General features: G+C 36.8%; 4 protein-coding genes across 6 annotated transcripts; 1 reads left to right on the top strand and 3 right to left on the bottom strand.

Annotated features, from left to right (window-relative positions):
• Positions 1–2695: 2695 nt before the first annotated feature.
• Positions 2696–7986, bottom strand: LOC131152370 (protein ECERIFERUM 26-like). Of its 2 annotated transcripts, XM_058104217.1 has the most exons (3): positions 7877–7986; positions 4150–4568; positions 2696–3844 (listed from the first exon to the last, which is right to left on the bottom strand). In XM_058104217.1, exons 2-3 carry the CDS (start codon positions 4564–4566, stop codon positions 2903–2905), a joined length of 1359 nt encoding a protein of 452 aa, XP_057960200.1. In that variant the 5' UTR covers positions 4567–4568; positions 7877–7986; the 3' UTR covers positions 2696–2902. The 2 variants fall into 2 exon arrangements, with proteins under 2 accessions (XP_057960200.1, XP_057960199.1); XM_058104216.1 differs by lacking the exon at positions 7877–7986 and having other exon boundaries at positions 4150–4623.
• On the bottom strand, positions 4778–8161 carry LOC131152372 (GDP-fucose transporter 1-like). Of its 2 annotated transcripts, XM_058104218.1 has the most exons (3): positions 7877–7983; positions 6424–7692; positions 4778–4965 (listed from the first exon to the last, which is right to left on the bottom strand). In XM_058104218.1, exons 2-3 carry the CDS (start codon positions 7462–7464, stop codon positions 4900–4902), a joined length of 1107 nt encoding a protein of 368 aa, XP_057960201.1. In that variant the 5' UTR covers positions 7465–7692; positions 7877–7983; the 3' UTR covers positions 4778–4899. The 2 variants fall into 2 exon arrangements, with proteins under 2 accessions (XP_057960201.1, XP_057960202.1); XM_058104219.1 differs by lacking the exon at positions 4778–4965 and having other exon boundaries at positions 6215–7772; positions 7877–8161.
• Positions 8162–42957: 34796 nt separating this feature from the next.
• Positions 42958–58038, top strand: LOC131152369 (V-type proton ATPase subunit c''1). Its single transcript, XM_058104215.1, has 4 exons — positions 42958–43298; positions 43584–43661; positions 57381–57551; positions 57649–58038. The coding sequence occupies exons 1-4, from the start codon at positions 43165–43167 to the stop codon at positions 57815–57817; spliced, it is 552 nt and encodes a 183-aa protein (XP_057960198.1). The 5' UTR covers positions 42958–43164; the 3' UTR covers positions 57818–58038.
• An 80-nt stretch (positions 58039–58118) lies between these two features.
• LOC131152368 (uncharacterized) lies at positions 58119–61112 on the bottom strand. The gene is made up of 4 exons (XM_058104214.1): positions 60830–61112; positions 60083–60387; positions 59314–59524; positions 58119–58801 (listed from the first exon to the last, which is right to left on the bottom strand). Exons 1-4 carry the CDS (start codon positions 61064–61066, stop codon positions 58325–58327), a joined length of 1230 nt encoding a protein of 409 aa, XP_057960197.1. The 5' UTR covers positions 61067–61112; the 3' UTR covers positions 58119–58324.
• Positions 61113–72089: the final 10977 nt, after the last annotated feature.

Genomic DNA, 72089 nt, shown 5'->3' with positions numbered 1-72089 from the left:
CAATAAAGAATCGAATTGAAGCTCAAAAAATTTATCACCGGGATTTTCTTTCTTTGATTGAAAAACTCAATATATGTGCGCAAAGATCGGGGAGAATAGATCAACAAAACTCAGTAAAACTTCAGCAAAGAGTGTGAGGAAGAAAGCTTTTGAAAAGTATTGGCAATAAGGTTTGATTGCTGAATGTAGTTCTTGATTGTATGTAGTTGTATAAAATCTTTTGGTTTTCCATGTATTTATAGAGTTAAAAAGGTGTTATTTCATGTTCCTCAAGTTTCTTTGAGTGTTTCCCAAGTTTTAACAAAGATTGAGGTCCAAAAAATCTAATTTGGAAACTTTTCTTCATTGTTTGAAAATAGCTGTTACGAAATTCAGTCGATTGGACTTATCAGGGTCAGTCGCCTGGACTTTGAATTTCAGCTAAATATCAAAGTCAAAATGGGGTCAGTCGCCTGGACTCACAGGGGTCAGTCGACTGGGCCTATTCTGTCTTCTCAAATTAATTCAGTATAAATGTGAGTCGCTTGACCATAATGGGTCAGTCGCCTTGACAGGAAAAAATTCATGCTTTTATATTGTTTATTTCCAAAAACTTTTATGAGCTTTTACTTGCTAAATTACTTTGAGTCTTTTGAAGATATTTTCCGGGGTTTTCTTAAATTTGGTCTCTAAGTCAATAATTAATCATAATGAGCTTCAAAGAATCCATATTAACTTTTAATTGAAGTACTTACATAAGACTTTCTTAAAACTTAAAACCAAAGCATATTAAATTCCCTTGATTTGTTATCATTAAAATAAGATTTGTACGCCTTGTAAGACCAACAGTCATTACTATGAAATTTTATGATAACTTTTTGTGCTTTATAAAACTTATAGATGGTGTATTCATCTTCTTCTTCTTTTTTTGTGCAATTCATCTAGAAATTTCAAGAACATTTGTTTGGAGTTGTTTGGGGTTTCTTGAGTAAAAGAAAATCTTTTGTGAGAGTTTTCTTCGTAATTTATGAGTATAATAGACTTTGGATCATGTGATTGTTATGTAATCTCCTTCGTATTTTTATTTTTCATCATAAAATTCTACCCAACGTTATGCTTTTGGATACATCATCTACAATTGAACCACATAAAATCTACATATGCAATATGTGTCTCTTTACTTTCTTTACTATACTACTGTATTTTCTTATAATTGACTCAAGGACATTGTGTGAATATTTTTGTACTATTCTACAACAAATTTATTTAGTTGGGTTAGGATGCCTGATCAAGGTATGAAAAAGTATTTTCCTTTCCTTGTGTTGGTCTCCAATATGGTGAATGTCCAAATATGTGGTGCTGCAAAGTCCTACAATTTCAATATGCAAGTGGAGAAAAGGAAGTCATTGATTGTATCTTGTCCAAATATGTGGTGCTGCAAAATCCTACAATGTCAATATGCAAGTGGAAAAAAGGAAGTCATTGATTGTAAGCATCTTTTTTTTTAATAAGGCATAAATTACTAAAAATCCCATATCTTAACTCTACACTTACTCCATGTTGAAAGGTTGGAATTCGAATTTTGAATTCATGTTCCAAACACAAGCTCAAGTTTACAACTCACCAGACAAGACCTGTTGTTATTAGGGATGGCGGGCTAGGTTCGGATGGGTCATCAACGGACCGGGTCATAAATGGGTCGAATCATAAATGGATCGATGTTAAACGGGTCACACACATGCCAACCATAACTTGCACATTTAATAAACGGACGGGTAACGGGTCACACGTTTAAAAAATATAATTTGTTTATTTTAATATTTTTTAAAAATTCTATATAAAATGACATTTTTTAAAAATATATATATATTGCATTATATTTATTAATGCCAAATCACGGACAACCACCACCACCACTAGCACAACCACCACCAACCGCAACACCATCAGGACCAACTTCAGCCGCCGGTTCAAGACTCCCCTCACTTCCCTCTCCCTCCAATCTCCGAATTTGTGCTCTTCCGCAACAACGAAGATGACGACATGGGCAGCCCCTCCTCCTCCGACCAAATGCACGTGACACGGTTGCTGGCTCTGCAGCGCACCATAGCCCAAAGGAGAGGAGATGATTGAGAGAGTGAGAGCTGAGAGGAGAGTCGCGGCATGGCTGCACGGGTTAGGGTTTTTTTGTGTGGGACGGTGGACGGACGATGGGATTGTTAATTTGGGATGCATATAATTTTTATAAAGGAATAGGATCCAAATTAAGGGTGACCCGCCCGAACCCGGTTGAACCCGTTTATAAACGGGTCAATCTGTGACCCACCCAATGATTAAATAGGTCGACTTCTTTAAATCCGAACCCATTACGAGCAGGTCCAAGTGACCCGACGGGTCATAACCCGTATTGTTATCCTGTGAGGGTTTATTGTCAATTGATCCAGGTGAAAAAAATATTTACACCCGATGGCTGTTGAGCCTGCTTAATTATAGGCGGCTAAAATAAGAATGCAGATTGACAGTGGAAACTTCAATGTTCTCTACGTTTGCCATTACACCACCTGTTCTTGGCAATTCTATTTCTACACCACAAAATTTCATTAAACTACTTTTAACTCATTGGTTTCCATTTAGTTATATATATATTTTCAGTCTGTTTTCTCAATTTTTTTTCTTACACTGTTTATCTCCCCTTCATCTTACTATGTTCTTCATTTCCACAAAGTACACTGCAACATTTTCTTTAAACAAATGCGTCCATGCTGCCAGAATTTTATATCACAAAGATGCAAATGCTTTGGGGCTATCAAAGATTTGGATCCCACAAACTATCGTTTGAATATGAAAATAAAACAGTAAAAGCAATAAATGTGCTTTGGGGGTGAATGAAATACTCCTATGTTATGTGCTTGTAAATGATACATCAAGCATTGTTTCTGCTCACACCCATCAATATAGTTGGAGAGAAGTGAAGGATAAAATCATCTTCACAGAGCCTGAGAGCCTCGTCCTCCGGAAGGGTAACCATAACCACCCTGCTCAAGGGACCCTCCCCAGGCGAGGGAAGGATGAAAACATGCCCTTCTCTGCACATTGGCTCGATGTAGTAAGAAACTCGTAGCGGAGCTACCCCTTCCTCAAACATGGCAGAATAAGGATCAATGGTCTCTAGGTTAGTACAAACAAGATCATGATTGCTCATCGATGGAGCACACTGATCATTACTGTCATGCTCCCACATCCACTCAAGTAAATCCATTATTCCCTCGGTGTCCATCTTGCTTACCACTTTTCCTATGGCCTTGGCAGCTTCTGGTAAACCTTCTTTATCCAACGGGCACTTCCTACCATGAACCTTGTTATAGATCATGCAGTTTCCAAAGAACCCTTTGTCCAAACCCAACATGTTTCTCATGTCTAAACCGACCGACATATTTATGAGCCCTTCTCCCATTCCTTTTCCTTTGCTTAAACAAACCCAAAAGAGTCCAGCTAGAGCCTCGAAGGGCGACGGAATTGACCCATCATTGGCATTGCCTGCTCGAGCCATGGCCATGCAGGCTTGCACCATGTTTTCTGCAAATGCTAAAGTTACGGTAGTACATTTTGAAGCTGGGACTGGAACCGGTTTCTGTTCCATGGATGATTTGTAGTAATTTATCAGCTGGATGTAAGGCTTGTGGTTGATGTTCTTGTTGCCAGGTCTTCGCGGTGGCAAAGGGTGGAAGAGAGGAGGACTGAGCATTTTTGCAGCTAAATTTGTGTCAGCCCAAGCCTTAATGAACATGGTTGCACAAACAGGATCAGCAAGGAGATGGGAGCAGCTCAGCCCAACAGCTAGTCCACCTTCTTCAAATTCAGTTAGCTGCAACCAAAAAACCAAGCTACAAAAAACCTCTAGAAAAATTGAGTACATTGGTAATAAAGCACACTTTGCTGATCAACATGCTTCAGAAACAAAGTTACCAAAGCGAAAGTGCTTCAATAAAAAGAGATTTGGCAGCCATACATGGTTTTTATTTTGCAAATTTTCAGCTCATTTTTTTCTTTCTCAAACCCCATTTTAGCTGGCATACCAAAAATTTCAGAGTTACCTATGGCAAAGAATCCCTTTCAATAATCTTATTTTTAATACCATATCAAGATGAAAGTGCCAAGGATTTTTGTTACCTGAACGTAAAAGGTAGACCAAAAATATGGCTTATCATACATGTCCTCCCAATGAACAAGCTTAAGCTCCTTCTCCCTGTCCACACGCTGCAACCACTCTTCCACAGTCCCTTTCACTCTGGCTTCCACCATTCGCACGCCAGCATCATTACACTTGATCATCCAATGCCCTTCAAAGTTCTTCTGCAGCCTTCCAGTCACCACTGGAAAACATGAAAGCATTACAGAGATAGATTCCCTTAGCGTCTTTGTGAGTTCTCCACGCTCCCTGTGTTGTAGAGATTGAAAGTAGCAGACAATTCGGAGATGACTGGTTTCCATCGAGCGGTCAAGAACTGATAGGGAGTAGGACTTTCCGGGTTGCACCGGCTTGGTGCTAACCACGGTTCGTTTGCAAATAAATGAAATCTCGGCCATTACTAGAATGTTAAGAGAAACCCGTGTCACTGTTTGCGGTGCATGTATCAAAGACATGTTTTATACTGAGAACATAACTTGTGTTTAATGGTACCACATTTTATGGTTTCCAGTAAACAACCCCTTGTTTGTAGGGAAAATGCAGTTCTCATGATCTATGAGACAGTTAGCTGGAGTGATGGGACATGTATGCCATTTTGAATAAAAGAGAAGGATATTTGAGGCATGAGAGAACTGCATTCAAAATTCCAAAATATATGCACATGGTTAAGGACAACTGGATATCAGAAATTCAGCAGCTTAAGAGAACACTCTTGATGCAGTCTTTGAAATCTACGTACAATTGGGCCTATTCACATTGATGCATTGCTGTGGTACCATTATGAGCCTGGCTTTGACCTGCCACAATGGTCCAGCTCATTAGTCCATTACTGAACAATCTGATGCCTGTCCTTGTGGCTGCCACACAATGTGTCCTCTTAAGTAAAGCAACAATAATAGTTCCTGAACTCAACCACATGTACTAGAAGCAAATGAAAATAATTTAACACTTAATGCTGTCAAATAAACCAATAATATTAAGCACCTCACAATATTTAAAATTCAATCCTCTCAACGGTTAAATATTTATATATATATATATATATATATATATTTTGTTGGCCAATAAGCTAATAGCTTAAGTTTTTAGGTAAAATGGTTGTTTAACATAGTATCAAAGATGGTTACTAGAAGGTTGTGGATCTATTCTCGTTGCCCTCAGTTTATTATATGGTGTTTAAAATATTATTTATTCCCTATAATGGGTGTTATCTATTGTGTGTTTATCTCTTCACATGCTGTTAGGCTGAACGTGCATTATATTCCCTAGATGTTTTCTATTGTGTGTTTATCTTTCCATGTACTGCCGGGCTGCGCGTGACAGGCAGTGTTAAAGCTTGACACCCCCAAGGGTAAGACTTAATCAGGTAATTTATCTCCTTGATCTAGAAGCATCAAGCTCAACTAGAGAACATCTTTGATAATACCATTGCTAAAAAAAAATAAAAGATTATTCAAAATCTAAAAGTGCGTAACTAAATGCAAATAAATAAATAAATAAATAGTCATTGAATGGGTCCACAACTAGTTCACCTTTTACATGGTTTACCACAAATAATTGAAATATAAAGAAAATACCTAAATTCAACAGTACCATCAATATATTAAAACTAAGAACTAGTTTGATCAAGAAATTTTATAAATTATGTGATTTTGTGAAGGTCATCCATTCTACCCTTCACTTAAGGCCAGATTTATAAATTACACCTACAAAGGTGAGATTTGATGAAGGAATTTTGGATGTTAAAATTCCATCTTAGAATCCTTAGAGAATTTTCCAAATTCTAGATTTTATTACCCAAAAATTAAAAAACCCAAGTTTTAGTTGACCATATGAGTAAGACTAATATTCTTGGATTTTAATTTATAAAAGAAAAGAGAGTGTAGATTCAGTGTAATACAACTTGGTTTATAGTAAATAATTCATTTACTATAGTGACAAAGAAAAGGAGAAGGAAAAGAAGAAGGAAAGAGAAAGTACAAAATGTGTGTGCAGTGCATCTACAAAATGGAAACTACATACCCATACTTGAAGCACCCACCAGAGAAGGAAAAGCATCATTTGTTAACATTATGAAACAGCCCAAGTAATGATTGCATGTCAAACAAATTTCTCTAATAAGCTTTACACTACAGAAAAAACTCAGAAAGGATATTTAACAATCATCTACTGTAGTATTAAGAATACAGCTTCAAAAAATTCTGTCTAGCCACCAGAGCAATGAATAAAATAGTAGGATTCAACTAGCATCATACACTAGACGATTTAGCAGAAGCTCCCTTTACTTGATTCTCCTCGTTAAAACTATTGCCATCTTTCTCACCATCCATTTGCTTAGTCGATAATGTTTTCACATGCTTTAAAGGAGGGCTGCCCCCTCCAGTAACCGACCGCTGATAAAGAACACCACCCAGAATTGTGAAAAGCAAACAAACAAGACCAGATGGACTAGCATGCTTATCCCAAATTAATACATTGATCGCAACTGTGAGAAATTTATTCACAACACCAGTCACTGTAAATGCAGTGGCAGAGATTGCCTTTCTAGCAGCAAATCCAAAGAAACTAATAAGCAAGCCAAACACACAAGACAGTGCTACGGCAACAAATGCATCAAAATCCACCCAACCGCCAGTTCTTGATCTCACAGCGAGAAAAACATCAGCATACTCTCCAGTCAGAAACCAAAACACCGGCGCCATCATCAAAGACAACAAATTGTTATACATCACAAAACCCCATGTGCTCAACCCAAGATTGGTCACCATGTGTTTAATATAAACCATTTCAGTTGTAATGGTCACCAAATACACAACTGCCCAAGAATAAGCAGTAAGACCAAATGCAGAATCCGTAGCCACGTACCCAATCGCACCACCCAATATAGTCAATAGTGACATGAATGTGAGCTTTGATGGACACGGTTGTTTTCTAAAAGCAGCGTCAGCAATAGCAACCAAAAGAGGGGTCAGAGACCGAAACACTATAAATGTATCAACATTGGCATGTCGAAGAAGGTTGGTGTTTGTGAATATAGCAAGATAGAAAACAAATGCAGCAGGCAAGAACTTCTTGGCAATATCCAATGTGAAGGGATCATTATATAGAAAACCCAATTTTCCAAGAATCCAAACACCAAGGACTGAAGTTAAGTACTGCAGTGCAGTGAGAAGACCCGGATAATTAAATTTAGTAATGGCATACTTGTTAATGACTGCAAGCAAGCTTGAACACAGAGCATAGCCTACAACAAGACTGCTAGTAGCATAGTACTGTTTTGAAGTAGCAAAAGCCATTGCTTCCCCGAATTTCCTCACTAAGCAGACGCGGCTGGTAATAAAAGACCCTGGGATCGCTTCAAAGCATAAAATCTAAAGGTTTTCCTAAATTCAAAGCTACATTGGCATATGACCGTCAATAAATACCTCCATTGCAGCCAATTAAAGGGTGGGTATACGCAGAGAAATTAGCAATTTGAGACCACACAAGGATAAACCCGTCGTCTTGAAACTAGGTACCTCGATCTGCTAGTGACGAAGGGTAAAAAAAAAAACAGCCAGATTATCAGAATTATAGCACTGGAATAGAATTATAGCACTGGAATCTGAGAATGAGCAGGGAACATACAACGATGGCTCATCAGCTTGCTAAATAAAATTAAAAATTAAAAATGAAGTAAAGCATTGGTTTATGACTAGAAGAAGGTACCTTGATCCGCCGAAGCCGCTAAACCTGGAGGAAGTTCGATCCACTTAGAATACCATGAGGAAGTGAGAGAGTTTTTCGGTAGATCCAGAAGGTGGGATACATTTGGCTGAGGGCTTTGGAGGAGAAGATGCTGAATCCAGAGGTAAGGGAAATACCGTTGCGCATTGATGAGCTCTTAAATGGACTGGAAAAGCCGGAGGACTGAAATTGCTCAGGCGCCAGATCAGTTATCAGCTTGAATGCGCTTGGGACTTGTTTGGCTGTTGGATCATTTTGTCCATTTCTAGAGCAAGATTCTTCTACGTTTTAAGTCTTTAAGAGAAGCACTTTTTAGCTTTTAAGCCCAATGGCTCATGATATGCACGGCATATAAACTTGACAAATATGAGAAAAATGAAAGGATAATATAAAGAAATATAATTTTTTATGTTTGATTATAAAGAAAATTTTAAAATATATATATATATACGAACAAAAATTGATTTTATACATCATCACTTTTCTGTACTTTCATCAAAATCTTTGATTCAAACAGTATAAGAGAAAACACTTTTAACTTTTAAACTTAATAGCAGTTTGAAACGTAATCGTGTTATGTAATACGAGTTATAATGACACGGATTTATGTGATAGCATCTGATTAGATTTTGCAGTATGGACTCCACGCTACAAAATCCAGTCAGATACTACCACATTGGTTCATGTTGTCACAGACTTGTGTTATTGAATATTTTCCTTTGAAACGTCCTAAAATAATTATTTATTTTTTAAAAAAATACTTAAATTGAGCATTTGTATTAATTAGGAGTCTTTTTTATATATATTTAACTAGTACTTTTTTAAAAAAAAAAATCCAAACAAATTTTATAAGTATCTTTGAAAAAAACACTTATCCAAAAAAATACTTATAATAAATAATTTCAAACTATTTTAGATAAATATTTTTTAAAAAATAATTTTTTATAAGTAGTTCCAACCTATTCCTAAAATTACCTTCACAGCTCACCAAAACCAACTACATAGACTATTTTTTATGGCCTAGACTAGAATTTTTAGTTTTTTAAATAATTGTAAAAAAAAAAATACAACAATTCATTAGGTTCTACTAAAACAAAATAGCATCATCTTCTAAAGAAAATATGGAAATCCTCTTAATATTTTGGTTTGTTTTGATTCTTCATGTGTGAATAAGAAAACTACGTTTGATAGCGTATCCTTGTCTTAAAAGTCTGAAAAATTATGGACATATTTTCGATTCATTTGTTGTTCGGAAGGAAGCACTCTTTGTCCTTACTTTTTACATATAAAAAAAGTCATTGTATACTACGTATAGGGTAAAAGCAGGCAAGGTAAGAGTAAATGGGAGCTATAGAACATAAAGGGGATTTGAAGAAAAAAAGGAGAACAATGCCGAGGAAAGGGGAAAGGCGGGTATAATTGTGTAGGGAGGAGAAGCAAAAGAGGGAAAAAAAATCCATAGAAAAGGGAGCTAGGTGGGGAGAAAGAGGGAAAGGTAAGTAGGCTGGAAAGAGAAGAGGGGGGGGGGGGGCGGAGAAGAGAAAAACAACGGGGGGATGACAAGCTAGGGACGGGGAGAGACGGAAAGGCGAAACAGGGAAAGGGAAGGAAAAAGATTGATAAAAGAGGGGAGAGGAAACTCGGCGAAAAGGGGTGGAGGACCGAAAAGGGAGCGCGGAAGCAAATCCAGAGAAAAAAGAGGAGGAAAGGGAAGGGATGGCAGGGAAAAAGGAGATTAATTAAAAGGGGGGGGGGAGAGCGGTAAGGAAGAGGGGGGATTGATAGAAGGCAAGACGGAGGTAGAGGGAAATGAAGGAGAAGGGGAAGGGGGATATTTTTATCATTTAGGTGGGTAAAGTACTTTGATGGTTGTTAATTGAGACTTTTAAAATACTTTTAAAAGTGTGTTTAGTTCATGTTTTTATTAGATGAATTTCTACTTTTAAAATGTACAAAAACTTCTTTGGAAGCTTTTAGCAATTATGTGTGGAAACTTTTAAGAGACTAGAATAAAGCATGTGCAGTGCATGTGATATCACATCTTGTTATAAATAGTATTAATCTATTTAACTTAAATTTAATAAATTTATGTTAATCTTTCTTCTGTAATAAAAAATCAAATTGTTTTTAAATTAAGTCCGAAACTTTAAATCATTAGGATTTGTGTATTCTACACTTAATTTAAAGTAAAGGTTAAATTAGTATAAATAAATCATTAAGAAATGAAAAAATAATTTTTAAAAATTCTATATTGTAAAAATTAGATTTTATTATTGCATCAAATTTTTGCCAACTTATCGTATTTAAAAATGGTTATAGTGGTTCAAAAATCCAATGGATATTTGCACTGTAATATTATATTCATTTTGGTTAAAGGATCAAAATGTTATATGGTCATAAAGGTAATAGGTCATATAGACATACTCTCTTAGTGCATTTATTGTAGTGAGAAAAAAATAAAAATATAAATTTCTGTAAAATCAAATTGTCAATCCAATAAATAACAATGACTATAACATTGTTTTGTTCATATGATATCACTCCTTCATTTTTTACTTAGCAACTATAATTTTTATTGTTATATACATTTGTTGTACAATATAATGAAATATAAATTCATTCATGACATTGCTTTTAAAGAAATTCTTTAACTACCTCCTATGGAACAAAGACAAATATCCAAAAATACAAACTTTAACTTGATTTTGCAAAACTACTAAAAATAATAACTAGAAAACATTCTAAAAAAGCAACTTTGGTTGTCTGACTTCATCTTTAACTTTACTTTTCCAATTCTACATTGCTCCCCCAACTCTAGAAAAATTTTAAAACGTCAAACTAAGAAATGAATACAAACATATCTGCTATATGCTTTATAATGTTTTAGGAATTTGATTAATCGAACGAGAGAGAGAGAGAGAGAGAGAGAGAGAGAGAGAGAGAGAGAGAGAGAGAGAGAGAGAGAGAGAGAGAGAGAGAGAGAGAGAGAGAGAGAGAGAGAGAGAGAGAGAGTATGCAAGTTGCTTACTTGAAAATGGATCATCCCTTTAGGATGATCATCAAGAGTTTGGACCATGTTGGTGTACATGATGATTAACATATCAAATATGTCATAACAAAGGAAGCAGAGTTAGGAGAATTGTTTTTCCTTGAATTAAGTAAAGATAATTTTTTGAAATCCCAATGAAGAAGAAACACACGGGGGTTGAATCATTGAAAGCTGAAGCCTAAAAAGGAAGATATGAAGTTTAAACACAATGTATCCAAAAAGGAAAGCAAATTACGCCTTTGAAAATTTACAATTCAAAATCTTTTATGGCCTTTCAAGATAGCTTGCATTAGACATGCCCAATGTGGATTGCTTTATTTACCTACTTCTAAAATACTAAAGCAAAGCGGTTGGTAGTCCTCCATGTGACAAAATTTATTGTTAGGACCCTATGAGCAACTAGAAATTTATGAACACCAGAAATTTACGTGGTTCGGTCAAAATCGACCTACGTCCACAGAGCACATCACAAATTCACTAAAATCGTCGGAAAAATACAACTCTCTTCTTCCTTTCATTCTCTTCCTCCTCTATTTCTTCTCTCTGCTCTATGTACATCTTTTCTGTGCATTTCACAACTCTCCACAACTCTCTATTTATAGGGCTGATAATTACTTACAATTTAATACAATAAATCAGAAAAAAGAAGTTTCATCCATTTAAATTAAATGGTGGATAATAGCTCCAACTTGCAACGCGTCTCTAGCTCCTCACACGTCTCCAGCTCAGCGTCTTCTAGCTCCAGCATAATAATCTCCCACTTGGAGACTGAGACGCCTCCTCAACCAGTATCATGAATAAATGATGTGTTCAAAATATGTCTCCAGGCATGAAGACCAACTAAAGTTGAACACAACTTCAGCTTCTCTATAGTCACCACCTTAGTTAACATATTTACTTGATTTCTGCTACCTTGGATTTTTTTCAAGTGTCAAGATGTCGTCCTCTATCAAAGATCTGACGAAGTGATAACGCAATCCAATATGCTTAGTTCTGGAATGAAATGCGGAGTTTTTTGTCAGATGTATCGCATTCTAACTGTCACTGTACAAAACATTCATCTCCTCCTTTAATCTAAGCTTCGTTAACAAACCCTGAAGTCAAATCATCTCTTTACTAGCTTCTGTCACTGCTATATACTCAGCTTCTATAGTAGATAAAACAACAATCTTTTGTATCTATGACATCCAACTAATAGTTGTTGTACCAACAGTAAAATATATACCCAGTGGTGCTTTTGCGATGATCAATTTCACCTGCAAAATCAGCATCTACAAATCCTTGGATTTTCAAATCACTTTTGCCAAAACATAAGCACTTATCAATAGTGCCACGTAGATATCTTAAAATCCACTTCACTGCTTCCCAGTGTGTCTTCCCTAGATTTGACATATACTTGCTGACAGCTCCCATTGCTTGGCCAATATCCGGTCTGGTACCAACCATAGCATACATTAGACTTCCAACAGCTGAGGCATATGGTACCTTAGCCATGAAGTCTTTCTCTTCATCTGTCTGAAGAGACTAGTCCTTTGAGAGATGGAAATGACCTGCCAATGGTGTATTTACAGACTTGGCGCTGTTTATGTTGAACCTCTGTAAAACATGACTGATGTACTCTAACTGAGATAACTGTAACATTCCTTATTGCTTATCTCTAGAGATTCGCATCCCAAGAATCTGCTTTGCAGGACCCAAGTCTTTCATATCAAATTCCTTTAACAATTGCTGCTTCAATTTTCTGATTTCTTCTATATCTGATCCTGCAATTAGCATATCATCAATATATAACACTAGGATAATATAGCTAGTACGATACCTTTTGAAATAGCAACAGTGGTCGACATTCCACTTCTGAAAATTGTTCCTCTGCATACAGCTGTCAAATTTCTTGTACCATTGTCTAGGAACTTATTTGAGACCATACAAAATCTTTTTCAATTTGCATACAAGATTCTCTTTACCTTTTACTAAGAAACCTTATGGTTGTTGCATATAAATTTCCTCATCAAGATCACCGTGAAGATATGTCCTCTTCATGTCCAAATGCTTAAGATGTAAACCCTCTAAGGCAACAATACTTAGAATAGATCTGATGGTTGTCAACTTGACAACTGGTACAAAAATATCAGTGTAGTCAATTCCTTCCTTCTGTTCAAAACCTTTGGTTACTAACCGAGTTTTATACCTCTTGGATCCATCATGCTCTTCTTTGATCCTGTAAACCCATTTTTTGTGAAGAACCTTCTTACCATTGGGCAACTTAACTAGTTCCCATGTTTTGTTGGAGTTAAAACACTTCATCTCGTCATTCATTGCAAGTTCTTACTTGCTCAAATCTCCTGCCTAACATGCTTCAACATAGCATTCAGGTTTTTCTCCATCTGTAAGAAGTAAATGGTTCACATACCTCTTGTTTGGTACATGTTGCCGAGAAGATCTCCTAAGCTCTGGTGCTAGAGTAGGAGGTGGTGGTGCAACAATCTGCTCCACATGTTTCTCTACCTGAGGAATCTCGGTATTTTGCTGAGGATTCTTGGTGTTCTTCTGACGTGTCCTTACACCTCCTAAAACATCATCCACATGTACAAAGGTTGTTTCAGACTCTGTAGATTCTATTGTATGTCTATCTTTGTACATCACCTTTTCATCAAAAATTACATCTCTACTTCTGATCACCTTTTTGTTTCCATTATCTCAAATGCGATATCCATATTCATCTCCACCATAACCGATGAAAGTGTATTTCCAGGATTTCGGATCCAGCTTATTCCTGACATGATCATTGATATGTACATATACAACACAACCAAAAACTTTCAAATGTGAAAGTCTTACCTCTTTGTTACTCCAAACTTCTTCTACTAGACTACAGTCCAATAGTATTGATGGACTCCTATTAATCAAATAAGCTGTTGTGTTAACTACTTCTGCCCAAAACATCTTTGGCAAGCCTGACTGCATATGCATGCTTTTGACTTTTTTCGTCAACGTTCCATTCATCCGCTCAGCTACGCCATTGTGTTGAGGCGTACCTGGAATAGTTCTTTCCATTCCGATACCATGCTCACAGCTGAATTTCTTGAACTCGGTGTCAACATATTCACCACCGTTATCTGTTCTCAGCTTCTTGATTTTCAAACCAATTTCGTTTTTCTACTAATGCTTTCCAAATTTTAAAAGCACCAAAAACATCAGATTTATACTTTAGGAAGTAAACCCATACCTTCCGTGAATGATCATCGATAAATGTAACGAAGTAATTCTTTCCACCTGTGGACAAAATGGTTGTTGATCCCCATACATCTGAATGGACTAGTTCAAGTCTCTCCTTCTTTAGGGTACTGATGTTTGTTTGGAAACTGACTCTCTTTTGTTTCCTAAATATGCAATCCTCACATGTTTCAATCCTCACTGACTGTAAATCGTTCAACTTACCCTTCGAGTGCATCACCTGAGTCCCTTCTCACTCACGTGTCCGAGTCATTGATGCCATAAGTTGCTATCATCATTTTCTGTAGCAACTATAATAGACATGCATGCATCAGGAGTTACATAAAGAGTACCACTTTTCTTACATCGAGCAATTGTCAATGCACCCCTCAAAATCTTCCATTCATCACCAATGAAAGATGTGTTATATCCTTCATCTGCCAATTGACCGACTGAGATCAAATTCTTTCTCAGGTCTGGAATATACCCGCCATCTCTCAGTTTCCATACTGACCCATTCATTTTGATTTTCATTGTCCCCTTACCAGCAATGTCGCAAGGTTGATCATTTCCAAGATATACTTTACCAAAATTACCTGATATATACTCCTCTAGGCAATCTCTGTGCAAGTGGCATGGAAAGAAGCTCTAGAGTCTTAACACCCAAGACTCCTTTTTGCTCTCTAAAGAACAGATAAACAAATCATCTTTTTCTAAAGCAACATTTACTTTTGTCTTTGCCCTCGTCTCGTATTCTTTCTTCAGACTTCTACACTAGTTCTTGTAATGACCAATTTTTTCACAGTTCCAGCACTCAATAATTTTTGTGCTCTGAGAACTTGTGTCTTGAGAACCTTTGGGATTTCTGGATTTAGACCGCCAGGGCCTAGATTTGCCGCAGTTGTTTGATCATCCATGCCTGTTTTCTCTGCCTCGACTTTCCATGTTTAAGGCTGAACTCGAAGTGCAGCCATGGTTTGACGCATTCTGATTTCCTCTATCAAAATCATGTTAATGACCTCATCATATACAAACTTTGATTTTCCTGCAAAACTACTGATTGCAGTAACAACACCATTCCAACTTTCAAGCAACTGACTGAGAATCAGTAGGACCCGAATCTCATTATCAAATGTTATCCCAACTAAGGTGAGTTAATCTGACAACTTGTTGAAATTATTCAAATGCCTGCTAAAACTTTCACCTGCAGACATGCTTATAGTAAATAATCTTTTCATAAGATGTACCTTGTTAGCGGCTGATGGCTGCTCGTACATATTCAAAAGTGCATCCATCAAAGACTTGGTGGATGATATATGCTTGATATTGAATGCCACTGACTTTGACAATGTCATTTTGATGGCTCCGAGAGCTTTTCGATCAAACAACTCCCACTCGTCCTCATTCATAGATTCTAGCTTACACTTCAATGACAAGTGTAACTCCTTCCCAAACAAATAATCTTCTATCTGCATCTTCTAGAAATCAAAATTGTTGTCATTGAATATTTCGATTTTTGAGCTCTTTTTTTTCTAACATCTCTATTTGCTAATTTAGAGATGAAATTAGCTCAAATGGATAGCATGGTTGGATCCGAAACGATCGAAAACCTTAGAAATGGTTCAAGTCGTTCGAAAAATAGACCCAAAACGACCTCGAAAAGCTTGATCAAAGATCAGGTCAAACCTGGCCAAACTAGTCAACGCTAACGTAGCAATGTTGATGTGGCACTCGGCCCACCTATTGATGTGTCAGAGCTGACGTGGTAGTGGGGTCCTTCTGACATGACATATGACATGGCGGTTGACTTAGCACTGATGTGGCGCTAACAGGGCGCCGCTGGCATAACTGAGTCTAGAGCGGGCCGGGTCGGATACTAATTCGGGTCGGGTGCGGACCAAGTCTCAGGTTGGTCTGGTCTGAGTGAGTATCCCAGTTGGATCGGCAGGTCGAAGTCGGGTTTCTAGGTCGGGCTGAGGCAGTCAGGGCGAGGAAGACACGTGGGGCACGTTTGGCGGGTGAGCAACAAGTCACCGGCGCGTGGGGAGGCATCCTACTCCGACGTGGCACGTGTAGCTTCATTTGAGCTCCTTTTGAGCTCTGATTTGCACTGTCGGCTTCGTCTCAGCGAGGTGAAGATGATGGTAGCCTCAAAATTTAATTTCAAGCCACAGAACATAGCTCTGATTTCGGTGTACAACTCCAATCTGGTCTTTCTACTTCAATCAGGCTCTAATACCACTTGTTAGGACCCTGTGAGCAACAAGAAATTTATGTGGTTCAGTCAAGATCGACCTACATCCATGGAGCACACCACAAATTCACTAAAACTTCCGTAAAAATACAACTCTCTTCTTCCTCTCACTCTCTTCCTCCTCTCTTTCTTCTCTCTGCTCTCTATACATATTTTCTGTGCATCTCACAACTCTCCACAGCTCTCTATTTATGGGCTGACAATTAATTACAATTTAATACAATAAATCAAAAAAGAGAAATTTCATCCATTTAAATTAAATGGTGGATAATAGCTCCAACTTGCAACATGTCTCCAGCTCCTCACGCATCTCCAGCTCAGCGTCTCCTAGCTCTAGCACAACATTTATAATACCCACTTTACCCTTCACCATGTATTCATATAACTTGTAAATTCCTCATATGTCCCAAAACCAAAATAAAGCTCATTCAGTTCTTCCCACCACTATTTGTCAGTTTCTCTTATATTTTTACCTATTCAAATTCCACCGACCTATGCAACCACATAATGACAATGTATATCTTTTATCAATTCTAACTAGATTGTTTATCTTCCATCTTCTAAAATCATGTTTGTGAGTGGTGGCAGCCTAAAGATTGCCACCAATTTATTCTCACATTTATTGTTGGCAACCCAATCATTCTTTCATGCTTTTTGCATTGGCTGCATAAAATATTGGTCATACCACATGTCTATATATAAATGGATTCCTAAGGCTTAAATTATAGAGAATGCGTATTCAGATTTTTACTTGAAACATTTCTTTCCTATCATCAATACAATTTTTGTCTGTTTCATGTTTGTCTTTGGAACCTTTATCTATTAGGTTCTCTCATATTCTCTCCCAAAACAATTGCAATTTTAATTGTTCTACAATGCAACCTAGATACAAATTTTAATGTGTACTGTGGGCATGTTGATTTTTTAATTCTTTGCAATGGCCACTTTCTTTTTATATATGTGTAAACATATATTTCTTTGAATGTTGCACACAGATCTATTAAACATCATGCCTTCTAGATGTTTGAATAAAAGGTAAAGTTAAAATGCACGTCAAATGTTTCTTAGAGAATGGCAAATGATTCAAAAAATAGATGTGAGTTTTGTTCTAACATGAATTTTATGGAGCCACTTTTTGGTTCAATGATGAAAGTCATAGGTTGTATGTATTGTTGTCCTAATTGATTTATTGAAAGTTGCTACATTATGTAAATATACTTTAAACTCCACTTGGAATGCTGGTGATGTGCTACCATTGACTCTTCTTTCGCTCACTAGCTAGGAATGCCACCTAAAACATTCATGTTAAAATTTCATTCCTTGCAAATCCATGAAGTAGTAGCACTAGGTTTGTTTATTGAGTGTTCTTATTTTCAGTTAACCGATTTACTCAGTTGAGTTTTAGTTCATCTTTTCTATGGCTTTAGGTTTTCAATTTGGTTTTCGTTTATAATATTTATGATTGTGGGTTACCTGAATGGAACCAATATATATGTACTTACTAGTAATAGTCAATATATATGATTCATATTACATCTTATTACATAACAATATATATAATATATATTAAAAGTTACAAAATACTATATTTCTACAAATATTTTTGAGTGATTGATTTATACAAATAAAGTATGATTGCACACACTAAATCAAAACCTAAGCAAAAGATCTAATTTTTTAAAAAAATAATGATGTTGTGAGTGTTGAGTAGCTGGAGCCAGAGATGCAATGCCATGTGTGAGCTGGTGCTGCGTGTGAGCTGGTGCAAGTTGGAGCCACGTTGAGCTCTGTCCGCGACTATTGATTGCCGATTTATTGTAATTCCTCCATCACCATTTAATGTAATTCCTCCAACCATCTATAAATAGAGAAGTGTGTGCAAGTGAAAACATGTGTGTGTGTGTGTGTGTGTGCGTGTGTAGACAAGAGCGTGAGGAAGAGTGCAGAGAGAGCAGAGAGAGAGTTTGTATTTTCTCCCGATTTCATAGTGGATTGTGGTGTGCTCCCTGGATGTAGGTCAATCTAGACCGAACCACGTAAATTCTAGTGTCTCTTATTTTTTCGGCGTGTGTTTATTGCTCACAGATTCTTGACAAGTGGTATCATAGATTGGTTAGGAGCATAAACGCCAAATTGGAGAAATTCATCGAAAATAAAGCCCTGTCTAGTGTCTCAAAATTGAATTTTGAGGCAACCATCACGTTCATCTTGTCAACACAAAGCCAACAGTGCAAATCAGAGCTCGAAAGGAGCCCAGACGGCACCACACGCGCCAACACGCGCCATGCTCGAGTCATCCGTGTTTTCACACGCCGGCACCCTGCCGGCAATGCGCTCCACACGTCTTCCTTACTAGGCCGCTTTGACCCGACTCGGTAACCCTCTCTAGATCCGAACCGTACTCGACCCTCCATACCAGTTGATCTAGACCCGACACATGGCATCCCCATCAGTCACCACGTGGCAACTACAGCAACCGACACGTTAGCACTACCATGTTATCTATCATGTCATCCAATGGGACCCACAGAATCTGCCAACAGATGGGCCCCACAGTGCCACATCAACAATGGACTCCATATCCTACCACATCAGCAGACGGTGTTTGTTAACAGCGTCAGTGATGCCATCAGAAATATTCCGTCAGTCCGAGGTATATTCCGTTAAGTTTGCCTGTGTTTGACAAAATTTGACCGAGGGTTTGACTGAGTTTTTTGAAGCAGTTTTAGAGCTTTTTCGGAAGACTTAAACCATTTTTAAGGTTTTCGACTGTTCTAGATCCAACTGTGCTGTCCATTTAAGCTAATTCCATCTCTAGATTAGTGAATCGATATGTCAAACGAAAAGAGCTCAAAGATCAAGATGTTTAATGGTAACAATTTCGATTTCTGGAAGATGCAGATTGAAGATTACTTATTTGGGAAGGAGTTGCACTTACCATTGAAGGGAAAGCCAGGATCTATGAGCAAGGATGAGTGGGAGTTACTTGGCTGAAAAGCTCTTGGAACTATCAGAATTGTAGTAACAGGGAAAAAAATAATAATAATAATAAATTTTAATTTAAAAAAAAAAATAATAATAATAAAATAATAAAATAAAATTAATTAATTAAATTAACAAGTAAAATGAATAGTATGATAAGGAAAATATATATATATATATATATATATTGAAGCATGTATATATATATGTGTGTGTGTGTGTGTGGTGTTATATATATATATATATATATAAGTAAGTTAGTTATGATATGTATTTAATATAAAGGTTAAAGGTATATATATATATATTATATATATATATATAATATAGAAAGTGGAAAGCTTCTCAAGAAGCTTACTTGGATATTTTTGGAAGTGCTCTCTCTCTCTCTTCTCTCTCTCTCTCCTACGACCTCTCTCTTCCATTCCGGGCTAGTTTTACTCTGGATCGACAAACCGAAGCCACCACGACGCTCCGGCGAAGTTCTCTACAAGTCTGCCGGAGCGGATTGTCAGGGAAACGAAGTTAGATTTCATCCCCAAATCCAAGGTAAGGCTTTTATATTCACTATTTGGATTTGACAGTTGAAGAAGAAATGATATACGCGTGAAAAATACTAAACTTTTACTACTGGAAATTTTCAGTTCCAGGGTATTGATTGGGAACGTTGGGAATCATCCCTAAGTTGAGGTAAGACTTTTTAAGTCGAATTTGACTTAGTGGTAGTTATAGAAAATGTTGTACGTACGAAAATACTAAACTTTAATTCTGCGAGTTTTCATTTTCAGGATATTGAGTTGAGAACCCTGTGGGTACGGGGAAGATTTTCTTAGGGGCTTTTTAGGAATCAGGTAAGGGGATAAACTAAGCTAGTTTTGTTTTGAGAAAATGTATGTATATATATATAGCATCTGGTTTCAAGAAAAATAAATATATTTATATATTTGATTTATATTTGGAAAATACTGTTTAAATGATGATATGTTGAATACGTAGAAAATTTGTTTAGTGTGGCATGAGTATAAAAATGTTGTGAAATACTGTTTTTTTTTTTAATGGGGACAATATGGATTTCTATGATGGAAAACCGGCGTACGGGCCAAGATATTTTTATATGTATATGTGATTTGCCGGCGTATGGGCCGTGCTATGTGGATGAGATTTGCCGGCGTACGGGCCGTGCTATGTGATTTGCCAGCGTACGGGCTGTGCTATGTGATTTGCCAGCGTATGGGCTGTGCTATGTGATTTGCCAGCGTACAGGCTGTGCTATGTGATTTGCCGGCGTACGGGCCGTGCTATGTTAAAATGTGTAATACCGGCGTATGGGCCGATGATTTTTATGATACACGTATATATGTGAAATGATATGATTGATGTGAAAATAAATGATATGAGATATTTATGTATCACGGTTTTAGTATATGTATATGATATCAGAACCCGGTTGGCTTGGTCTAGGCTAGCACTTGCATGGTACCGTTGCTATGTGTCCATGGTCCTCGTGATCATGATATCTGTGTTAACGCCGCTGTACGGAGTGGTGTGAGATTGGATGGTCGATGTGGTTATTTTCAAGAAGTGTGCTGTTATCGCCCCTGGTGTACGAACCAGTCTGGGTAGACCCATCGGACCTACAGACTACTGTTTAACTTAGCAGTAGTCGGCCAACCATTGTCAGGTCCCGCCTTCGGGCCACACAACCAAGTCATGTGGGGGTAATACATGACAACAGCCAGCTAACCTACCAGGATTGTTTTTATGTTATTATTATTATGATATGAGATGAGAAATGTTTATGAAAATGCAATATGTTCTGCCATGTTTTGATATGCATATGTTTTCCCAGATTTGATAAACAGTATTGAACATGTTATGTATGGTATATGTAGAACACAGAATACTCATGTTGCCACACACTGGTATTAGTTTATTTCCCTTACTGAGAGGTGTCTCACCCCTAAATCTTATACATTTTTCAGGAGCCCCTGATAGGAGAGCGGGAAAAGCCCCGCTGATCTAGATCAATTGTTTGCCCTCTTTGGAAGGGTAAGTTTTTGGTAGGGACAGTTAGATTTTGTAGGGATTGTCCCTAGATTTCATTTTTGAGATGTATATACTGTGAGATCGTAATTGTAGTAACTCTGGTATGTGTTATGCACATTATGATGAAATGTATATGATTTTATACTTTCTGCTGCGTAGGCTTCTGCTGTATGTTTTGTTATATCCCTGGTGCCCACGGGCCCAGGTGGATTGTGACCTGCTGAGTTGGAATGTATGATGTGATGATAATTTATTTATATAAAAAAAAATATATGTGAAAAAGGAGTAGGTCGTTATAGTTGGTATCAGAGCATAGGTTGTTAGGTTCTGTAGACTTTAGAGTGCAGCAGGAACAATACCAGAGTTTAGGAAAAGATTTGAGATTTTGTTCTACAGTCTAGAGGCAGGACTTCCGTGGTAGTTTCTGTGTTTTTCCTGGGGTGACGATTTCAGGAAAACCATAGTAAGCTATTGTCGGGTTGTGTTCCTAGAATGTAGGACTGGGGATTAACAATGAGTTAGAAATGTTGAAATGAGTGGTGAGGATAGGTGGGTAAATTATGAGGATAGGATTACTGAATTGCAACTGCTATTTTCCAAGATGGATCCAGAAGGACATAGTGCCCATGCGAGTGGCAGTGATGGAGCAGGACCATCAGGTGCAGTTAGGACCGACTCTGATGCGATATTATGTAGTGTGGCTCAGCAAGTTATGGCTGAGATTGCTAGGAGCTCGAGGGAGCAAAGTGGTCCATCTACAGGCCATGGGTGCACTATAGAGAAATTTACGAAGATGAATCCTCCGGCGTTCTCAGGTGGAGTTGATCCTGTAGCCGCTGAGAACTGGATGCAGGAGATTGAGAAAATCTTGGCTGTGCTGCAATGTACTGAGGAACAGAGGATCCTCTTTGCCACCTATAAATTGACATGAGAGGCTGAGAGGTGGTGGACTGCGGTGAGACTATTAGAGCAGCAGAGGGTGACTCCAATAGCTATGACATGGGACCGGTTTAAAGATCTGTTCTTTGACAGATATTTTCCAGCTACTGTGAGGGAGGCTAAGGTAGAAGAGTTCCTGAGTCTGAAGCAGGGGCAGCTATCCGTCCAGCAGTATGCAGCACGTTTTATCAAGCTCTCTCGATTTGCCCCATACATTGTTCCTGATAAGGTGAAGAAGGCGAGGCAGTTTGAGAGAGGCTTGAGGCGGAGTATATTTAGGCAGGTGGTGGTGCTGCAGATCCAGGACTTCGCTGAGTTGGTCGACAGGGCGGCCTTGGCAGAGATTGGTGAACGTCTTGATGCGGATGAGCAGGGACAGAGGAAGAGATCTGTATCTACGAGCTACCAGCAGGGTCACAGGTCGGGTCAGTGGAGGAGAGGTAATCATGGTAGAGGGCGGAGACAGGAGACGGGAGGACGCGAGGTGCAGACAGGGCAGGGTCCTCCAGTTTGTCAGAGTTGTGGTAGGAGGCAGTGGGGAGAGTGTCGAGCTGGTGGTGTAGTGTGCTACCGCTGCGGTAGATCGGGACATATAGTGCGAGATTGTCCTACCCCGCCAGATGCAGCTCCGGTGTGCTATCGCTGCTGTAGATCGGGGCACATGGTACGAGACTGCCCTACTCCACCAGATGCAGTTCCAGCTCCTAGACCATATCGGGAAGGTTATCAGGCACCACGGGGAGGCCAGCAGAGGAATACGGCTCCAGCCAAGGTGTTTACTCTGACGCCGGGTGAGGCTGAGGCATCAGGTGACGTGGTGATAGGTATGGTCATTATGCTTTCTTTTAAAGTTATTGCATTATTTGATTCAGGCGCTACACACTCATTTGTGTCCTTGGGGTGTATTAAATTATGTGAGGCTGAAACACAATCATTAGATGTTGAACTGTTGGTATCTACACCGATTGGGTCGGTAGTGAGGTGTGGTAAGGTACTCCGCAACTGCCCAGTAGAGATTTAGGGGAAAACATTGTCTGTTGATTTGATAGTGTTAGACATGCATGGGTTTGACGTTATATTTGGCATGGATTAGCTAGCGGCTAGTTTTGTTAGCATAGATTATCGTGCACGAGAGGTGATATTTAGACCCCCCGGGGGAAGCAGAATTTAAGTTTGTAGGGTCGCATGTACAATCCCCGCCTCAGCTAGTTTCAGCTATTTAGGTTAGGAGATTACTGCTAAGTGGTTGTCAGGGGTTTGTAGCGGTTGTGAGAGAGATGTTAGAGAATGAGTCGAAACTTGCTAGCACGCCTGTAGTGAAGGAGTTTGTGGATGTTTTTCCAAATGAGTTATCAGGCTTGCCACCCGACCGTGAGGTGGATTTCTCTATTGATCTACCTCCCGGTACAGCGCTGATTTCTAAAGTACCTTATCGAATGGCGCCAATGGAGTTAGCAGAATTGAAGAATCAGTTGCAAGATATGCTAGATAAGGGCTTCATACGGCCCAGTGTATCTCCGTGGGGAGCTCCAGTTTTATTTGTGAAAAAGAAAGACGGGACTATGAGGATGTGTATAGACTATAGGGAGATAAATAAAGTGACAATCAAGAATAGGTATCCTCTACCCCGTATCGATGATTTGTTTAACCAGCTCCAAGGTACACGGGTGTATTCAAAGATTGACCTCAGATCTGGCTACCATCAGGTGAAGGTGAAAGCAGAAGACGTCTCAAAGACAGCCTTCAGGACTAGGTATGGGCATTACGAGTTTCCAGTGATGCCGTTTGGTTTGACGAATGCTCCTGCGGTATTTATGGACTTGATGAATAGAGTCTTCCACCAATACCTAGACCAATTTGTTGTTGTTTTTATTGATGATGTATTGGTCTATTCTAGGAACTATGAGGAGCATGAGACGCACTTGAGGCAGGTTTTGCAGACACTTTGGGAAAAGAAGTTGTACGCCAAGTTCAGTAAATGTGAATTTTGGCTGGAGAAGGTTGTGTTCTTCGGGCATGTTGTATCTGGAGGCGATATTTCTTTGGATCCTAGCAAGATTGAGACTGTAGTGAATTGGGCTAGACCGAGAAATGTCCAGGAGATCAGGAGTTTCTTGGGGCTAGTAGGCTATTACCGTCGTTTTGTTGAGGGATTCTCAGCTTTGTCAGGGCCCTTAACACGACTGACGAGGAAGAATGTTAGATTTGAGTGGGACGATAGTTGTGAGCAGAGTTTTCAGGAGCTGAAGCAGAGACTAGTCACAGCACCAGTGTTGATCATCCCATGTGGGGGTGAAGGGTATACCATTTACAGTGATGCGTCCTTGAAGGGACTTGGCTGTGTATTAATGCAGCATGGCAGGGTAGTGGCGTATGCATCCATACAGTTGAAAGAATATGAGAAGAACTACCCTACTCATGATCTTGAGTTGGCTACAGTGGTACACGCACTGAAGATTTGGAGGCATTACCTGTACGGTGAGTAGTGTGAGATCTTCTCCGACCATAAAAGTTTGAAATATTTCTTTACGCAGAAAGAACTGAATATGAGGCAGAGAAGGTGGTTGGAGCTGATTAAGGATTTTGATTGTACCATCAGTTATCACCCAGGGAAAGCAAACGTGGTAGCTGATGCGTTGAGTAGGAAATCCAGGCAGCCAGTGTTGGCGGCTATGGGGATCCAGCATCCGATCAGAATGGATCTAGAGAGACTTGGCATAGAGTTGGTGGAGAGTGATCTCCCAGTATGTATTGCCAGCCTAGTGGTATAGCCTACCCTGCAGGAGAGAATTAAAGCTGCCCAGAAGGAAGATCCAGAGCTAGTGGAGGTGATAGACAAAGTACAGAGTGGGCAGGGGGAGGAGTTCAGTATCGCAGATGACGGAGCTTTGCGGTTCCGTTCCAGATTATGTGTTCCTGCCGATACTGAGATCAGGAAGACTATTCTAGAGGAGGCTCACAGATCTTTGTATACAGTTCATCCCGATAATACGAAGATGTACAGAGATCTGCGAGAGTCATACTGGTGGAGTGGTATGAAGAGAGAGATTGCCGAGTATGTTGCGCAGTGTTTGATGTGCCAGCAGGTAAAGGCTGAGCACCAGAGACCGGCAGGGCAGTTGCAACCGTTATTCATCCCGGAGTGGAAGTGGGATCACATATCTATGGATTTCGTGTCAGGACTGCCGACGACGTTACATGGTCATAATGCCATCTGGGTGATTGTTGATCGATTGACGAAGACCGCCCACTTTATTCCCATCAAGATCAGCTACTCCCTCAGCCGTTTAGCGGAGATTTACATTCAGGAGATAGTACGTTCTCATGGGGTGCCTGTATCTATTGTGTCGGATCGAGACCCACGATTCACATCACGATTTTGGAGGAGTCTGCAGGAGGCTCTGGGGTCTCAGTTATCGTTTAGTACGGCATTCCATCCTCAGTCAGAAGGGCAGATTGAGAGGACGATACAGATATTAGAGGACATGCTCAAAGCGTGTGTGCTACACTTTGGGGGTAGTTGGACCCAGTTCATGCCATTAGTAGAATTTGCGTATAATAACAATTATCAATCCAGTATTGGCATGGCACCATTTGAGGCTCTGTACGGTAGGAGATGTCATTCTCCTTTGTTTTGGGATGAAGTGGGTGAGCGGCGAGTAGTGGGACCAGAGCTGGTTCAGCAGGCGTGTGATAAAGTTCGTCTTATCAGGGATAGGATCAGTGCAGCTCAAAGCCGACAGAAGAGTTATGCCGACCATCGCCGCAGGAATTTAGAGTTTGACGTAGGTGATCACGTATTTCTGAAGATAGCTCCGATGAAAGGGGTTATGCGATTTGGAAGGAAGGGTAAACTTAGTCCTAGGTTTATCGGTCCATTTGAGATTCTAGATAAAGTGGGACCGGTAGCCTACAGGCTAGCTTTGCCACCTGTATTGTCCAGGATTCACAACGTATTTCATGTTACTATGTTGAGAAAATACGTCCCAGACCCTTCTCATGTCATCAATTATGATGAGTTGGAGCTTAGTGATTCACTGGGATATGAGGAGGTACCAGTACAGATTCTGGATAGGAAAGTGCAAGAGCTACGTAACAGGACGATTCCTCAAGTAAAAGTCTTGTGGAGGAATCATGCAGTAGAAGAGGCTTCTTGGGAGTCTGAGGAGCAGATGAAGCAGAGGTATCCGCATTTATTTCAAGAAGTTTGAGTGAATAAATGTAAATAGTTAAGTAGTTTTCTGTTGCAGGTACATGTAATGGTTGAATAGTGTAGTACTTTAGTTTTGGGAGAATGGTTTTCTTTTATATATGTAATCTTCCAAGACTCGAGATGTAACCACGGTATTCCTCCGCCATAAGTGAGGGTAGGTAATAAAATGAGTAGACCCTTTTTCCTGATTAAAGGATGGCGAGTTACGGAAACAGTAAATTTCGAGGACGAAATTCTTTTAAGGGGGGAGGAATGTAGTAACCGGGAAAAAAAATAATAATAATAAAATTTAATTTAAAAAAAATATAATAATAATAATAAAATAATAAAATAAAATTAATTAATTAAATTAACAAGTAAAATGAATAGTATGATAAGGAATATATATATATATATATATATATATTGAAGCATGTATATATATATATATATATGTGTGTGTGTGTGTGTGTGTATATATATATATATATATATAAGTAAGTTATTATGATATGTATTTAATATAAGGTTAAAGGTATATATATATATATATATAGAAAGTGGAAAGCTTCTTCAAGAAGCTTACTTGGATATTTTTTGGAAGTGCTCTCTCTCTCTCTCTCTCTCTCTCTTCTCTCTCTCTCCTACGACTCTCTCTCTTCGATTCCGGGCTAGTTTTACGCCGAATCGACAAACTGAAGCCACCACGACGCTCCTGGCGAAGTTCTCTATAAGTCTGCCGGAGCGGATCGTCAGGGAAACGAAGTTGCATTTCATCCCAAATCCAAGGTAAGGCTTTATATTCAATATTTGGATTTTTGACAGTTGAAGAAAATGATATACGCGTAAAAATACTGAACTTTAATACTGAAAATTTTCAGTTCCAGGGTATTGATTGGGAACGTTGGGAATCATCCCTAAGTTGAGGTAAGACTTTTTAAGTCGAATTTGACTTAATGGTAGTTATAGAAAATGTTGTACGTACGAAAATACTAAACTTTAATTCTGCGAGTTTTCATTTTCAGGGTATTGAGTTAAGAACCCTGTGGGTACGGGGAAGATTTTCTTAGGGGCTTTTCAGGAATCAGGTAAGGGGATAAACTAAGCTAGTTTTGTTTTGAGAAAATGTATGTATATATATATAGCATCTGGTTTCAGGAAAAATAAATATATTTATATATATGATTTATATTTGGAAAATACTGTTTAAATGATGATATGTTGAATACGTAAAAAATTTGTTTAGTGTGGCATGAGTATAAAAATGTTGTGAAATACTGTTTTTTTTTTTGAATGGGGACGATATGGATTTCTATGATGGAAAATCGGCGTACGGGCCAAGATATTTTTATATGTATATGTGATTTGCCGGCGTATGGGCCGTGCTATGTGGATGAGATTTGCCGGCGTACGGGCCGTGCTATGTGATTTGCCAGCGTACGGGCTGTACTATGTGATTTGCCAGCGTACGGGCTGTGCTATGTGATTTGCCGGCGTATGGGCCGTGCTATGTTAAAATGTGTAATACCGGCGTACAGGCCGATGATTTTTATGATACACGTATATATGTGAAATGATATGATTGATGTGAAAATAAATGATATGAGATATTTATGTATCACGGTTTTAGTATATGTATATGATATCAGAACCTGGTTGGCTTGGTTTAGGCTAGCACTTGCACGGTACCGTTGCTATGTGTCCATGGTCCTCGTGATCATGATATCTGTGTTAACGCCGCTGTACGGAGTGGTGTGAGATTGGATGGTCGATGTGGTTATTTTCAAGAAGTGTACTGTTATCGCCCCTGGTGTACGAACCAGTCTGGGTAGACCCATCGGACCTACAGACTACTGTTTGACTTGGCAGTAGTCGGCCAACCATTGTCAGGTCCCGCCTTCGGGCCACACAACTCAGTCATGTGGGGGTAATACATGACAACAGCCAGCTAACCTACCAGGATTGTTTTTATGTTATTATTATTATTATATGAGATGAGAAATGTTTATGAAAATGCAATATGTTCTGCCATGTTTTGATATGCATATGTTTTCCCAGATTTGATAAACAGTATTGAACATGTTATGTATGGTATATGTAGAACACAGAATACTCATGTTGCCACACACTGGTATTAGTTTATTTCCCTTACTGAGAGGTGTCTCACCCCTAAATCTTATACATTTTTCAGGAGCCACTGATAGGAGAGTGGGAAAAGCCCCACTGATCTAGTTCAGTTGTTTACCCTCTTTGGAAGGGTAAGTTTTTGGTAGGGACAGTTAGGTTTTGTGGGGATTGTCCCTAGATTTCATTTTTGAGATGTATATACTGTGAGATAGTAATTGTAGTGACTCTGGTATGTGTTATGCACATTATGATAAGATGTATATGATTTTATACTTTTTGCTGCGTAGGCTTCTGCTGTATGTTTTGTTATATCCCTGGTGCCCACGGGCCCAGGTGGATTGTGACCTGCTGAGTTGGAATGTATGATGTAATGATAATTTATTTATATATAAAAAAAATATATGTGAAAAAGGAGCAGGTCGTTACAAGAATGACGTTGTCAAACTCTGTGACATTTAATATCAAGCACATATCATCCACCAAGTCTCTAATGGATGCACTTTCTAACATGTATGAGCAGCCGTTAGCTGCAAATAAGGTACATCTTATGAAAAGGTTATTTACTATGACCATGTCTGTAGGTGAAAGTTTTAGTAGGCATTTGAATAGTTTTAACAAGTTGTCGGATCAACTCGCTTCAGTCAAGATTACATTTGATAGTGAGATTCGTGCCCTACTGATTCTCAGTCAGTTGCCCGAAAGTTGGAATGGTATTATTACTGTAATTAGTAGCTTTGCAGGGAAATCAAAGCTAGTATACGATGAGGTCGTCAGCATGATTTTGATGGAAGAAATCAAAATGCAGTCAAACCATGGTTACACTTCGAGTTCAGCCTTGAACATGGAAAGTCGAGGCAAAGGAAGCAGACATGGACAATCAAACAATTACGACAGATCAAGGTCTAGGCGGTCCAGATCCAAAAAACCTAGAGTTTCTCAAGACATAGGTTCCTAGAGCACAAAGAATATTGAATGCTGGAACTGTGGAAAAACTGGTCATTATAAAAACCAGTGCAAAGGGCCGAAGAAAGAATATGAGACGAAGGCGAAAACAGAAGCAAATGTTGCTTCAAAAAATGATGATATGTTAATCTGCTCTTTGGAGAGCAAAAAGGAGTCTTCGGTGCTAGACTCTAGAGCTTCATTTCATGCTACTTGCAGTAGAGATTGCCTAGAGGAATATACACTAGGTGACTTCGGTAAAGTATACCTTGGCAATAATCAACCTTGCGACATTGTCGGCAAGGGGATAGTGAAGATCAAGATGAATGGGTCAATATGGAAGCTGAGAGATGTCAGATATATTCCAGACCTGAGGAAGAACTTGATCTTAGTTGGTCAACTAGCAGATGAAGGATATAACACAACTTTCATTGGTGATGAATGGAAGATTTCGAAGGGTGCACTGACGATTGCACGAGGTAAGAAAAGTGGAATTATTTATGTAACCCCTAATGCATGCATGTCTATTACAGTTGTTACAAGAAATGATGATAGCAAAATTTGGAATCAACAACTCAGACACTTGAGTGAGAAGGGACTTAGGGTGATGCACTCAAAAGGAAAGTTGAGCGATTTATAGTAAGTGAAGATTGACACATGTGAGGATTGCATACTTGGGAAATAGAAGAGGGTCAGTTTCCATACGAACACCAGTACCCCAAAGAAGGAGATACTTGACCTAGTCCATTCAGATGTATGGGGACCAATAAACATTTCATCCACAACTGAGAAGCATTACTTCATAACTTTTATTGATGATCATTCTCAGAAGGTAAGGGTTTACTTTCCTGAGAAACAAATCTGATGTCTTTGATGCTTTTAAAATTTGGAAAGCAATGGTTGAAAATTAAACTGGTTTGAAAAATCAAGAAGTTGAGAACCGATAATGGTGGTGAGTATGATGACACCGGGTTCAATAAATTATGCTATGAGCATGGTATCAGAATGGAAAGAATTGTGCCAAGTACGCCTCAGCACAATGGTGTAGCTGAACGGATGAATAGATCGTTGACAAAAAAAGCTAGAAGCATGCTTATGCAGTTAGGCTTACCAAAGATGTTTTGGGCAGAAGCAGTCAACACAACAACTTACTTGATTAATAGGAGTCCATCAGTACCATTGGATTATAGACTACCAGAAGAAGTATGGAGCGGTAAAGAGGTAAGACTTTCACATTTGAGAGTTTCTGGTTGTATTGCATATGTACATATCAATGATCATGTTAGGAATAAGCTTGATCAAAAATCCTAAAAATGCACCTTCATCGGTTATGGTGGAGATGAATATGGGTTTCGCATTTGGGATGATGAAAACAAAAAGGTGATCAGAAACAGAGATGTGATTTTTGATGAAAAGGTAGTGTACAAAGATAGACACACAATAGAACCTACGGAGTTTGAAACAACCTATGTAGATGTGGATGATGTCCTAGAAAGTATAAGGACACGTAAGTGAAACACCAAGAATCCTCAGTAGAACACCGAGAATTCTCAAGAAAAGGAACCTGTGGAGCAGATTGTTGCACCACTACCTCCTACTCCAGCTCCGGAGTTTAGGAGATCTTTTCGGCAACATGTACCAAATAGGAGGTATGTGAATCATTTACTTCTTATAGATGGAGGAGAACCTAGTTGCTATGTTGAAGCATGTCAGGCAAGATATTCGAGCAAGTGGTAGCTTGCAATGAAAGACGAGATGAAGTCTCTTACCTCTAACAAAACATGGGAACTAGCTAAGTTGCCCAAAGGTAAGAAGGCTCTTCACAACAAATGGGTGTACAGGATCAAAGAAGAGCATGATGGATCCAAGAGGTATAAAGCTTGGTTAGTAATCAAAGGTTTCGAGCAGAAGGAAGGAATTGACTACATTGATATTTTTACACTAGTTGTGAAGCTGACAACCATCATATTTTTCTTAAGTATTGTTGCCTCAAAGCATTTGTTCACGGTGACCTTGATGAGGAAATTTATATGCAACAATCAGAAGGTTACTCAGTTAAAGGTAAAGAGAATCTTGTGTGCAGATTGAAGAAGAGCTTGTATGATCTCAAACAAGCTCCTAGGCAATGGTACAAGAAATTTGACAGCTGTATGCAGAGGAAAAATTTTCAGAAGTGTAATGCCAACCACTGTTGCTACTTCAAGAGATATCGTACCTGCTATATTATCCTATTGTTATATGTTGATGATATGCTAATCGCAGGATCAGATATAGAAGAGATTAGAAAATTGAAGCAGCAATTGTTAGAGGAGTTTGACATGAACGACTTGGGTCCTGCAAAGTAGATTCTTGGGATGCGGATCTCTAGAGATAAGCAACAAGGTATGTTGCGGTTATTTCAGTTATAGTACATTAACCGTGTTTTATAGAGGTTTAACATGAGCAGTGCCAAAGCAGTAAATACACCATTGGCAGGTCACTTCTGTCTCTCTAAGGTACCATACACCTCGGCCATTGGAAGTCTCATGTATGCTATGGTTGGTACCAGACCAGATATTGGCCAAGTAGTGGGAGCCGTCAGCAGGTATATGTCAAATCCATAGAAGACTCACTGAGAAGCAGTGAAGTGGATTTTGAGATATCTACATGGCACTATTGATAAGTGCCTATGTTTTGGGAAAAGTGACTTGAAAATTCAAGGGTATGTAGATGCTGATTTTACAGGTGAAATTGATCATCGCAGAAACATCACTGGATATATATTCACTGTTGGCACAACAGTAGTTAGTTGGATGTCACAGATACAGAAGATTGTTGTTCTATCTACTACAGAAGCTGAGTACGTAGTAGTGACATAAGCAAGTAAAGAGATGATTTGGCTTCAACGTTTGTTAACAGAGCTCGGAATAAAGCATGGGAGAAATGTTTTTTATAGCGACAATCAGAGTGTGATACATCTGGCAAAGAACTCTGCATTTTATTCCAGAACCAAACACATTGGATTATGTTATCATTTCGTCAGATCTCTATTAGAGGATGGAGTGTTGACATTGGAAAAAAATCTAAAGTAGCAAGAATCCGGCAGATATTATTGGCTTTTTGAGTCTGATCTCTGTTTTGATGCTGACAGACACACATGTTACTTATGTGTGTATTCTAGTGACTGAACAGGTTATACTTCAACACACACATAAGGGGAAGTGGAATATAGGAGGAACTTCAAGTTTATCATCATTTTAGCGCATTCCATGGAGGCTTGAAGAGCAAAAGGAAGAAGAAGACATTTGTTTATTTCATTTGTAATGCATTTATTTTTTATTCTGATCTGTAATATTGCATGCATTTGCATAGTATGTTTGGATGCTCAGTAATGCCATAGTCAGATTGTAGGTTAATCAAATGATCGTAGCAATATCATAGTCTAACCGTAGGACTCTTAGTCCTTTGCACAAAATGCCATAACTTATTCACACATGGTTGAATAGGTTCAAAAGACCAAATAGGACATTTTTATGAGGTTTCGGGCAATCGAACCAAGGCAGTTCAAACTGCCTCGGGCGACCGAACTGCTGTCCGATCAAAAGTTTGACTTAGTTCGGGCGAACGAACCAATTTGAACTAAGCTTCCCCAGGCTACTTAACTCATGTCTAGTACCTTTTTACCAACCCGGGCAATCGAACCATCGCGTTCAAATCGGACCTCAGGCGACCAAATTGGTCAGTTCAGTTAACCGAACTAAGCACCGGGCACCCGAACCTACGAATGAATGTTTCTGACTTTTGTTCAGCCGACCGAACCCAAACTCAAGCACCGGAACTTCAAAAAACATCTTTTCTCTTTGTGAGTGTTCGAGCGACCAAACCTATGGCTCGGGCGATCGAAACTCTCGGGTTGCAATTTTTTAACTGGGGTAATTAGAGTTAGAAATTAATTAAACTTTTCTAATAATATCCAACGTGTCCCCAATGGTAAAAAATTTCCCTAAGTCTATATATACCCCTTCATAAGTCAAGATTAGTAACTTTGATTAGCTCATTTTCTCTCTAATTTTTATCCTAATCAAAGTTCCCCCAAAACTTGCTTTTATTGCAAAATCTTTTATGGGGTTATTTTTTATGCTCTCTATTCTCTTCCACTCATTATTTTGAAAAACTTTTTGAAGAGAACATTTTAGTTAGGGCATTCATTTTGATTTGCACATATAGTTTTAAAATGCTTGTATTTTTGTTTTTTTTTTTTTTTTTTTTTTTTGTGCAAACTTATTTGAAACTAAAACCCTAGATTCTCCAGTTCATTCTTGAAAAAATACTATTTGGAGAAAATCTTTTGTAGGGTTTAAATCTTTGAAACTCTTTATTATATACATTCTTTTCAAAGATTGCAAAATACTATTTAGATAAGCATTCGTACTCTACCGAACAGTATTGCATATCATATTAGAGTGCATTTATTTGAGCTTAAACGTGTACATCTCAGCTTGTATTTTCAAAAGCACTTTCATGTACAAAAATGGTTTTATTGTAATGGTTGGGTTCAATCCATTAATTGAATTAGGGAGTCTCAGCCCCCGTAAATAAAACTGGTTCGGTTCAGCCCAGAATTGAACTGGGGAGTCTCAGCCCCCTAAGTGAGATTAGTTTAGTTCAGCCTAGTAATTGAGTTGGGGTTTTCCTCATCCCGTAAGGAGAGGATATAAAAGGCTTTTGCTCCACTCAGTTTAGTGAGCAGGTATAGTGGAATCCTAGGGGGGTATGCCCAAGGCGGGGGATGTAGGCTGGTTTGGCCAAATCTCGATAACAAATCTGGTGTCGCTTTCTCTATCTTATTTAAATTCCTGCACTTTAACTTCATCATGTGTATGGATGTTTATTAATGTCAAAATTATTCTTATGCACACATTTGATTTAAATAAGATACTGCACACATGTATGTTTGCTTTTATTGTTAAACTCGCTTTACATACATGTATATATATGTTGAATGGATATGAACTGTGGTGAATTGACGAAATGTTTTAAATTAGCCGAAAAGTTTAAAATTTTCAATTCACCCCCCATCTTGGGATCACACCAATTCCAATAGATATGTTGACAAAGGTGGTGACTATAGAGAAGCTGAAGTTGTGCTAAATTTTAGTTGGTCTTCATGCCTGAAGACATATTTGAGCACATCATTTATCACTGGTTGAGGAGGCATCTTCGTCTCTAAGTGGGAGATTGTTGAGTAGCTAGAGCTAGAGACTCGGTGTTGTGTGTGAGCTGGTGGCGCGTGCAAGTTGGTGCAAGCTAGAGTCGCGTTGAGCTGTGTCCACGGCTATTGATTGCCGATTTATTGTAATTATTCTATCACCATTTAATGTAATTCCTCCAATCATCTATAAATAGAGAAGTGTGTGCAAGTGAAAACATGTGTATGTGTAAAAAATAGAGTGAGGAAGAGTGCAGAGAGAGCAGAGAGAGAGTTTGTATTTTCTCCCAATTTCATAGTAGATTGTGGTCTGCTTTGTGGACGTAGGTCAATCTAGATCGAACCACGTAATTTCTAGTGTCTCTTATTTTTTTGTCGTGTGTTTATTGCTCACAGATTCCTAATAAGTGGTATCAAAGACTAGTTCAGAGCAAAAACGCCAGATTAGAGAAATTCACCAAAAATATAGCCCTTTCCAGTGTTTTGAAATTGAATTTTGAGGCCACCATCACGTTCATCTCGTCGAGACAAAGCCAATGGTGCAAATCGGAGCTTGAAAGGAACACGGACGGCACCACACACGCCATATGTGGAGTCGTCCATGTTTTCACGCACCTTCACGCGCCGGCACCCTACTGGTCATGCACCCACACACGCTCCACGTGTCTTCCTTACCTGGCCGCTTCGACTCGACCTAGTAACCCACTCCAAACCCAGACCATACCCAACCCTCCATAATGGTTGATCCATACCCAACATGTGGCATCCCCATCAGTCGCCACATGGCAACCGCAGCAACTGACATGTTAGCCCTGCCATGTCATCCAATAAGAGCCATAGAATCTGCCAGCAGGTGGGCTCCACTGTGTCATGTCAGCAGTGGACCCCACATCCTACCACGTCAATGGACGGTGTCTGTTAATGGCGTCAATGATATTGTTAGGAATATTCCGTTAGTCAGAGGTATATTCCATTAAGTTTGACTATGTTTGACCAGATTTGACCAAGGGTTTGACTGAGGCTTTTTTTAAGCCACTTCAAAGCCATTTTTCGGAAGACTTAAACCATTTATAAGGTTTTCGACCATTATGGATCCAACCGTGCTGTCTATTTGAGCTAATTCCATCTCCAGATCAACGAATCAAGATATCAAACAAAAAGAGCTCAAAGATCGAGATGTTTAACGGCAACAATTTCAATTTCTAGAAGATGCAGATTGAAGATTACTTGTTTGGGAAAGAGTTACACTTACCATTGAATGGAAAGTCAGGATCTATGAATGAGGACAAGTGCGACTTGTTTGACCGAAAAGCTCTTGGAGCTATTAGAATGACATTGTCAAAGTCTATGACATTAAATATCAAGCACATGTCATACACCAAGTCTCTGATGGATGCACTTTCTAACATATATGAGCAGTCGTCTGCCACTAATATAAGCCTAAAGGCATACTACATAAACTACTCATATCTGAGTTCTTGAAGACACTCACAAAAAGTAACTAAACTAGTCTCCACCCCCTAGATCCCGCTAAACTCGATCTCTGGGATTTCCTAAAAAGATATGTTGTACAATGGGGTAAGACACCTCTCAATAAAGAAGATTGAGTTAATGACAGTGTGTGGCAGCATGCTTTTCAGTGTATACTAGAATCATACCTCTCTCTTTTATTGAACATAGTATGTATACTCATTTCTCATTTCTTATAACATAAATCATTATGGACTAATGACTTTGTGCTTAAGTTGTTTTTATAGGATTTAAGCCATTAAAGTTGAAGAAAAATTAAAGAACTGAGAGAAGATATTGAAGGCTTAAATTTCATTTATTTGTATTGTTTTTCTCTCAATTGTAATATACTTTAAAATGTAAAATTCTATGAAAATATAAGGTAGTGTCATGGTCCCACATTGGATGTGTACTAGGGAGATCTTGTGCTTATAAGGGCGGTTTGAACTCCAACTATCTGAGGAACCTTTATAGGACAAATTCATGAGGCCAGTGGGCCAAAGTGGACAATACCTCACCAGAGTTGGATCCAAGACCGTTACATTTGGTATTAGAGCTACCTTGGGGGTACTATCATGTGAGTGGATTATATAGAGAGGTATAAGCCACCTTGATGAGGGCATCAAAGATCATACTAGAGAGTCTGTCATGATCCCACATCGGATGTGCACTAGGGAGATCTTGAGCTTATAATGACGGCTTGGACTCCAACTATGTGAGGCATCTTTTATAAGACAAATTCGTGAGGTCAGTAGTCCAAAGCAGACAATACCTCACCAGAGTTGGGTCTAAAGTCGTTAGACATAGCATTATAGGGCTTGAATCAGTAAATTAGGAACAAAAAGGAAAATCAAACCCTAACCTTATGCCAAGGGTGGGGGGCGGTCAACTAGCCTAGGCAGAGGCCAGAGGCGGTCAACAAACCCCCTAAAGGTAGTCAACTAGCCCCTAAAGACAATCAATCGGTTTGGCAACTTTTGCCTTCTACAGTCACTTTTCTCTGTTGAATGACCAGTAAGCGGCCAACTAGACTCTCTATGAAATCAACGAGTATGACAAGCCAAAAGGCTCTAAAAGGCAAAAATAGCTACTTTTCATCGAAACTATATATATATATGTCCTCCTAAGTCTTGAGAATGTTAAAGAACTTATCTATACTAAACTACCAAGTGTTCTAACCTTAATTTCTCTCTTATTCTCTCTTTGTATTCTAAATTGTCAATCCTTTAGAGAACATTCTTAAGCCTTATATTTGATTATTCTTCAAGAGTTTATTTTGTGAGATTTTATTATGTATCCTTCATTGTAATGAATTCACTCTTGCAAAACTTTGTTGTATTGGTTCCTTGGTTTTCAAAAAATAAGAGTTATAATTTGGTTTCCTTGGTCTTTAAAAAACAAGGGGTGTTAATTGGTTCCTTGGTCTTTGCTAAAATAAAGGAATAGAACCTTAAGCGATTGGTCTTGAGAGAGTGGACATAGGCGGGGATAGCCAAACCACTAAAAATTTAAAACAAAAAACAAAAACAATGAAAACAAAAAGTTTGCAATTTCTATTCCCTTCTCTCTTTGATTTAATTGCTTTTATATTATGTGATTTGGTTGTTTTTTTCTTAATTTTCTTTAAATTTTGTATCAAACATTTAATTTTTATTAAACTCAATTCACCCCACCTCTTGGGTTGTCGTCGGGTCAATAATTAATTGGTTCCTGAGCAAGAACTCTAGTTTTTGGACTTGATCATCATAGAGGATCTATGACAATAAGCACTTTTTCATATGGATTTGAGGGGTCTTCCACCATTAGACTACCATTCTTTGATGAAAATAATTTTTTCATTTTTGAAAGTCTAGGATGAGTATATACCTTCAATCTCTTGATTTTGAAATATGGAATAGTTTCCAAGATGGGTGTACTCCTCTAACTATGGTGGAACATGGAAAGACCGTGCCTAAACCCAAAAATAGGTGGAATACAAATAAGAGGCATTTGGGTATCATTAATGCAAATCTATGCACATACTATATAGTGACTTAGACCGTGATTTTTTTTAATAAAATTTATATTCATGATACAACTAAGAATATTTGGAATGCTTTTGAAATGGTATATGATGATAATCATGATGAAATTGCTACTTACTTGCTCATTAATGTAACATGGTTGAAATAGAGATAAAAGATAATTACATGATGAAATCAAAGAGCATTGCCTCATTGACCTTGAAGATAAAGAAGAGGTAAGTGAGAATAAGGAGATGAGGGATAAGGATGAAGATGAAATACCAACTCATTGCCTCATAGTCATTGAAGATAAATAAGAGGCAAAGGAAAGAAAGAAGGTAAATTTCTTTCAAAATAAGCAACCCTCCTATGATTAGTTATACAATGCTTTAATTAAAATGCATGATGATCATGAAAGCATTGGTTTTAATTACAAAGAACTCAAGAAGATATTAAATATTTTGGTAAATGAAAATGAGCTCTTAAAAAAGGAAAATGAAAATTTGAAAGCTAAAATTATGTCTAGTTCTCCTACAAATGAGGTAAGATTGGAAAATAATTTTTTGAAAAAGAAAATTGATAATCTCAACCATGTTTTTTCAAGAATTTTTCAACTAAAAAAGAATTTTGATAGAGTATTAGCTAATCAAAATGTCATTCTTGACAAACCTAAAAAGAGGCATTACCTATTAAAAAAAAAAATCTTATGTTAAGAAAATATGTCCAGGTTGACTAAACCCTTCTAGTTGTACCATGTAAATTAGCTCTTCTAAATCACCATGGAGAAATGTTGTCTTTACATCTGTTTGCTCCAAATGCATATCAAAATATGCCACCAATCCCAACACTATCTTGACGGAAGTGTGTCTGACCACATGAGAGAAGATATCATCATAATCAACCCCTTTCCTCTGTGAGTAATCTTTTGCTATTAATTGAGCCTTGAACTTCTCTCCTTTTTTTTTTTTTTTTCCCTCTGATACCGCTTCTTTCTTCTTATACACCCATTAGCATCCTATCGCTCTTTTCTTTTCTAGAGGCTCCAAAAACTCCCCTTTTGGTTCTTATGCAGTGATTCCATCTCCTCCACCATAGCACACATCCATCTACTTTTCTATTAGTTATGCACCACCTCTTGAAAAGTCGTAGGATCCTTGCTACTAGTAATGAGTGCATAAGTCACCAGATCATCAAATTCATACTTGGGCGGTGCCTTGACAGTGGGTTTGGGTCTGTGTATAACTATAATGTGATGCTGCTAGTTCTCACGCCTTTACTTATCACCACCTTGTTTGCCTTTGAATCCCACAATTTGAACCATTTCACACCTTTCTAATACCCCATAAAGATACATCGTGTAGATTTTGCATCAAGTTTTGATCTCTTCTCACTAGAAACGTGCACATAGGCTGGACATCCAAATGCTCTCGAACCAGAGTAGTCTACCGCATTGCCTGCCCACACCTCCTCTACAACTTTCCCATCTAATGATGCTCTTGGTGATATGTTAATAAAGAAACACACCATATTTACTGCCTCTACCCAAAAGTTCTTTGCAAGCCCTGCATTCAACTTGAGACACTGAGCTTTTTCAACTATAATTATGTTCATCCTTTCTGCCACACCATTCTGTTGTGTATCTTGTGTGCTATGAAGTGTCTCCTTATGCCATGCTACTCGCACAAATCCATGAACCTTGAATCAGCGTACTCAGCTCCACTGTCTTACATAAGGCATTTAATTTTCCTCCCAACTTGGTTTTTCACCTCAACTTTCCATAATTTGAACTTGACAAATGTCTCTGACTTGTGCCGCATGAAATACATCCAAACCTTTCGTGAGTAATCATCAATAAAACTCAAGAAGTACATATGTCCTCCCCATGATGCTACCCTTACCGGCCCCCAAACATATGAATGAATATAGTCGAGAATTCCCTCTGTCTTGTGTGTGGTTGTCTTGAACTGCACCCTATTCTGTTTCCTAAGAGCACAATACCTACAGAAACTCAGCCTACATATTTTGACACCCTTCAAAATATTTCTCTTATGAAGCTCCATTATCCCACTCTTAACTATATACCCTAACCGCATATGCCACAAGACAGTATATCTAACTCAGACTCTGCAGCTGCAGCTTCACCTACAACGGTGGTACCCAGTAATGTATAGATATTCCCTGCTAATTTTTGTTCCTTCATCATTGTTAAGATGCCTTTACTCACCTTCATTTCCCCACCTATAGACTTGTAACTAAACTCATTACAATTTATAGTGTCCAATGAAATTAGATTCTTCCATAGATCCGGTATATGCCTAACATCACATAACTTTCTCACCCATCAAACATTTTAATTTTGACATTTCCTATTCCAAAAATTTTACATGAAGTATCATTTTCCATTAGAACAAAACCAAAATTTATTGATCTGAAGGTGCTGAACCAATTTTTATTTGGTGTCATGTGATAAGAGCACACCAAATCCACAATCCAAGAATCTGTGAGACAATCTAAACTCAATGAAACAAAAATCATATCACCATCACCGCTCTCTGAGTCTCCTTTTTCCACTATATTCACAGATTTTGATGAATTCTATTGATTTTCTACATTCCCCTTCTTCTTCTTTGGACAATCTAGTTTTATGTGCCCTTTTTACTGCACTTAAAATATTATATGTCCTTCTTCTTCCTGGACTGAGACTAAGATTTATTGGTACTTGATTCGCTCCAAAACTTGCTTCTCCCACGTTCTTGATTACCCTTTACTACAAGCCCTTCACATTATGAAATCTCATCATTAGCTTTCTTCCTCTGATGAAAACCTAATAGAGTGCTTGTGATCTCTTCCGAATTCAGGGTTTCTTTTTCCTATGTTAGAGTTGTAACCAAATTTTCATACTTATGAGATGCAGGTAGGGAATTCAGTAGCATCAACTCCTTGTCTTCTTCCTCGAACTTCACATCAACCCGTATTAAATCACTGATGATTTTATTAAATACGTTGATGTGTTGGTTCAAATTCGAACCCTCTGACATCTTAAGCCAATATCGTTTTTGCATAAGATACAACTTGTTCGTCAACGACTTGGACATATATGGACTTTCCAATTTCTACCAAACTACCACCGATGATTCCTCATCCATGATGTGATACATCACATCATTAGCCAAACAAAATCTGATAGTCACCACAACCTTCGATTCTAATTCATTCTAACTTGTTTTGTCCATGTCTTTTGATTGCCTTCCATACAATGCCTTTACCATACCCTGCTGCACTAACAAATATTTAACCCACCTCTGCCATAGTATGAAATTTCTCGATTTGTCGAACTTGACAACGTCGAACTTTGCAAAAGAAATCCTAGTCATTGTAACCAATTGCTCTAATACCAATTTGTTGTGCAAATCAAAGTGCAGTGTGCAGAAACCGATTATGCAATGTAGCAACTAACAATGAACAATGACACAAAGGATTAACATGGTTCGATAATGTGTCTACGTCCACGGGAGCAAGCGACTGAATATTTCACTATCATTAAATCAGGTACTACATTGTATATATGCTAACCCTTACATACGTAGTAGTTAGAAAGTTCCCTAAATAATCTTGTATCAAACCCTCAGAGGTTTTCCCTCCGAAACTCCAACCTATTCAACTTCCCAATTCAAAATTTGAAAACAGTATCGAGCAAAACAGTCGATGGTTTCAAACAAATCGTCGATGGTTTCTTCTTGAGACTGAAATTGTCGAGGGTTTTAGATAAAACATCGAAGGTTTCTTCCCAAGACCAAACCGTCGATGTAACCGTCGATGATCTCTGCCAAATCGTCGACGATTTCTTCATGAGCCTTACTCCATTGATGCAACTTTGCAAACCGTCGACGGTTTCTTCTGCAAACCAGTTTCTCAGTTTTTTCAAACCATGTTTTCTTTGTACATGTGTTTCACTCAAATTATATATGAGCCATATGTTACAACAATAATTGAAATAATTGATTTTCAAATTACTCTAATCATAACCGAGCTGCACACTAACAATTTAGTGTAACCGTAGACTGATTTTTAACCTAACTGTAGGCTAATTGTTTAATATATTTGGCTTGTTTCTTTTCAGTTATTACTAAGTTTTTAATAATCCTATTGACAGAACTGAAGGGAAGCCCAAATCATTTTTGTTCAATGCCCAAAGGGAGGGTCTTTCCTTCTTTCTCTAGCCAATTGGTTCCCAACAATTATTCATGTGCACATATCTAGGTTAAGTATTTTCATAGTAATTTTCAAATCATTCAATGATATATTTGACGTGTATGTAGATATTAATAATAACGATTTTCCCATATTATAATTGATTTTTCGATTTAATTTGATTTTTTTGTGAAATTAAAACTGAAATAAAGAATTAGTTTTTATAAAATTCAAAATCGAAAGCAAAGACTGAAGTAAACTATGGAACCATTCAATTGCGGTCTGATGTTTGGTTTTTTGATAAATTTCATACACCCCTTGGGGCCAAAAGAACACATGCGTGGGCCACATTGCTGTCGGCTTCACTGCCCGCTGGGCCAAAGTGCTGTTGGGCCACGATAAGTTTAGGCTTGCCATTGGGCCAAGACGCATTATATTGGGTAATTACTTGCAATTTGGGCCAGCTTTGAGGACAGTTGGGCTGCCTGCTTTCACTGTTATTGGGCCGAGACCTCCTGGCCTTCTCTCTGTCTCTCTCTCTCTCGTCCCCCCACCCCCACCTTCAGATCAGGAGCCCGGATTCTCGTGACAGTTCTCTCGCAGATCACAGAAGAAGGAGAGGAGCAAATTTGTGAATGTCAGGTTCCTCGACGATGGTGGTCGGATCGCCTAGCTCGTGGTCTCGGGCGCTGCTGCAGATCTCTCCCTACACCTTCTCCGCCGTCGGAATCGCCATCTCCATCGGCGTCTCCGTCTTAGGCGCCGCCTGGTACTGCCAACTTTGTCTTCTCTATGTATAGCTAGCAATCGAAAATTTTTGAGTGAGATGCGTGTTCAATTAGATAAGCTCTATAGTTAATTTGTTTGATGCAAGATATATAATTGAAGGTCTTGTGTTGATAGTTTAGGTATAGGGGAGTTTGTGTTCAATTAATCATTGCTGAATTTTTATTTTTATTTTGTTTAATTAATTGTTGCTGAATTTTTTTATTTTATTTTATTTTTTGTTCTTTAAGCTTGATTTCTGATGTATTGAATTTGGTGGAAATTGTAGGGGGATTTACATTACAGGAAGTAGTTTAATCGGGGCCGCAATCAAAGCGCCACGTATTACCTCCAAGAATCTCATTAGGTAAAAGCCCTAGTTTTGAATCGCTAAAAATTTCAATGTTGCATTCAAATTTAATCTGAATTTAACTTTTTTATATTGGTTGAAATTTTGAGCTGTGTTTGATTGATGGGAAATGTAGGAAAAGTACAGAAGGTAATATTTCTAAGTTGGGTTTTTTTTTTTTTTTCGGTTACCTGTAGTCAAGAAAACAAATTTAGGAGTCATCTAGTATCACTGTAAAAAAATTAGAGAAACAAAAACCAGAAACGAAAACTGAAAATCGGAAACAGAAACTAAAAACTATAAACCAGTAATTTGTTTGGTAACTAATAAGAATAAAAAAAAATAATTAAAAAAAAACTCATTTTCATCTTTAAATCAAAATATTATTAAAATATGATTGAAATAATACAATTACAGATAATAAAAATTAAAAAGTTACTATAATAAAAATTATAGTTGTTTTACTTTCAAATTTTACTTTACAATAAAAAATTTATTGAGCATGATAATTGAAAAATAATAAAACTTTTTGTAATTAGATTTATGATTATTTTTAAAAATTTATGTATATTTTTATTTTAATTATATTTAAATTCATATGATCATTTAATTTTGATTTTAACTTAACAGTGTATAAAATGAATAATTTAATCCAAAAAAATATTTCTGGATATTAAAAGTTCTAGCAAAAGGTTGCCAAAACAACTGAAAACCATAAAACCTGGTTTTCAATTTTTTGGCAAATAGTTGAAAATCGGCAATAACACATTTTTATAATTAATTTTTTTCATTGTAGAGTAACAAAAATAGAAAAAGGAAACAGCAACGATACCAAACTAACCCTTAGCTTTGTCAAGGAGGGTTATCTTTTGTACATTATGAATATTTGGAGTTCATGAGGCAGATTTAAAATGATACTATATATTGCTGAATTTTATACTTTTCAAGTTATTCCCAAAACCTGGTTGTTTTGATGTCCCCTGGGATGTCTACTTGTGTGCTTGGTCTCGAAAGAAAAAAAATTTGAAGACTTCTGGAACAGGTACCCAAGGGGCACCTGTGAAAGTGTTAGTTTAGTAAATAGTCTTGCATTTAATGCAATATTTGGCCTAGAATGTGGACGTTTCCATTGAATTAAATGAGGAATATTTCTTTAAGATGAAGTTGTAAAAGTTCCTTTAAACCACTTATTAGCTTCTTTCCCATACTCAAAGCCCTTCCCTTGTAATTATAGATCCCAAATCAAAGGTACTCATGAGATTCGTTTTTGTGGCAATTATGTTGCAAAAGAAATAGATGATAGTTTTTAACCATATGATATCTCATTATTACCACGTTTAGATGTTGGAAAAACATTTGAATTTAGATTACATGGCTTAAGATTATAAATTTAGTCTCTTTTCTTGTACACATGATCTCCATGAAGAGATGAATCTAACAGGTGGAAGTTGGAGAGGAACATTACCCTCTACTAACCCCAAAATTGAAAGTCCAAGTGGATTTTATAATTAATTCCATACGTGGTCATTAGTTGTGCAATAAAACAACAAAATCAAGCCTTAAATCCCAATAGGTGGAAATTAGTTGCACAGTTTGCATTATTGTGGTAGGTTACTCGTGGTCTGGGGTTTTGAAGGTAGTTGTGTTGTAGATGTAGTTGAACAGTGGTCTGAGCTTTGCATCCTTGCTAATGATTATTTTTTGTTTTAATCTCAAAAGGCTTTTTTTTAGATTCTGACCAAGTGTTTAAGAAGAGTCTCAGCAGTATATTTAAATCATAACTTCATCTACATGTTTTCTATTAAATGCATTTATTAAATAATGGCACCTCTAGTTACTTTTTAGTTCTTGAATTCCATGCTCTTGAATCAAGTGCCTATGAAGTATATAGCATTGGCATCATGCCGGTACTCTATATGATGATTGGACTAGATTTAGAGAGGAAAATCTCAACACATTAAGTAGCTTGTGCAGAAATATTTTAAATTTTAACAATGTCAGCTGAAAATGAAACGCAAAAAATCAAGTAATGGTGCAGAGATGAAAAAAGATAGTACAGAGGAAAGGAACAACTGCATGGAATGGGTATTACTAACTTATTGAAGCGGTTTTGGATTAGGGTTTTAGGGGTCAATGGCCCTCACTTGATGTATAAAATCTGTTCCTTGTGAGCTATTTGTTAACATCCTAGCCTTCCTGTTGACTAGAAGTTTATGATACCTTTTCATTGATAAATGACTTTACTGCTTTTTTGTTTCCATGTTTTTATGCCATGATGTTTCTATGGTGTTTACAAAATTTCGCAGGGGCATTTTATGCCATTTTTTTTACACTCTTTTTTCAATGGAGAAAGACTTTCAGTAACCAAAAAGAAAGATAATTTCAAAAATCAGAGAATAAGACATTGATGCAGGGGCAGCATCAAGGTTCTGCAGCCATGGAAGAATTTAGAAGAAATAGAAGAGAGGAAGGGAGGAGAGAGGAGATACTAGAGGGAAAACTCATGTTCAATTCCAATTCAAATTCATCAACAACTCCTATATCATGGCTTTCACACGAAATTACGCTCATACCCCTAAAACTACATTGCATTACAAACATACCCTTAGAATACACAACTACTACAAACAAGCCCCCAACATAAATGATCCTAATACAAGCAAACTACACACACATACTTAACAACTAAGTGAGCACATTTGGGTTTCAAACCCAAAAAACAAGTCAGTCTATTCTTTGACATAGGCCTCCTAATTGGGTCGAAATGATCCATCCAAATAACCGCTTCTCGTACTACATCAATTCCCTCCTTTCGAAAAGAACTCGACTCTGTCAAGTTGGGGAAAGTACCAAGGAGTCCATCACCATGAATAGTCATCCCATTTCAGAAGCAAGGAACTAGTAGTACGCCTCAACTTGGTGAGTGGAAGAATCAGTGATGGCATCAACTTATAGTTCTTGTTGTCAATGGAGACGAAAGAAGAATTCTCATATCCATCATGCTTTACCTTCCTATCAAATAATCATGGTCGGCCCAAAAGGATATGACAAATTTTGAGAGGAAGGATATCACATTGCACTCTCTCCATAATGGAACCAATCTTGAAGGTAAGTAAGCAACGATCATGGATCTTTAAGTTGTATTATTCACCCAAGCAATTTTGTATGGTTCGAGATGAGGCTTAACTTCCAAATTTAACTTCTTCTTAACTTCTCCAGAAACTACATTTGTGCAACTACTGAGTTCAATAACCAAAGTATAAAGCTGTTTTTGGCATATAACTTGAGTTTGAAAGATGTTGGTCTGCCTCCAATCCTCCGTCTCTTTAACCTAGTGGGAAAAGAGCATATGTTGAAGCACTAAATTGGTTCTCAAATTGTCATCATAATCTAGAAGTTCTGTTTCAGCTTCAACTACTTGAGTTTCATCATCATCTTCTTCTTCTTCTTCTTCTTCTTTTGCAACAACCCTGAATTGGTTGGGACATTGTTCAGCTCAATGTCCAAAACCTTGACATTTGAAGCATTTGAGTGATGGTTGACTCTTAGAAGTTGTTCCTAAATGCTTAGGAGTCTTCCAAGTGGTATTTGTCGGCCCGGGTGTAGAGTCTAGAAGGACTCTTTCGCGTATTTTCGCTTTTCTCAACAAAATAAAATTCTTGACAAGATGCAAGTTGTTGACTTTGGTGCAATCCCAAGAGGGGGGGTGAATTGGTATTTAAAAATTTTATCCGCTAGGTCAATCCACTAACAGTAATATTACTCAAGTCTAAGGTCAATCTAGTGCATATAAAATAAATCAGTATATATATTTAGCGAAAATTAAACTGCACAAGTGATTTAATTAAGCATGCACAATAAAACAGTAAATAGTGGCGACACCAAAAATGTTATCGAGGTTTAGCAAACTGCCTACGTCCCCGTCTTGGCTCACCAGTACAAGGATTACACTATGGGTTCACTTAACGGGTGGAGCAGCACCTAAATACAATCAGGTCAATTAGCACAGGGCTAACATCAACCTTAACAATCAGGTCAAATTAACATAGGGCTGACCTCAACCTTTTACAATCAATCCTTCTGGGCTGAATTATGGCCCCCTCAGGCCACGCCTGGAATACAACAGATTTATAATAAAATTTGCGTACAAACTATATGCTTCTCAATCAAGTAGATTTGCACCAATATAATCAACACACTACCGAATGAAAAGATATGATAAGCTCAATGTAGTTTTGATATCTACTCTCAAAATAATGCAAGAATGACAATCAGTTCATGAGAGTGTATATGTGAGAATCTTTGTGTCAAAATAATAGTCTCAATCACAATGCAGCAACAAAGATCACAAACACATTTCAAATATCTCAACAAATATTTTTCTCAAAATAAACCACAAGAGATATTCAAAAATGGTTTGTAAAAATTATTTGATCTTTGTGTCAAGATAATAATATCAATCAAAAGATATAGCAATAAAGATCTTCAGCACGCAAGCAAATATCTCAAAATATTTCTCAAAGATAAGCACAAGAGATATTTGAAAACTATTTGTAAAATCTTTTTCGCAACCAAAACACAATATGAACTCTTTGAGTATTGCAATGAATATGCAAAACGCACAAGCTCAATGAAGTTTTTCTATGGAGGACTTACTAACAAAGTCTCCTAGAGAAACTTGAAGCTTTGCTCTCTAATAAAATAATCTCAATCAATAAGAACAAGAGAGAGCTTAAGCCTAATGAGAAGAACACTCAAGCAATCTTACAAAGTGATTTTAGCAATAGGAGTGATTAAGGATGAGTGTAGGAGGCTTGAAAATCAGAGTAGAAACTTTTGAATTTCAGAGAGAAAATTACTAATCGTTTTGCTAATCTTGCACTAATCTTTGCAAATGAGGGGGTATATATAGAATTCCCCAGAATTATAACCGTTCAGCACATATCGGTCATTTTAGAAAAAGTTTAAGTGAGGTTAATAAAATTTAACAGTGTTTTAACCTCGGTAAAATTCGTCAACCCGAGAGGGTCGGTTGACCATCTTGAAGGTTCGGTCGACCGTAGTGTCAAGTTCAATCGACTAGGGAAAATTTGAACTAGAAGTTCAGTCGATCATTCAAAGGCGATTTTCCAAACCTTCGCGGTTTGGTTGACCAAAGTGAATTCAGTTGACCGAACTGGTCAAACTTCGGTTGACCGAGATATTTTGAATTAAAGGTTCAGTCGACCAAGTGGTTGAAATTTCCCATGTGGGGGTTCGGTCGACCAGGGCATTACTTATACACTGAGATCTTCGATCTACCGAACATGCCATCCTTGGGCATTTCGGTCTTTTTCCCTTTATTAAATTGTTCCTATTTATATGATGGTTATTTTCAAGACTATGTGGGACATTTTTATGTAATATTTAAGGTCCTAAAGACAATCTATGGTCTTTGTGAGCTAACCCCAAAAATCTGGCGTCGATCGACCATCCCTAAGGTCATTCAATAATCCTTTGAGCTTATTTACCCTATCAAGCATGTAATGCATTGATTATTATAGACCATTTCCTATTTACTATTACAAACCCGAATAAAACTCAATTAAATTACAAAAAATAAATGTTCTGGGTCTTTATCTTCTTCAAGTCCATCTGCGTGTACCATATGATACTTTCAGTTGATCCTGCATACAAACTCATCAACCATTAAATATCAAAATATTTGTTATAGTCAAAACGGGATTTGACCTATAAGGTCAACACAAGTAATTATGTCACAATATATCAAATGTAAATCATGCACAAGACACAAAATAAAGAATATAGGGTAGAGAAGCTTAACACCGGTGTTTTAACGTGGTTTGGTACCAAGCCTACGTCCACGCCTTGAGACAAACTCAAGGATTCCACAATCTACTATAAACTCCTTCACCAATGGAGAAGCCTTACAACGAGAAAACAAATCTCTCAAAGCTCACCAAGAGCCTTCACATAGGTACAAATCCCGCCGCTTACCAAGAGCCGCAAGGTTCACCAAGAAACCTTGCAAATCGGTTCACCAAGAACCTTCACTGATTGGTTCACAAAGAACCTTACAACTCGGTTTATGGTATACAAAGCAATGCTCCTCAAACGAGCTGATATCAATTACAAAACAAGCCTCACACTATTCTCTTAAGGAATGAATCAAACAAGATTAGAGAGCAAGAGAGAATTTGAGCACTTGTGATGAAGAACTAATATGCAAAGTGCCTAGGTTTTGTATTAAAAAATATTTTTCATAAGAACTTGTAAATTCACCAAAACCATTGTTAATCAAGTCTATGGACTTGTATTTATAGGCAAAATGGGCTACTAGCCGTTTAATGGCCGTTGGGATGATATATTATATGTTTAAATTAAAAACTAGCCGTTTATAACCACTGGGATGATATATTATATGTTTAAGTTGAAAACTAGCCGTTTATAGTCATTGGGGATTGAATCTCGTTCGTGGACTATTGGACCCCATTCGTTGACTAATTGCCCCAATTCATTGACTATTAACATTCTGCCTGAAATTGTTGACAAATTACCTCAAATCGTTGACGATTACCCCAAACTAGAAAAAGTCATCAACATGAAAGTTGTGAGATTTTTTCTTAGCTTTCCATAAATACCAAGATCGTCTTTTTTGGACTTTTCTAGCAAAAGTTATGCCTCAAATACCGAAGGGTGTTCAGGAAATTTAATAGGTGCATAACTGAGGTTTTAAACCCAATCGGGACCAAATTTGTAAAAGATTATAACACTAATATGATTTAAAACTTCTCCTTATGAATATATACTTAATTTTCTTGAGGATTTAGCACATAAAACTTGTTTTGGACCAAGTATATAAAAGATTATAACATAAATACCACTTAACACTTGTCCCATTTGAAAACATATTTGAGTATTGAATATTTTGTCAAACTCTTTCTTTAATCTTTGAAAACCATGAGTATTGAGTTTGTGACTTAGTAAACATGCATGAAACAAAACCGCAAGAGTTACAATAATTCCTACCTCAAACACTCCTCATTACATATAACTCTACATTAGCTTCCTTGGATGTGCTTGAGTTCTTCCAAGCGAGTGTCCTTTTGATCTTTCCTATTCGAATGTCAACTCGGTCTAATCTTTGCCTTTGATCCAACACTTCATGTATCTGTCACTTGTACCTATACTGACCATGATCTGCAAAGATGAAATACACTATGAACAACAAATAGGTTAATATCATCAAAACATATAAAACATGATTATGTAGCCACCAAGGCCAACAGTATTATTTTGAACACCTTTGCCTAATTGCTCAACTGTCTTCTCTTGTACAACTCCCCTAATACTCTTCTCAAACCGAAGGGCTGATGTAGCTTTAGGAGGATTGCATTGCATGTCCTCCTCAATCTGAGTGGCAATCTGTGCTGCATACCCAATTGTAATGGGATGACATGCAGCAAGTTTGGAGGCAACAGCTAGCTTCAACCCTTATTTTGTACAAAGCTATCATAACATCCTATTTCCATTATATACTAGCACGAGTAGCCAAATGATAGAATCTACTAGTGTACTTGATCACTGTCTTTTCTTCTTGCTTCAAATCAAAGAGCTAGAGATGAACATGCTGCTTATAATTGGGAGGCTCAAGTTGCTCCTGCATGGCTCGCTTCATCTCATCCCACATTGTAATCTCACCAAATCTCCTTCTAAAGATCTCCTGTTGTTTAATCCATCAAATTCGAGCAGTTCCCTTCAATTTTGATTCAACAAAGTACAACTGTCTAGCCTCATTCATGTCATACCATCGGAAGTAGTACTCCAAAGAAACACCCAATCATTAAATTCATCAGGAGAACCATCACCATTAAAACATGAGACTTGGTAGTTTAATTCCCCAAAATGATTATTTCGGCCTTCACACAACTCAAAAGCACGAGGGACAGCAGCTATTCCACCATCTTGTTTGGTATGAAATTCTATGGGGCCTTTTACCTATGGCTACAACTTAGGTTGTTAGCCTATTCAAAGCAGCAGTAATAGTTTCCAAAGCATTTTCCATATTTGTACCCTACTGGATAACAACTCCACCTTTGCAGACAATTCAACATTGGTCATAATGAAGCAATCATATGAAGCAAATCACAAACTTCACTTCCAATTATTTAAGAACAATCTTCAAATCACCTTTAATCTTGAGTATCATGCAGAAATGAAACAAATTCAGTATCAAAACTCACAAATGCAGCAAAAAAAAAAACCCTGATTTTTTATGCTGACAGCAGCAATTTTAGAATTTCGTGCCAAAATTATCGTGCTTTCTCACAATATATTGTGTTCACAATCAAAATATCAAACTGCAGATCAAATTATCATGGAGAAACTCAAAATATCGTGGCTTCAGGCAATTTCTGATGAGACTAGAAATTGCAATAGACTATGGGATACTTTTTCACTTGCTTTGCCCGTGCATGGGGTGCGTGATTCACCAGCAGCGACTTTCCGGCAATGATTTTATGCAGAGTGGTAGATTGACGGGTGGTGAGTCAAATGGTGGTGGTAGCGTGTCAAAAAAAACTTGGGCAAGGGTGGATTTTGAAGGGGCTGGTGGCTGGAGAATTTCAGGGGGCATGTGGGGCTTCACGACTGGTCGGTTGGTGATGAAATTTTTAGGGAAGGGTTTTGAGGGTTTCTCTTATTGGTGGTGTGGGCGGTGTTGCAGAATCTAGGCTGGAAATCAGGGTTTTTAAAAATTGGTCATGACTGGAATTTCTGAAAAAAGTTCAGAAACTGCAGAACTGCTTTTTGTTTTTTCTTTTTTTTAACTGAAATCTCAGAATAGAGAAGAATCAGAGAGAGGATGATGGAAGGGAAATAGAGAGAGGAAAAGACAAGAAGGAAGAAAAAGAAGAAGAAGAAGAAGAAGAGAAGAAAGAAGAAGAAGAAGAAGCAGCAGCAGAGAGGGTGGGAGAAGTAACAGAACAAAGGAGGAGGAGGAAAGAAGAAGAATAGAAGGAGAAGAAACAACAGCAGAGGGAGATAGAAGTTGCTGAACAGTGTGGGAAGGAAGAAGAGAAGAAGAGGGGGAGGAAGACAGAACAGAGAAGGGAGGGTTAATACAGAGCAGAGAGTGAGAGATTAGAACAGAGGCAGAGCAAAAAACCAGAGAACAAGAAGAAAAGAAAGAAGCAGCAGCAGCAGAGAGGGAGGGAGACGGAAAGAAGAAGAAGAGAAGGAGAAGAAACAACAGCAGAGGGAGATAGAAGTTGCTGAACAGTGTGGGAAGGAAGAAGAGAAGAAGAGGGAGAGGAAGACAGAACAGAGAAGGGGGGGTTAATACAGAGCAGAGAGTGAGGGACTAGAACAAAGGCAGAGCAGAAAACCAGAGAACAAGAAGAAAAGAAAGAAGAAGCAGCAGCAGAGAGGGAGGGAGAAGTTACAGAACAAAGTAGGAGAAGGAAAGAAGAAGAAGAGAAGGTAAAGAAGCAGCAGTAGATGAAGGAAGAAGAGAAGAAGTGGGGGAAGAAGAAGATTGAAAGGAAAAGATGGAGGAATTAAATGGAAGAAAGAGATCGTGGTTGGGTTCTGATACCAAATGATGCAGGGGCAGCATCAAGGTTTGCAGCAAGGGGAGAATTTAGAAGAAATAGAAGAGAGGAAGGAAGGGGAAGGGAGGAGAGAGGAGATACTAGGGGAAAAACTCACCTTCAATTCCAATTCAAATTCATCAATGACTCCTACATCGTGGCCTTCACACTCTATTTACAAGAAAGCCTCTAAGCACATGAAATTACACACATACCCCTAAAATTACATTGCATTACATGCCCCTAGAATACACAATTACTACAAACAAGCCCCCAACATAAATACTCCTAATACAAGCAAACTACACACACATGCTTAAACAACTAACAAAGCACATTTAGGCTTCGGACCCAATAAACCATTCACCCTATTCTTTGACATAGGCCTTCTAATCGGGTCGAAATGATCCATCCAAATAGCCGCTTCTTGTCCTCCATCAGGCATCCTCCTAAAGACGACCAGATAAGCAATTACAATAGTGCCCCTGTCCAATCCCTCCAGAGATCTAAGGGTCAATCAACAAATTCCCTGAAAAAATGTGCCCAGAAGAGGCAAGAGAAGAACTTTATCCTGTAATAAATGTAAAGGTCTTGATTTGCCACTATAGATCCTAGCATTCCTCTCAAGACATAGTCCATATAAGAGCGAATATTGCACACTTTCATAATACCGTCCCTTTCTCACTCCTCCCAATAACCCAAAACATGACCATCAAAACATGCCTTGTCAAAAATAGAGAAATGTTGTGCCAGAGCTGCTTAGCCACCCTACAATGGAGAAAATATGCTCACTAGTTTCACCGAACGCTGAACACATAATGCAAATATCCTGGCTAATGGAGAAAAAGATGGCTCGCACGACTTCAGGAATCTCAAGTCTTAAAATATAGGAAAAACTAAAACACTATAAAATTACTAATAAGCCCCCAAGACATTCATTTTTAAGCAAACCTATGTTCACATTATCCTAACTTATTATTAATTTGACACATTTGGTTTTAGGACCCAACAAACCTTTGACTCTGCTCTTTGGAATCAACCCCCTAATAGGGTCAAAATGATTCAGCCAATGGCTAACCTCCCATCAAAATGTGAAACTTCCAATTTAATTTCCCTATTCAAATTATCATTTCAGTTTTCAAGCAGCAAAAAGTTTCGGGAACAATAGTAGTGCTGTAGTGGTGCCATTTTCTATTTGGTGGGAGAACCAGTTGGTCTTTAGGGCTACAACCTTAATTGCTAGGATTTTTTTTTTTTTTTAAAATGCAGGGGGTGGGGTAGGAAAAAGGAAGATGGTGTAAAGAAATGGACTAGGCTGTTGGACTGTTGGATGGGGAAGAGTTGGATTTTTTTTTTGGGACTGGGCCAAAAGAATATGTTGAATAGGTGGGCTTGCATAGACAAAAGGGGGGGCATGTATCCTAGTCTTTTTTGGTTATCTGCTCTTCAAGATACTCCCTGTTCTCATTTCCTTCCATCACATGATAATTGTGCTTGATTCTTTTTCTATTCATTGGGGAGTGATAGAAGAATTTGGAATTTAGATTCTTCTGAGGTTTACTCTTGCAAATCTTTCTTTCCTCATTTGATTCATGCTCCTAATGCTAAGCCTTTTTTACTTTATTGTTTTATTTGAAAAGCTAAGGGCCCGTTAGATGTGGAGATTAGTTTTCATTTTTTATTTTAGTTTTCTAAAAAATTGCAGAAAAAAAGAAAGAAAATTAGCTAACTTTTTTTATTTTTACGACATTTGTATGAAATAAATGAACAATAAACATTTTTGGCACTATTTTGCTTGTGGAAATAGTTATACTTTTCATTTCTAATTTTTCAATTAATTACATGCCACTTTGTTTTTCAATTTTCCAAATTTGTATAGAAAAGTTGGAAAACATCTTTTCATTATTTTTTTTACATTTCTAACTCTTACTTTGTGTCTAGGAGCATGGAATTAGGATCTTGGTCTTTAATTTGTGTGGATATATATAGAGTTTCTTATAAACCCACAAAAATCCAAATTCAAGCCCCACAATCCATGATTCTAGATTCATGTTATATAAATTTTGGAAAATTGTCTTTTGTGATTATTTTGAAATCTAAAAATAAAAAATGAAAATTGTTTTGCACACTTAAACCAACTCTTTATTTTCTATCTTTTTAATACGAATCATGAAAAATTAAAATATGAGCTAAAATTTTTATAATTATTTGGAAAACTAAAAATTGGAAAATGGGAAATGTTTTTCACAACTAAATGGGCCCTTAAATTCCTTCAAAAATTGTGGCTTTTACATGGATTGGGATGGTTAAGAGTATAAATACTAATGACTTGCTTCAACAGCGGAGACCCGACAAAGCCATGTCACTAGCTGTTGGTGCCTTTTGCCTTATGAGTTGGGAATTGTGTTTAGGACCTAACAAGCCTTTACCCCAGTCTTTGGAATTGGCCTCCAAATAGGGTCAAAGCAATCCATTCAATGGCCGTCTTTCCATCCAGTTATCCTACATCACATGATCAATATACTTATTTGTTTATTGGTTTTGCTAGCTAGTTGCAGGTAGGGATGTAATCGGTTCAATTCGGTTCAGTTATGGGCCAAACCGAAAATTGAACTGAACATTGCGGTTTTTGGAATGACTGAATCGAAAACGAAACTAAACCAAATTTATTATCCCATGGAGAACCAAACATTAGATGGTTCGGTTACGGTTTTTAACCGATTTTCTAAATATTCAATAATTATTTTTCACAAAGGTTGTTAAGAATCTATTGGGAATTTTTATTTTTTATAATGTTTCATAATTTTAACAAAATTAAACCTATTAAATAGTTTGGACAGCTGAGAACGTGTTGGTCCTTGTTGGACCTTTTCTTTTTGTTCCTAATTCCTACTAGCTTAATAGCTCCTACAAACCATTATAAAGCAAATTACATATCAATTAGCCACAATTAAGTAATTTGGATTGACTTATTATATGGACTAATCATAATTAAATAATCATATGAATTTATATATATAATTTAAATTAAAATCGGTTTTTTCGGATATCGGTTCGGTTGTACTTTGAAACCAAACTGAAACCAAAAATTTATACTTTCTAAAATCAAAACCAAAACTAAAACCGAATGCCGAAAAACTGAACCGCTTGTGATTTCGGTCCAATTTTCGGTTTTCGGTAATTTTTGTACACCCCACATTGCACCTAGTTTCATGTGTGCGTTTAATTTGGTTTTTGATTTGTTCAATATTTTCCTATCCCAGGTTTTCCTTTTATTTAGTTTATCATTTAACCATTAATTGTGTAGCAAATTCTTTTAGGATACATGAGTTTAGAATTCTCAGAGCTGCCAAGTCATCATTCCGTCCCAATATTTATTTGGAAAAGTTGAGTCTCATAAGATAGCAGCATACTTGGACACCATATTTTAGCAAAATGATCTTGGTTGTCAAACTGCATGGCAAACTTGTGTGGTTTCCGTTGCCAATTGCTTTGTTGTTTGATCATATGCGGGCTTCTACGGGTTTCTAACTTGCTATTATTTTATATTTTCAAAATTAGTTTGTTTTGTGTAATAATATAATAATAAAACGAAGGAGCTTTATTAAACTTTTTTATAGAGGTTCACTTAGCAGTCATTACAAATTGAATAAAGGAATCTCATAAAAAACCAAAAACAAATTGAACAAGAGAGTAGGATGCTACAAGCACTGATTTTAAAATAAAACATAAACATATGACCTTCCTGGCAGATTTGTTTCTTTTTATTTTGTTTTAACCAAAATAGAAGAGGCATTTTAGCCTTCACTTGGGAAAAATTTATAATCAATGGCCATAATCATGTATCCTAGGAACACAACAGGGTGACTACCTCAAATCCATCACACTGTTTCTTTTTCAGGCATGCACAAAATTTCTTCTCTGGGCTAAGGGGTTCATTCCAATTATCATGATTCAGAGCAGACATCCAACAGAAATTTTAACTTGCTTTTTATGCTGCATGACATTATTCCTTTTTTCTCTCTTTTTTTTTTTTTTTTTGTGCATCTGTGCTTTACATTTCATAAGTTGTCAGCCTGAGAGCAAGACACACTCATGAGATCTCTCACGAAACTGTATTTTATCCCAATATTTATGTTTTTTCTAGTGTAATCTTCTGTGAAGCGGTTGCCATATACGGAGTTATTGTGGCAATAATCCTACAAACAAAGTTGGAGAATGTTCCAACATCAAGGATATATGCACCTGAATCTCTCAGAGCTGGATATGCAATCTTTGCCTCTGGGATTATTGTTGGCTTTGCAAACCTTGTCTGCGGGTATTCCTTTACTCACTTTTAGTGAACAGTTTGGAGTCATTTTCACCATATGCCTTTTTATTTAATCATTTATTTTCTGCCTTCAATTGTCAAACAGGCTGTGTGTGGGAATAATTGGAAGCAGCTGTGCATTATCTGATGCCCAAAACTCCACACTTTTTGTGAAGATTCTGGTGATTGAAATCTTTGGCAGTGCACTTGGTTTGTTTGGAGTGATTGTGGGAATCATCATGTCAGCTCAAGCAACATGGCCTTCTAAAATATAGCATAATTTCGTATTTGTATGTGTTTTACAATTCAATTTATCGAGGAGCACAATATTTTGATGTACCTCCATGTGAACTATGTATCTTTTTCTCTTTATTATCTGGTAGTTGCCATGTAAGTTCTCGTGTGTAAATTTTATGTTGCCTCATTTTAAACTTAGGTTCCGTCTGTTTCAATGGAAATTCAAAATTCAATAAAAGAGATTTCCTGTATTAGTTCACTATAGCTGTGTTGTTCAAATAGCAATGATGAAATGACAAAAACAAAAAAAAACAAAACAAAATCAAAAACAGAACAAAATTACAAAAAAAGAAAAGTGATGTTATTATATTTAATCATTGAATTACCCCCACAATGATACATGAATCATATAAATACATAACTCAATACTGAATCTGACATAACTGGAGACAAGTGACAAACAAGTACAAAGAACAGTACACATGAATGTGGTTGTGAGCTGAGAGCATGCTCAATCTTCTTGGCTATCAAATTCGAATAAAGCATTATGTCAACGGCATGTTTCTTTGCAGGAGCTCTTGGCACTCCTCCAGGCTTGCTGTTTTTGGATCAAATGGCTTGCGATCAGAAAGAAGCAGTCCTTGTTTTATGCGACCCAATCGCCGTGAATGCAGGACTTGTCTCTCAGTGACTGGCAACCGGATGGACTGATATTCTTCAAGGGCCGAATGTGTATTCTCTACTCCCCACTTCTCAAGACATTTTCCCAAAACTGCGGCATCTAATATGGACATGTTTGTGCTCCTCAGTCCATGAGGTGTTGTGGGATGGGCAGCATCTCCAATTAAAACCACATTGTCCCAAAAAAGTTTTGGTAAAGGATCACAATCATATATGACATTAATAAAAGGCTCCTCTGTTTCTTTCATGATTCTTGCCAATTCAGGAACCCAAACCCTCTCTGCTTCTTCATGCATCCACTGGATCATGCTGCGGCTCACTTTCATCGTGACCGAGTTTCCCTGAGATAAAAAAGTGCTTGTTGATCTCACATCCAGTTTCATGGAAGCATAATTAACTGTAGTCTCATTTTACTCTTCATCCCATGTAATTCTTCAAATCTGGAGGTTGTAAGGCTCAAGTCATGGGAATAGCCTCTCCATATGTGGAGGTAGAGGTAAGGCTATGTACAATATCCTCCTCAGACACTCAATATGATGTGCGAGTTTTGTGCATTGGGTGCAGCATTTATCCCCCAACTTTGTAAATTATGGTTTGTGCCTTTACTAGGTTAATCTTATAGCTAAATTATACATTAAGCCAATTTCTTTAGTGTTGGTCATGGAGCAATTGGGTGTGATTTGTCATCTACTAATTCTTATGCCCACAGCTGCGTGAATGTTTTACTTTTACCAGCACATTGTTTCAAGAAAAATATACCTGCAAAGGCACTAAATCTAGAACTAATCCAAAGTAAATTTTTGCAATAATTATAAAAAGATAGATAACACACAGGATGACAGCAAGAACTCACCTTCAACTCTGGCTCAGGTTGATTGACATACCAAATCCAATTGATCCTGCTGCCAAGAAGCTCATACAGCGCACTGTGAGTTCCAGAGCCTAAGTTAAAGTACAAGCATTTCCCCAAATCAGAGTAAGCTTTCCGGATGCCAATAATAGTCTCAGAATTCTCATTTCCTGAAAAGTCAAGAACCCCCCGCCATGCACAGTACCCTGAGTACCTAGACACAAACACTATTTCATTATCATACTAATAAGCATTGCTCACAATAACTCAAGTACATAACTTTGGCAACACACTGCGAAACAATAAGCACCAAATTCCTAAAAGCAGAGACTCGTGACAGGACACAACACGATAGCAATTTTCAAAAAACATGGAAAGGAATAGACACAGTGGGGATACATCAGTTAATTTTAGAAAATACATAATTAGGCATATTTAGCATTAGCTTGCATTTTCCTTTGCAATGTACAATATTGAAGCAAAGTAAATTTACAACTAATTATAGGGATTATTAATGTATTCTACAAATGAATTCCACCCACATTCATTGCTAGCATTCATATTTCATAATTTGACACCACACATCCATGAAAGTACCGTCAGAAAATAAATCATAAAAACATTATCAATACTAAAATCATTCACTGAGAAAAAAAATAGGCAACTAGCAATAATTAAGGATAATGAAAAACATTGGTCCAACGAGTAGATTGTTTTGGTACAAAGGAAATTAAAACACAAGACAAACTCTGAGCTAATTAGACTTGCCCACCTCAGTTTTAGGTCCGGGAGAAAACTCTGACGGATTAAAGAGAGGCACCCATCTGCTGCAACAAGAAGATTCGCAACTATCTCGATGGTTTCCCCAGTTTGTAGGACTTTAGCCTTTACTTTAACAGATGCCTTGTCATCAGAAATGCGGAAGGAAGTGAACAGGTGACCCCAAAGAAAGACATGTTGTGGTAGTGCATTGTATAGGAGGCTATGGAGATCAGACCAATACGCTGCTCTAAAACTGAAATTCACGTCTCTTGTTAGTGTCCAGCTGATCTTCTTCTCACCATCCGTTGCTTGGTTCTAAAGATCAAACAGAAATACAGAAGATTGGCAGGAAACCCCACTCATTTTTTGTTCTACTGTTTCATAATTCTAGCAGTAATTCAAACATTGTGGAAGACATGCCCAATTGAACAGTAACAAAATGCCCCCATCAAGAAATATCAAAGCATGTTGAAAAAGAAGAATAACTAGCTAGTTCATTGCTACCACTGCAACATTATACTGAAAACCATTTTCACCGTTCAAAAATTACAAAAAACAGATAAAAAAATAAACACAAAATCAACAAAAAAAAAAATCATAAAATGAAGCCCATTAGAATCTACAGCAGTGCAAGACAAATAGAAGATGAGCGCAGTTTAAGTCGAATGAATGTAATTCAAGCAATAGGTTTGACGAATAAATGAACGAACAGAAGCAGGTCAGAACTGCAAAAAGGGGAGGCTCAAACAGGTAGTACCTCGTCGATGGTTAAGGGTAAGGTGGCTTGGTGAAGAAGGTGCGGTTGGGGGAGCCAGGACTCGATGAGTCGCTGAGCAAGGGGGTCCAGTCCGAGGCCGGCGCCGGTTGGGCTTCCGGTGGGTGGCGCGCCCGATTTCTCGAGCAACGTAGCGTCCCAGCCCGCTGAGATGAGTGCGTGCGCGCACGACACCCCGGCTATGCTCCCTCCTACCACCACTGCCTTGGCTCTCCCCATTTCCAACCTCTCTCTCTCTCTCTCTCTCTCTCTAGGCAGGCAAGTCCTCGACTGGGACTGTGGAACTGGTTCACCCTTTTCTTTCTTTCTTTCTTTTTTTTTTGTGGATTACGCACCGGGTATTCACGCGTCCGTTTTACGGCCCACGTGACTAATCCTATGCCCCTTGAAGTTGACCCCACAACTACAAAGGGAGGTTAAATTCAGGAGTCCAGGGGCGAAAACGAGTCCAAGAGGGTTTGAACACCTGACCTCGTGAAAGGCACTCTTGCAACCTGCACTACCACCTGAACCACACCCTGGGGGTTAACTTTTTTCTTTCTTGACTTGGTGGCTAGTAGTGCAAGAGTTTTTTCCTAATTTCTCCTTTTTTTTAATATATATTAAATAATACTTTTTTTTTTAAAAAATAATTCTGAGAATGATTCTGTCGTAATCTCGTTACTTGAAGTAACAAAATTTGTCACGTATCATTTTGAGAATTATTTTTTTAAAAAGATATTATTTAATATATTTTTTTTAAATAATAAATCAAAAAATAAATTCTTCTGTGTAATAAATAGAAAAATAAATTCTTTTAATATGTTTTTTAAATGATAAATCAAAAAATAAATTCTTCTATATAATACATCGAGAAATTAATTTTTTTAATATATTTTTTTAAAATAATAAAGCGGGAAATAAATTCTTCTGCATAATAAATCGGAAAATAAATTCTTTTAATATATATATATTTTTAAAAATGATAAATAGGGAAATAAAATTTTTTTACGTAATAAATTAAAAAATAAATTCTTTTATGGTAGCGAGATTTGTTACGTGTCATTCCGAAAATACCATTATTAGAAGAATTTATTACCCCAACAATCAGTCATGGGTAAAAATGATTAGAATTATTTTTAAAATTTAATAAATATATACTACACAATATAATTTTTTTCCACGAGAATCATAGAATTAATTTTAATTGATATTTATCAAAATTATAGAAATATATATACCGTGTTACATTTTTATTTACATATATTATAAGTAAGTTATTATTTTTTAGTTGCAAATAAATTTATATCATATGTACATGTTCATTATATTATTGAAGTTTTTTATACAACATGCAATTTTTATAAATATTATATTATTCATATGAATTTATTAATAGTTGTCAATTATACTAAACAAATAATATAAGATAATGTGCTAAATTGTGATATTATTGTTAAAACTAATCATTGAACTACATATAGATGACAATTAATCTTAGTAAAAACACATTAAAAAGTTACACCAAAATATTATTTATATTATATGTTTTAATGGAAATGTTCAATGAAATAGTAAATTCCAAATATGATTTTCCTACACACCTTTTTTTTATTAATAATAAGGTTGTATTTATATTTAGTTTCATATTAAAATAATATATTGTTTTAATTTTGTATTATTATAATTGATTTTAATATTTGAATTATCTTATAATCATTATCTATTATCAAAGTTTAAAACTCAAATTCATTCATTATGTTTCGACTTATATTTGAAATTTTTTTTATTGTATCATCTCACTAACTATTGACAGTTTTTACGAGTTTATAAATCAATCAATGAATTTTTTTTCTCTCTCTCTCGTTTTTTTCCTTCCGAATAATGTGATGGTCGAAGGCTGACACTTGATGACTGTAGTGGAAACCCCGAACCTAGTGGCATGCATGTCATGCTCATGCATGTCGATGCTCTTTCGAGGACGACAACCTCTGCCCCATTCCTGACCTCCACACACAGGTTTCGTGGTTTACGTGGCATATTGTGCGTGAGAATATATGTAAACAAAAATGTAACACGGTATATATATTTCTATAATTTTGATAAATATCAATTAAAATTAATTCTATGATTCTCGTGAAGAAAATTATATTATATAGTATATATTTATTAAATTTATTTCCCAATTTATCATTTTTTTTAAAAATATATTAACTAATATTTTTTTTTTTGGAAATAATTCCCGAAATGACACGTGGTAAATCTCGCTACCATAAAAGAATTTATTTCCTGATTTATCATTTTTTTAAAAAATATATTAAAAAAATTTATTTCCCGATTTATTATGCAGAAGAATTTATTTCCCAATTTATCATTTTTAAAAATATATATATTAAATAATATCTTTTTTGAGAAATAATTTCTGGAATGACACCTGGCAAATCTTGTTACTTGAAGTAATGAAATTTGTTTAAATCTCGCTACTTCAAGTAGCGAGATTACGTCAAAGTCATTCCAGAAATTATTTTTCCAAAAAAGGTATTATTTAATATATTTTAAAAAAAAAAAGATAAATAGGGAAAAAAACTCAGTAGAGCAAAGGTCTTATTTATTTATTTATTTTTAGTATATTTAAAGTGTAGCATGGTTAAGAATATTAAGATCTCTTTAATTCTGAAAAAAATATATATTTTTTATTTTCAATTTTTCAAAAAAAATACAACAATCTCACATTATTTTCTAATTTTTAATATTTATACAAAACGTTAAGATATATCTTTTCTATTATTTATCATATTTCATATACAAATATTTACAAATCGGAAATAAGGTATTATCTTTATAATTATTTAAAAATTAAAATTTCAAGATAAAAATTAAATCTTTTTGAGAGTAAGTTTGAGTAATCCCATAATAATTCAATTCCATAAAGGTGCATTTGTTTCACAAGCTAAGATCTTGTAACTTGACTAACTAATATTAGATTAGAGTGGATAATGATCACTTAGTATAAAAGGATAATATGATATATGCATATGAATGAAGTCTCTTATTTATTTATTTATTTTTATGCCTTAGGAATGCCTCAATCTAAGCTAGTTGGAGAAGGAGCTAGCTAGCTTTTGGGGTCATATGTGTTGACATATCCCTAAGGGAACTTCAATGTAGAGAAATCGTGAGCCCAAAAAATGAGAAATGGATAATAATGGGTGGGTGGAAGGTGCTAGCTAGCTTTTGCGGATTATTTAATCGATTCACCAACAATGATATCTCAAGCAAAATTAAAGGCGTGTATGTAAAACAATTACAATAATATAAATAAACATACACGTGCGGAAATGTAAAGAGTATAAGGAAAGAGAATGATACCGAGATTTTAATGAGGTTCAATTATATCAGTATACGTCCTTACCTTGAGCAAACCCCCTAAGGATTCCACTAAAACACTCCTTCAAAATTGGACGGAGCCACCCGTTACACTAGTCCTTATAGGCGAACCAACCTCTCCAAGCGTACCTCACACTCGGTCCACTGCTTATAGGTAGAGCCACCTCTCCAAACGATATCCCCTAGTTTGGTTCGCTCCTTCTAGGCAGATCTACATTTCCAAGTGATATCACCTCACTTGGCACGGTTCACAATCCAAATCGAAAATACAAATGATTTAAAAATAAATTTGCGTACAATGAAATGCTTCTCAAAAGCTAATTTGTACAATTGAAAAACTATATGGACTCTCAAATGATTTTTAATATGAAGCTCAATAAAGTTTGGTGGAAATGATTTTTCTCAAATGACCTTTGAAATATTAAATATAAGAAGGTTATCAAGCAAAATATATATATAAGTATGAATATATACTCTAGCCTTTCTTAAGAAACTTTTTAAGTAAATATATACGAGTGAATATATGCTCAAAGTTTTCTTGTATAACTTACAAGATAAAGAAGCCTTTGAACCAATATATACTATTGAATATATATTCAAGGCTTTCAAGAGAAATTCAAAATATTTTCTCCAAAAAAATGTTTTCAAAGAGGAGTAGGAGAAAAATGATTTCTTTAAGATTGACCTTTGAAATAACAAATTGTAAGAAGGCTTTCAAATAATATATATGAGTATAAATATATGCTTAAGCTCAAGTCATTCTTGAATAACCCAAAAGTTTTCTCCAAAAATAATTTTCAAAAAAAGAGTAGGAGAAGTAGGAATTTGATCTTCAAAAGGAGTAAAAAAAATGTTTGGGAATCAAAGAATAAGCAAGTATGCTCCCAATATAATTTTCTAACCTTTTCCAAGTGTTTAAGCTTGTATATATAGGAAAAAACAAAATATAGTTATTATATGACCGTTGGGGCTTTAAAATAATAGTTTATTTTAAAACTAACCGTTTTTCGGCTATTGGGGCGTTTCTGCGGGGACACCCTTCAATTTTTCGGACATAACTTTTTTTTATACAACTCTAATTTGGATGTTCTTGATATCAACAGAAAGTTAAGATAAAATCACACAACTTTAAAGTTGAACACTCTTTAAGATTTGTTGGCCTAACAAAGTTTAATCTTATTTTGATGATAAGAAATCAAGGTTACTTAACATGTCTATGTAAGTTTGAGTTTCAAGACTTAAGTGTTGTTGTGAGCATACTTGAAGAGATTAATGGATTTAAACACTTAAAGTCATGACTCATGAAGGATATACAACTATGTGAGATATGAAGCTCATTAAAGCAGTGCATAAAACTCAGAAGACATATTGGAAGCTTCACAGCATGAAGACTTAGGCACTTAGATAGAATAGTTTGATGAAAGTTTCATGTAAGTACTTCAAAACTCAATATTGATTGATTGATTGAACCTCCTAGAATATGTCATTGGACTTAGATACCTGTTTGTATACATGAAAAATATTTTCTTAGAATCCAAATTAAGTTTTCCATTGCATGAATTAAGTTTGGAACCAAAAATACTAAAAAACAAGTGTTGCTGAAAGGACAAGCGACTGATGTTAAACCATCAGGCGATTGTAGTGCTACTGAGTTTGAAAAAAATATAAACAGAATAGGCACAGGCAACCGACCTATCGGGCATAACTAACCCCATTCTGACTTTTAGAATGCACTAATTTTAAAAAAGCACAGGTGACTAACCTTTAGAGGACAGGTGATTGATGTGTATGTCTAAACGAGTTACGGAGCTGATCTTGTTTCCAAATATTGCTTGATTGGTTTCCAAATTGAGAGAAAATTCAAAGGAAACTTTTTGAAACCCTAGTGGACTATTTAAACATATTATTCTCACATTAGGATAAGAGAGCACATGAACGACACGCACAAACTCTGAAAATTATTTTGGTTATACTCTTCTAAAGAGCAACTGTATTCTTGCTGAGATCTCTCATTAATCTGATTAGCTCTTTCAAAACTCACACTCGTAAATCAAATTTTTGGTGATATACTTTCAAGCTCCAACTTTCATATTGATTATTTGAAGTATTTTTTATTCTAACGTGTACTAATCTGCTCATTTGAGGAGCTTTTCTCTTATACAAGCAATTGTTGTTGTTTGTTGTATTGTTTGATGGTTCAAGTATTGAATCATTGCCTAACTAGAAGGGATTCTCATTAGAGAGGCGAACTCCATGAGAGAGAGAGAGGTTGTAACTTCACCTAGTAACGAAGTTGGGAAAGAAAATCCTCACAGTGCGTTGCGTGAGACAAGGACGTAGGCTACGGCCGGACCTTGTAAAAACAATGGTGTTCAACTTCTTCTTCCTTACTCTCTTTACTTTCTGCAAGATATAATCTATGTGCTTGAATATATTTTCATTATCATCTTGCTGATTATTGAATAGTGTCGAATATCAAATCTTGGTAAATATTTGAGATTGTGTTGAATATTTAAGAACTTGTTGAAAAGAAGAATCTTGCTGAATATTTTGAACTAGCTGAACATATTTTGTTTGAGATCAAATATATATCAGTTGTATTATTAAAGCGTTGATTTGAACATTCATAAAAACTTACAACTTTGAATTTGAAAGTAAATTAAATGAGGTAAACTATTTATAAATTGATTTTTAGGTTGAAACTTAAGTGCTAAAGTTAAATAAGTATTCTACAGAAGGAAAATATTATCTTTGCAAAAAATCTGATCTCAATGTTGATTAAATCATTGAGATATAAGGCGAAATTCTGAATTCATTTTTCTTGATTATATTTTTGTAAATTTTATTGAATTCTACTGAAGGTTATATTCTAAATAAGTAATTAATTGAATGTGTTGATTCTTTATTGTAAACTCAGATTTAACATTGATCTCTACATTCATATTTAAAACTTCCCATTGGTATTGCATAGTAGCTTAATAGAGATATTGGTTGTGTTGGAAAGGGTTAAAGTAAATAAGAATTCTACAAACAAAATTTTTAAATAACCCAATTCACCCCCTCTTGGGATTACATCCTAATTTCAATTGGTATCAAAGAGTAGGTTGTAGTGTTTCCTAAAAAGTAGGTACATAATGATCCCTATGACACAGTTAGGAGTATCCCCTTTTGGCGAAGGCCAATCATCATCTAGACTTCCTATCTTCTACGGTGTAACTGCATCTTCTGGAAACAATGAATGAGGATATTTTTGCAGACTATGGATTATAAGGTATAGAAAGTGGTCACACATGATGACTTGATTTCCGCCAAAAATATAGACAACAAAGAAGTCCCTAAATAAGAAAAGGAAATGACTAACACAGACATGAAACAACTCCAAATAAACTCTAGTGCAATGAATGCACTATATTGTGCCTTGGATGCAAATGAATTCAATAGAGTTATGGGTTGTAAATCAGTTAAGGAAATATGAGACAAGTTAGAGGTTACCTATGAGGGAACCATAGATGTTAGGGACAGTAGGATTGACATACTCACCAATGAGTATGAGGCCTTTAAGATGAACCCGGAAGAATCTATCACTAGCATGTACACTAGGTTCACCCATATAATTAATTCCCTTAATGCTCTAGGTAAGAACTGTTCTACCTATGAGATGATTAGGAAAGTTCTTAGAGGACTTCCTCCTGCTTGGGAACCTAAGGCCACTACCATAACTGAAAGCAAAAATCTCAAAAATACTTCCCTAGATGAATTAATAGGTCTACTTCTCATGCACGAGATGGCGATCAATGAAAGAACTGCCGAGGGAAATAAACAAAAGAAGACAATAGCTCTGAAAGCCTCAAAGGATAGTTCTAGTAAGGAAGAGGACAATGAGGCAGATGACGATGATCTAGCTTTATACACTAGACACTTAGGCAAATTCTTTAATAAAAATAAAAGATTTGCTAGAAAATTTAGAGGGTCAAAAACTGATAAGGGTGAGACAAGTAAGAGAGAAACAAAGAATAAACCCCCTACATGCTATAACTGTAAGAAAGTAGGACACATAAAGCTTGATTGTCCACAGCTCAAGAGAGACGCCAAAAAGAAGAAAAAGAGAGCAATGAAAGCAACTTGGGATGACTCAAGCTCAGGTGACTCAAAGAGTGAATCAAGTGATCATGAGATTGCTAACCTGTGCTTTACGGCGAGAGACAATGAGGCAAGTTCCCATTCAACCTCATCTTATGAAACCGGTGATGAATATCGTAATGAATCATGTGAAAGTATGCCTTCATATAGGGAAATTCAATTTGAATTATTCTCATTACATAATAGATTCGTAAAAGTGTCAAAGAGAAATATAGCTCTAAAAGAACAAAATGAAATAGTTGTGAACCAACTAGAGTCATCAAGATTAGCTGAAAAAAGAAAAGGACTCAACTATTGATGAACTCATGGGTAAAATCAATTAGATATCTCAAGAACTAGTTCAGTTACAAGTAAATGGTAAAAGTGCAAAAGACTCAGAAATTTGTTGTCTTCGAAGTAAAGTTGAGGATCAAACTAAAATCATATACAACTTTACCAAAGGAAAAGATAACTTTGACAAACTTGTTAGAGCTCAATGAATGTCCTTGGACAAATAAGAAATAGTTTTCAATGGAATCAAAAACACGAAGAAAAAGAACCTCTACATGAGGTACTTTGTAAAAGCTTCTAACATTTATGATAATACATCTTCAATTAATATATATGAGCACACAATGTGTTTCTTATGTAAGGAGAATGGGCATATAAAATTTGAATGTCTATACAAAAGAAATAATTTTAACATCAAGAAAGTATGGAGAGTAAAAATTGAAAATGAATCAAACTCAAAAAGACCTAAGAAGGTATGGGTTCCAAAAGTAACAACGTGAATCCCTTCTTGTAGGTATGCTTTAGGTCCACACCAACAAAAGACAAATGGTACTTGGATAGTGGGTGCTCGAGGAATATAACCGAAGATAAGTCCAAGTTCACCTTATTGACACTGAAGGATGGTAGGGGATATGTCACCTTTGGAGATAATGCTAAAGGCAAAATTATTAGTATTGGTAAAGTCGGTAAGAAAGCCTCCTTGGAGATTGATGATGTTTTATTGGTAGAAGAGTTAAAACATAATCTGCTTAGCATTAGTCAACTTAGTGAAAACATAATCTGCTTTGCATTAGTCAGCTCAGTGACAAAGGTTTTGAAGTAACCTTCAAACAAAACAAATGCATAGTTGAAAATAGTAAAAAGCATAACATCTTGTTTATTACTAATCGGTTTGATAATGTATATTGCATTAACTTTGAAAACCTGATATCTCAAGAAGTTCAATGTTTCACAATCATAAATGAAACCAGTTGGCTATGGCATAGGAGATTAGGACATGCCAGTATTGATCTGTTGTCCAAATTAGCAAAGAAAAACTTAGTCAGGGGCTTACCCAATACTAAGTTCATTAAGGACAAGGTATGTGATGCTTGTCAACTTGGGAAGCAAACCAAGACAAACTTTAAGAAGAAAAAGCATATCTCTACTAGTAGGCCACTAGAAATTATTCATTTAGAACTGTTCCATCCCACCAGAACTCAAAACTTAGGAGGAAAGCAATATGCATTCATCATAGTTGATGACTACTCCAAATTTACCTGGGTGCTTTTCTTATCCTCCAAAGATGAAGCATGTAAAATGTTAATAAATTTATGCAAGAAGCTTCAGAATGAAAAGGAATATGGCGTTCAAAACATTAGGAGTGATTGATGTAGAGAGTTCAAAAATAAAGAAGTTAAGAATTATTGTGCATAACATGGAATATCTCACAACTTCTCGGCACCTCGTACACCTCAACAAAATGGAGTTGTTGAGAGAAAAAATAGGTCACTTCAAGAGATGGCTAGGACCATGCTGAATGAGCATAACCTGCACAAATACTTTTGGGCTGAAGCAATAAACACCGCATATTATGTAATGAATAGAGTCTCACTTAGGACCAGCCTAGAAAAGACTCCATATGAACTATGGAAAGGAAGAAAATCAAATATATCCTACTTTCATGTTTTTAGATGCAAGTGCTTTGTCCTAAATGACAAAGAGGACCTAGGAAAATTTGATGCCAAATCAGATGAAGGAATCTTCCTAAGATATGCTGAGAATGGCAAAGCCTTTAGAGTCTACAATAAAAGATCTTTTTCAATTGTAGAATCGATTCATGTAGCATTTGATGAGGCTAATCCATTCTCTTCTAAAGCTATTGATGTTGATGAAGTAGAACTAAGAAATATTTTAGAAGATTTAACAATTCTAGAAATAAATTATGAGAGTAATGAAATCAATACACCTCCAAATGAAAACTCTTAAAGTTAGTTTGAATTGCCTAAGGAGTGGAAGTTCAGAAGGAATCACCCAAAAGATCAAATTATTGGTGAACCTTCACAAGGAGTATCCACCAGATCATCATTAAAGAATCTGTGCAATCATTGCGCATCCTTATCTTAAGAGGAACCCAGAACATAAAAGAGGCCATTAATGATGAATCATGGATAGTAGCCATGCAAGAGGAGTTAAATCAATTTGAAAGGAATAAGGTTTGGAAGTTAGTTCTTAAACCCGCTGATAACTCAATAATTGGCACTAAATGGGTTTTTAGGAATAAGAAGGATGAAAATGGAATTATAGTTCGTAACAAGGCTAGACTAGTAGCTTAAGGTTACAATTAGAAAGAAGAAATAAATTATGATGAGACCTTTGCACCACTAGCTAGAATGGAAGCGATAAGAATGTTGCCAGCCTATGCATCTTACAAGAACTTCAAACTTTATCAAATGGATGTGAAGAGTGCATTTCTAAATGGATTCATTAATGAAGAAGTATATGTTGCACAACCCCCAGGGTTTGAAGACTTTTATTTTCCTAATCATGTATTTAGACTAACGAAAGCCTTATATGGATTGAAACAAGCTCCTAGAGCTTGGTACGAATGATTAAGTGACTTCCAATTAGACAATGGATTTTCTAGAGGAAAAATAGATAGCACCCTATTTATAAAGTCAAAAGATAATGATATGTTTATCATACAAATTTATGTTGATGACATTATCATTGGTGCTACTAATAAGGATTTATGTAAATAATTCGCTAAATAAATGCAAAAAGAATTTGAAATGAGCATGATGGGTGAGCTGACATATTTCCTTGGCCTTCAAATCAAACAAGCTAACAATGACACGTTTATAAATCAATCGAGGTATATAAAAGACTTGCGTAAGAAATTTTACATAGAAGGTGGAAAACCATTGGGAAATCCAATGAGTACGCCTATAAATTTTAATAGAGATGAACAAGGAAAGCTGGTAGATGTAAAATACTACTGAGGCATGATTAGAAGCCTACTCTATTTGATAGCTAGTAGACTTGACATCATGTTCAGCATCTACATGTGCACTCGTTTTCAAGCGGCTCCTAAAGAATCTCATCAAATAGCTATCAAGAGGATCTTAAGGTATCTGATAGGCACTATTGACTTAGGTCTTTGGTATCCTAAAGATACAACCTCTGAAATGATTAGCTATTTGGATGTAGACTATGCCAGATGTAAGATAGATAGAAAAAGTACTAGTGGTACTTGCCTCTTTTTAAGACAATCTCTGGTCTCTTGGTTCTCCAAGAAACAAAATTCTATGGCATTGTCTACTGCTCAGGCTGAATACGTTGCAACAGGTAGTTATTGTGCACACGCTCTATATATGAAACAACAACTTAGAGATTTCAACTTGGAATATTCGGTTGTACCAATCAAATGTGATAATACAAGTGTCATAAATATTTCGAAGAATCCTATCTTTCACTCTAGAACTAA

The sequence above is a fragment of the Malania oleifera genome, chromosome 3 (assembly GCF_029873635.1).
Source record: "Malania oleifera isolate guangnan ecotype guangnan chromosome 3, ASM2987363v1, whole genome shotgun sequence".
NCBI lineage: Eukaryota > Viridiplantae > Streptophyta > Magnoliopsida > Santalales > Ximeniaceae > Malania > Malania oleifera.
This window is presented reverse-complemented; position numbering and strand designations above follow the sequence as displayed.

Coding starts and splice junctions, on each gene's coding strand:
- LOC131152368 (XM_058104214.1), bottom strand. CDS start 61,066: ATGGGGAGAGCCAAGGCAGTGGTGGTAGGAGGGAGCATAGCCGGGGTG. Junction 60,388..60,829: donor TACCCTTAACCATCGACGAG/GTACTACCTGTT, acceptor TTTGATCTTTAG/AACCAAGCAACGGATGGTGA. Junction 58,802..59,313: donor AACCTGAGCCAGAGTTGAAG/GTGAGTTCTTGC, acceptor TTTTTATCTCAG/GGAAACTCGGTCACGATGAA.
- LOC131152369 (XM_058104215.1), top strand. CDS start 43,165: ATGTCAGGTTCCTCGACGATGGTGGTCGGATCGCCTAGCTCGTGGTCT. Junction 43,662..57,380: donor ACCTCCAAGAATCTCATTAG/GTAAAAGCCCTA, acceptor TGTTTTTTCTAG/TGTAATCTTCTGTGAAGCGG. Junction 57,552..57,648: donor TTTGCAAACCTTGTCTGCGG/GTATTCCTTTAC, acceptor ATTGTCAAACAG/GCTGTGTGTGGGAATAATTG.
- LOC131152370 (XM_058104216.1), bottom strand. CDS start 4,623: ATGTCTTTGATACATGCACCGCAAACAGTGACACGGGTTTCTCTTAAC. Junction 3,845..4,149: donor GGTCTACCTTTTACGTTCAG/GTAACAAAAATC, acceptor TTTTGGTTGCAG/CTAACTGAATTTGAAGAAGG.
- LOC131152372 (XM_058104218.1), bottom strand. CDS start 7,464: ATGGCTTTTGCTACTTCAAAACAGTACTATGCTACTAGCAGTCTTGTT. Junction 4,966..6,423: donor CTTCTGCTAAATCGTCTAGT/GTATGATGCTAG, acceptor CCATTGTGGCAG/GTCAAAGCCAGGCTCATAAT.